The sequence below is a fragment of the Triticum aestivum genome, chromosome 7B (genome assembly GCF_018294505.1).
Source record: "Triticum aestivum cultivar Chinese Spring chromosome 7B, IWGSC CS RefSeq v2.1, whole genome shotgun sequence".
Lineage (NCBI taxonomy): Eukaryota > Viridiplantae > Streptophyta > Magnoliopsida > Poales > Poaceae > Triticum > Triticum aestivum.
This window is the reverse complement of record NC_057813.1, coordinates 594,575,944-594,648,032: the sequence shown is the minus strand read 5'-3', so window position 1 is coordinate 594,648,032 and position 72,089 is coordinate 594,575,944. Positions and strand designations below refer to the sequence as shown.

The 72,089-nt window shown below is 47.3% G+C and overlaps 1 protein-coding gene, 3 long non-coding RNA genes and 1 pseudogene across 4 annotated transcripts; all 5 read right to left on the bottom strand.

The window, feature by feature from the left end:
- The window catches only part of LOC123158221 (receptor-like protein 2), an 8,234-nt pseudogene extending 7,121 nt beyond the window's left edge, over positions 1 to 1,113 (bottom strand).
- A 1,872-nt stretch (positions 1,114 to 2,985) lies between these two features.
- On the bottom strand, positions 2,986 to 3,793 carry LOC123159388 (uncharacterized). The gene is made up of 3 exons (XR_006479686.1): positions 3,740 to 3,793; positions 3,473 to 3,517; positions 2,986 to 3,347 (listed from the first exon to the last, which is right to left on the bottom strand). It is a non-coding gene; the product is annotated as an uncharacterized lncRNA (long non-coding RNA).
- Positions 3,794 to 27,111: 23,318 nt separating this feature from the next.
- On the bottom strand, positions 27,112 to 27,931 carry LOC123162627 (uncharacterized). The gene is made up of 2 exons (XR_006481370.1): positions 27,554 to 27,931; positions 27,112 to 27,469 (listed from the first exon to the last, which is right to left on the bottom strand). It is a non-coding gene; the product is annotated as an uncharacterized lncRNA (long non-coding RNA).
- Positions 27,932 to 29,112: 1,181 nt separating this feature from the next.
- LOC123162928 (uncharacterized) lies at positions 29,113 to 29,936 on the bottom strand. The gene is made up of 2 exons (XR_006481580.1): positions 29,559 to 29,936; positions 29,113 to 29,475 (listed from the first exon to the last, which is right to left on the bottom strand). It is a non-coding gene; the product is annotated as an uncharacterized lncRNA (long non-coding RNA).
- Positions 29,937 to 34,922: 4,986 nt separating this feature from the next.
- On the bottom strand, positions 34,923 to 37,071 carry LOC123158220 (receptor-like protein 2). The gene has a single exon (XM_044576299.1). The coding sequence runs from the start codon at positions 37,069 to 37,071 to the stop codon at positions 34,972 to 34,974; it is 2,100 nt and encodes a 699-aa protein (XP_044432234.1). The 3' UTR covers positions 34,923 to 34,971.
- Between the last annotated feature and the right edge of the window lie 35,018 nt (positions 37,072 to 72,089).

Sequence of the window (72,089 nt, the reverse complement as noted above, 5' to 3'; positions counted from 1 at the left end):
AACATGCTTTTTGGCGCCTTCTTGACGCGACAAATAAATTCTGCATTGTTGTGGTGTAAACTTTTCTAGACCAAGCACACATATCTGTTCTTCTCCAGGAAAATAGAAGTCATATGGAACAGTAGTTCAAGCACAGAAGTGATCTTCTTGGTGGGATCATCACAACCAATGCTTTCACATAAAACATACTACTACAGCAGATTGAAAACATAGAAAGAGACCTGGTGCTACTTGCATACATCAGATCCAATGCTTTTACATAGAACAATCCCTTGCATTAATTGATCAATTGTGATCATAATGCACACTAATTCATGGCCAAATTATGAATCTCTGCTTGCAACCAAGACTACCACTGACGACTCTGCTTTGCTCTGCTATGTTAGACCACCAACAACAAGGCTGCACTGTTCATGATTTCTTCCTCTGCTTCGATCACTTGAGCACACATCCGTGGACCTGCATCATGTCCCGTCGACGAGCCATCTCGATGCGGTGAGCTTGATAACGCCAAGCTTGCTGTCTTGCTTGGAGCAGCTCCTGAGGGGACTTGGTCACGTCGGAGTGATGGATCCAGGGGTCGTTGAACTGCACCGTGTCCGCCATCTGCTCCACCTTTCGCCGGGCCTCCGCTCGGCTGCGCTCGATGTCGCGCAGACGGCTGGCCTCTTCTTCGGTGGCAGAGTGAGCCTTGTCGAGGAGAGCCATGGTGTGGCGAGCTTTCTCGATCAGTTCGCGCATGCTCAGCGGCTTCGATTGCGTCGCGCTCTCCGGAGATACGGCGACCTGGTTGTTGATCCCGGAAGGGTGGAGGCACGTCGGACTCTTCGGATCCTTGCAGCTGCTGGGACACGGAAGCTTGCTGCTGCTCTCGATGTTGGCGGCGACCGCGACATGGAGCTCGCCCCCGGAGCAGGCACCGCGTACGCGCTTTGGCGCCGGCGGTTGGACGGTGCGCACGGATCCGGGACGCTTGGGCCTCTTGGCAGCTGCGGGGTTCGCCATCAAGGCGGGGTTTACGCGCACCCGGGAGGAGCAGGAGTGCAGGTCGTCGGCGGCGGCGGCGCTACGGCGCGGGAGCTGAGACGACGGGAGCACCGTGGTGCCGGCCATGGTCGCGGCCGTGGAATCGCGAGAGGAAGATGGATGGAGGGAGGCTGGTCGGAGGGCGGGGTGAGATGGATCGGGGATTCAGGAGACGCGGCGAGCAAGAAAATAAAGGACGCGGGAAAATAAAGGACGCAGGGGCAAGCAATTTGAATCCGAGTCAGCCTAGGAAGAGCTAAAACGCGCACTTTCGTTTCTGAATCCGAGTCTGCGACCAAGTTGTCTAAGTTGGAATCTCAGGGATTACTACGTCTGCTCTGCTTCGCTCAGTTCAGAGTTAAACATCTTAACCAGAAGATGAGCAACCCTGGCTAAACTTCACTAAGAAGTAGCAGAAAAACATGAAACATTATACGTTTGGATTACAATGTAGCTGATGGAAAATCAGTCTGGTAGCTGGTACCAACCACACACACATGTTTATTTTCACTCCACAAAACAATTAATTGATGCCAAGCGACAGGAGTGCCCTTTTGGCATGACAAAATGCCAAGGAACATTAATTGATACCTACAGTATATATAATGTAAATACCTACAGTATATATTATGTAAAAAATGAGGTATTTACAGAGCGTAACTCCCTAAAAAAAAAGCTTAGGTATTCCACTGCAATACCTACAAGTTTTACAATGACTATGTAGTAAAACTGGGGGATATTACAGTGAAATCAAATTGAAAAAGCACACTGTACGAATGACAACAATGAAGTAGACACAAAGACAACAACTCAGAGACATCAGAGAAAATTCCCTGAACAAATCAGTGGAAATTGCAGTGCAAACACCAAAGAATGGCAGCGGTGAATAATCACAGTAAATTACAGTGCAAACACCAATGATTTACGGTGACTAAGGCCCTGTTAGGCAGCTCTCCAGCTCCGTATAATACGGGAGCGGACGGAGCGCCAGTTTTACAACTCCAGAAAAATGCACTACGGGCCGCTCCGCTCCGGCCGCTCCAGGAGCATAGCTGCGTAGCGGAGGGCTGCCGAACACGGCCTAAAGCTCTAGAATTACACTCTAGAGTACAATATAAGGAATTACTCCGAAAGTAAATTACAGTGAAGGTACACATGAAGTACGGTGCTTCACAAGGAAAATTTACAGTCTAAATACACTTGAATTACTATAAATAAATACAGCAATATACAATCTAGGCACGCAGAAATTAAACAGAAGCAATTCAGGGCATTCTGACAAATTACGGTAAGCTCCTTGGAGGAACATGTACGCACAATGTCACACGAGTCTGCTGTTTATAAGTTACTATTAATCATAAAAGTGTTTGCTGTTCATATTTCTGCTATTATTGACATATAATTTTTCAAAATTGCAGATGGGAAGCAAGCAAAGAACAATGACCAAAGGGGATCTACTTCACAATGCCACAAGAAGAACTCATTCTAAATGTGAGATACATATAGCAAATAATGATATCAGAAACTTGAAGAAAAATTATGTGTACATAATAACGAAAAGTTACAATATATTGCAGGGAACATTTTCATTTACTTCCATGCTACGACCTGACATTATATACAAGGTAAAAGACCTAGTTATCTACATGATGGACCTAGCAAAAGCAAAGCACGACGAAAAGAATAAATTTGTGCAAAAGAGGAGAACTAAAATATATCCTGAAGCTTGCAGGTACATTCAGGAGATGGGCCTAGGAACACGTGTCAGCAAAGGAAGGAACACGTGTCAAGGAATTTCAAGAAAGGTAAGTAAAATAGTTTCTTAATTGGTATGCTTGATTTCAAGAAATGAAGAGAATCGTTCAATGACAGGTGGAGACAAAAGAAGGCGGCAAGAAGAGGAACAGCGACAAGAAGCATGATGTATCACCAACAACACAAGGCTAGAGCCAAATTTTCAGGAGAGGGACATGGAAGAAGAAGGAAAAGAAAGGAAAATGGAAGGCAAGAAAAGACCAGATGAGATAGAGAAGAAAATGGAAGAAGACATGAAAAACACGAGAATGAACTTTAGGAGACAAAATCCTAAAAGGAATACTTGAGTTGTACTTTGAGGGCAAACATTGTTGCTACCTAAGAGATAGATTTCAGAATGTTTTGCGAAATTTAGAATAGATTATGCTTGTTTACAACATGGAACTTGACTATATATTACATAACAAAAGCTAAAATTCTGTTGAGATTTAAATTACCTTTAGTAGACAGTCAAAAATTGTATTATGTGTGAGATTCTCTTAGTAGTTCAGAACTATAAAACAATACTGCAACATTAAGGGAGAAAATAAAATAAATTAGTAGATTCGAAATGAAAAATGTAATAAAACAGTAGCAGAAAGAAACTGAAGTAAACTGCAAGCAAATAAAGAAAAGGACTAGTTACACTTACTATAGGCTGCCAGAATAGTTTATGGTCTTATATAACAAGGAGCAACTGCAAAAATCAGGGAGGAAATACTATAACAATCACAACTAAATTTCACAGGAAAGCCACTGAAATTTCATGAGATGTGCAAGCAAACAATAAGATACAGAAGGAAAAAAGATTATATATGACCTAAATACAGAACTACAACACTGAAAAACTGTAGTGCAACACTAAAGAGAAGAACAGACTAAAGCCATGCAAGAGCTTAGTATAACAAGGGGGACTAACCACATTCCTTCTTCCAACACATGATAATTTCCTATTCAATGATTTCACCTTCTGAAAAAAAAATACAAGGGTCAATAGAAACAATCATCATCAAAAACATAATCAACTACTTCAAGAAAAGAAAAAAAGCACACACATGATTCAAATAGAACTTGAATAGAGCTTTGTCAAAGCCTCCATCATCACTAGAAAGTTCCAGAAAAAAACTAGCAAACCCAAATTAAATAAACTGAAAGAGAGAAGAAAGAAGACAATAAAAACTAGAGAAGAAGACAGAAATGACTACCAATGTCATAGCATTAGAACCATCGTCCGTGAAGTCATTAGGCACACGTCAACAGCAGTAACATGACGAGGATGGCTCTAGGGTTGGCTCTCTCCTCTCCTCCCTCGCTCCCTCCCCGCGGGACGCCGTCGGCTTGCGGTTCCCCCTCGCCCCCGGCGTCCAAGTCCGTTTCGCTCCCCTGCTCCCCTCTCTCCTCGTGCTCCCCTCCGGGCTTCCCACCGGCGGCGGGGCCCGAACCTCTCTCACCTGCATTCCCCCCTCCCTGTTCGGTGGCCTTGGCTGCGCTGCGGGCCAACAAGTTCTGGGCTCTTGATTCCGACGACTATGGCTCCGATTCTGATCCTGAGACCCCCCCTCCTTCTCGCTCGGCCTCGGTGGTTGGGATGCCGCCGTTGCTGGTGGCGGGTCGTCGGCGCAAGTTTGCCCCGGGGGGTCGGGGCCGGCGGTGTGTGCTCGATGCGGGCCCAGATGGTTGGCGTCGTGTGGGCCGTGCTCGCCGGCGTGCCGCTCCCTGGGCGGCGGATCCCTCGTTAGTGAGCCCGGGTGTGGTCGCCATGGCCTCGCACGTCTCCTCCCCCCCGGTGGCGGTGCCCTCCGGCTCGTCGCCGTCCAGGCCCCTCCCTTCCCCGTCGTCGGCGGCGCCGGCGCAAACCCTAGATCTGGGATCGGGTCTTGCGTTGGTACCCCGGACCGTGGGCCGGATCCCTCTGGTCGGTGATGGGCCGTGTGGGCCTGTCTCGGCCCCTTTGCTGGATTCCACGGTTGACTTCCCCCCTCGTGTCTGTTTCTGTTGGGCCCAGGTCGGCCCAGCTGCGCTCGCCTTCCCCTCCGGCCCTTTCGAATGAGCCCGGCCTGGCTTGCTCCGGCTATTTATGGGCCCGGAAGGGGTCGGTTCCCCCTTTTCTAGGGTTTCCTGCCTCCGCTGCTGATCTGCGACGGCGCCGTTTCCCTATCCGCCGCTTTGTCAGATCCAACCCTCCTCCTCCCCTCCTCCTCCCCTACTCGTCGGTGGTGGCGATGGACTGCTCCCGTGGGTCCTCAAGCGAGGCTATCTCCGGCCTTAAGCGGGGGCGGGACGGCTCTGGCGACGCCGCTGCGGATCTGGAGTACGAGGCGTCGCTCCGCGCCAAGCTCCAGGCTTCGCGGTCGGAGGCGGGCGTCGCGTCGCCGCGTGCGTCTGGATCCGGGCCGGTGGCTTCCCCGTCCCTGGCGCCCGCTGCTCCGGTGCCTGTGGTCGATCCTTAGGAACAGGCGGCGCGGGGGAGCCGGGCGGGATCTTCGGGCCCCTCCTCGTCTCCTTCCTCGCTTGCTCCCTTGGGTGGGCCGCCGCGGGCGCCGGCGGCGGGCGGCGGCGGGCCGTCCCGTTTCGTTCCTCGTGGTGGCTCCGGGGCATCGGCTCGGCGTCCGGTTGGCCCTGCGGCAGGACGTGGTGCTGGCGCGGGTGCCGTCGGTGGTTCTTCTGGAGATGGCATCCTCCCTCCGCCGCCTTCTCGTGGTGTGAATCGTAACTCCTCTCACTCCCAGGTTTCCAATCCCATTCTCACCTGCTTCGTGTGTCATCGCCCTGGCCATTTCCAGTCTCGGTGCGAGACCCCCCCTTTCTGCCTCATCTGTAGGGAGGATGGACACCTAACGGTGGACTATCAAAGTAGGATCAAGCCCCCCTCCTTCGTCCATTATGGGATTGGCCTCCCGGGTTGCTCCTTTTTTGCCATGGACAAGGAAGTCCCCGCAGCCGCGCCTATCCCCTCCCTGTCCAGCGTGGGTGTCATTACTGTCCAAGACAAGCTTATCTCTTCACAAGCCCTCTTTGATGAACTTCGTATGTGGGATGAAGGTGGTTGGGACTGGCAGATCCGCCAGCTTTTTGATTTCGAGTTTGCGGCCACTTTCCCCTCTAAAGAGAGTCTTCGCATGATGTCTTCTTGTACCAGTTTCACTCTCCCTGTGAACCAACTTGTTGTGTCGGTCAAAGCGGCTTCCAACGGATCCAAGAACATTCCTCCTCCATCTGATGTCTGGGTGCTCGTTGATGATGTGCCTCCCAGCTTGCGCACCGCGTCCTTCTTGATGGCCTTTGGGGTGCTTATCGGGAAACCTATTGAGGTCGATCTCGCCTCGTTGTCGGTTCTTGGCCCTGCTCGCATTCGTGTATGGGTTGTGGATCCGATCTGCATCCGTGGCTCCGTTGATGTTTTCCCGGCGGCTGATGGTTTCCGTCTTCGTGTTCGGGTGGAAGGTGCTCCTGGTGCGGCCGCCCCTCCTCCCCCCTCCTCCCCCGGCTTCGGGTGACGAGGACAAGACCCGGGAGGGTGGGGGGGGGGGGTCCTGAGGAATCGCTGAATGGCACGGATCCCCGCTTCACCCAGTCTGCGTGGGATGGGCTTTCTCCTGCTGAGCAGGAGCTGATGAAGGATTGTACTCCGGCTCCGGCGGGTGGTGGGGTTCAGGGCACGGTGCCTGATTTGGTGGCTGGCCCTGCGGCCGCGGCTGCTCCGAAGGGCACCCCCTTGTCGGGGGCGTGCTCCAATATGCCCGTGCGCCCCACCTCCCCCTTGCTGTCCGGCATTGAAGATCTACCTCCTGTGGGACCTTCGGCGGCTAAGAAAAGGAAGAAGTCCTCGGTGAAGAAGTTTTCCGCGAAGAGCCGGGCCTCGGGGGACTCCAGGCAGTCGGCGGCTGGGCTCTGCCGCCGTCTGGAGGTGGACCTGGGGGCGGCTTCGGGCCCTTCTTCGGCGGCGGCTTCCCCTGGTCGGGCCACCCCGGTCCCTGTGTGCTCTCCTGCTTCGACCGCCCGCAAGAGTGGCCGCGTCTCCAACAGTGGCGAGCGCGTGGTGGATCGGGCGGCTCGGCGTGCGGCGGCGCGTGATCTTCCCCCCTTAGGTTTGGATTCACCCTCATCTCCTTCCCCCCCTGTGGCTCAGTCTCCTGTTAGGCTAGTATTACCCTCTCATTCCGATGAACATCTCCTTTCGATATTAGCTGATGTGGGGATATGTCTAGATGCTAGTGTGGGTTCTCCCTCCTCTCTGTTACAGTTGATTCGTGCTAATGAACGTGCTCAGGCTGATATCGCTAAGGCCAAGGAGGCCAGGAATGGGATGGATGCCCCTCTGGTTGTGGCCAGAGGGGAACCGGACGAGGTTGCTAGGGGGCAGCGGTCTCCGGTGCAGAAACGCGGGGCTGGGAAACATGCTAAAGCCTGCAAGGCTCCGTGCAGGTCGAGCCTGAGAATTAAAAACCTTTCCCTAAGATGAAGGCTCTGTTTTGGAACATTAGAGGGTTCTGCGCTAGGGGGCGCAGAGACCAATTGAAGAACCTAATGCGCGCTGAAAGAATTGATTTTATCGGGCTTGTTGAGACTCTTAAACCTTCCTTTTCTCCTTCTGAACTATCGGCGATTGCTGGGATTGATAGATTTAGGTGGAATTTCGTGGCATCCGTGGGACAGTCCGGCGGCTTTCTTCTGGGCACCAATAATGACACCTTTGATTTTGTGGCTTTTGATCATGGTGTATACTGGGCTAGTATGGTAGTTTCCCTTCGTTCCAACAACACCCTTCTTGAACTTATGGTAGTATATGGTCCGGCTGATCATTCTTTGTCACATATTTTCTTGGATGAGATTTTCTCTAAAATTGATGCTTGCCAACTGCCTCTCTTGGTTGGGGGTGATTTTAACCTGCTTCGGTATCCTTCTGATAAGAGTTCTGCCAATTTCTCCTGGGTGCTGGCCGAGGCTTTTAATGCTTTCATCAGGGACACGGCTATCCGTGAGATCCCGAGGGTTGGGGCCCGCTACACTTGGACCAACCGATAGGCTTGTCCTATTCGTTCAGTTCTTGATAGAGTTTTTATCTGTCCTGCTTGGGATGGTCTTTTTCCTCGCTGCTCTCTTCGGGCCCTCCCCATCGTCGGCTCCGATCACGCTCCTCTTATCCTTGACGATGGTCTCTGCCCCAATGGTTGCCAAAGATTTCAATTTGACGCGTCCTGGCTTTTAGTGGAGGGGTTCCCTGTGATGCTGGCTCAGAAGATCTTAGGTTTTCTTACCTTCCCCCATCGTTCATTTGGCCCTATGGATGACTGGCATTATGTTTCTTACTCCTTGCGCAAGTTTCTTAGAGGCTGGGCCAAAAATCACTTTACTGAGGCGAGGCGCGACAAATCTAGGCTGAGTGCTCAAATTAGTGCCCTCGACTCCCGTGCGGACAACGGTGGGCTCTCGGCTACTGAGTGGCAAGTTCGATATGGCCTTGAGAAGGAGCTTCTGGCCATTCATCGCCAAGAGGAAGTGTATTGGAAGCAAAGGGGTACGATTAATTGGACCCTTAAGGGTGATTCTCCCACGGCTTACTTTTTCGCCATTGCGAATGGCAGACGGCGTAGATGTTTGATTAACAGCCTCATTATTGATGGTGTTAGGGTCGCGGAACCGCCGATCATTCTCCGTCACATAGTGCGGTTCTTCTCTAACCTGCTTTTGGCTAAACCAGACCTCGGATTCGCGCTGGCCCCGGGTTTCTGGGCTCCCCTTGATAGGATTTCTCACGCTGATAATGAGCTTCTGTTGATTCCCCCTTCTGAGGAGGAAATTTTCGATACTATCCGGACGGCTAATTCTAATGCGGCGTCAGGCCCTGATGGTTTCTCCATTCCGTTCTTTAGACAGTTTTGGCCCCAACTAAAAGGTCTAATCTCTGCAGTCATCCAAGGGTATTGGCTGGGATCGGTTGACATCTCGAGACTTAACTACGCGGTTCTCTCCCTCATACCTAAGGTCAAGGGTGCGGATATGATCTCTCAGTTTAGGCCGATTGCTCTAATCAACAATTTCGCAAAGATGCCTGCAAAGGGCATGGCTACTAGGCTTTCTCCCATTGCACATAGGACCATTAGCCCTTTCCAGTCTGCTTTCATCAAAGGGAGGTTCATTTTGGACGGGGTTCTTTGTTTACATGAGATTGTTCATGATCTGCGGGTGCGAGGGACCAAGGCTGTGGTCCTCAAACTTGACTTTGAAAAGGCTTACGACTCGGTTAGCTGGAAATTCCTTCGGCAAGTTCTTTTGGCTAAGGGCTTTGAGGGGCCTGTTATGCAGCGCTTGATGCAATTGGTTACTGGGGGGCACACGGCTGTGGCTGTTAATGGCCAAACTAGCCAGTTTTTTGCTAATGGTAGGGGCCTCAGGCAAGGGGACCCAGCGTCCCCTTTACTTTTCAACTTTGTGGCTGATGCTCTATCTCGCATTCTCTCTCGAGCTGCCGTGGCTGGCCATATAACTCCGGTGAGCTCTCATCTTATTCCTAATGGAATCTCTCATCTACAATATGCGGATGATACTATCATTTTGATGGAGCTTAACGAAAATAGTCTCACCAATCTGAAATTCCTTCTGCTTTGTTTCGAAGCGCTCTCAGGTCTTAAAATCAATTTCTCTAAGAGTGAGGTTGTAGTGACTGGGGTCTCGGACGAAGAGGCGCTGCGGGTGGCTCATCTTCTGAACTGTTCTTTGGGATCTTATCCTCTCAAATATCTAGGCCTTCCCATTTCCCCGCTTAAACTTCTGGCTAAAGACTTCGCTCCGGTGGTTACCAAAGTTGGCAACAGAGTTCTCCCTTGGCGAGGGCGATACAATACGCAAGCGGGCAAGGTCGCCCTTACTAACTCCTGTCTGTCTTCGTTACCTATGTTCTTAATGGGATTCTATCTTCTCTCTAGTGGGGTTCATAATGGTTTTGACAAGCATAGGGGTGCTTTCTATTGGAACGCAGCGGACAATAAACGTAAGTACAGGATGGTCAGATGGGACATCATATGTCGCCCCAAGGCCAAAGGGGGTTTGGGCATTATTAATACGCGAGTGATGAATAATTTTCTTATGATCAAATGGTGGTGGAAGATTATGACTCTTGAGGAACTGCCACCCTGGCTTTCTATCCTAAAAGCTAAATATTTCCCTTCCTCGAGTCCTATGTTCGCGCCGGCTGCGGGTGGTTCGCAATTTTGGCATCAACTGGTTAAAGTCCGGCCAATCTTTCGGTCCCTTGTTAAATTTGTAGTTAGGAACGGTAAGTCTACTCGGTTTTGGCTTGATTGGTGGGTCGGGGACTCCACACTGGCCGTTGCTTTTCCGGTTCTATTTTCTTATTGCGATGATACGGAGGTTTCTATCTCTGAACTCTCGGCTAGGGGTTGGGTTCTAGATTTTCGTCGTTCTCTTTCTCCTGAAGAGTTGGAAGATTGGCAGCGCCTTACTGCTTGCTTCCCCCTGCTCTCGGAGGAAGAGGATGCCGTGGTGTGGCCCCTCTCCTCTTCGGGGCGTTTTTCGGTTAAATCTGCTTACTCCAAACTTATTCCTGGGGGGTGCCCGGTCAAGTTCAAGCATATCTGGTCGGCTCGAATTCCTCCTAAGATCAAGATATTTCTCTGGCAAGCTGTCCGAGGTAAGCTTCTGGCGGCCGATCAGATTAAGAAAAGAAACGGGCCGGGATCCGACAGGTGTGTGCTATGTGGAGCACTGGAGAACACCGAGCATATTTTCTTTCACTGCTCTCTAGCTAAGCTTCTGTGGTGTTGCATGAGACTCTGGTTACATGTAAATTGGTCCCCTTCCTCCTTTGACGACCTGAGGCATTGTGTCAATCTGCTTCCTGGCCATTCTAAAAGAGTATTCTTAGTTGGATGGGCTGCGATTGGATGGTCGTTGTGGGCTACTAGGAATAAGTTCTCGATTGAACGTATTTTTCCGGCTAATCCTGTCAATTGCTTATTTAAAGCCAATGGTTTCTTGCAGCAGTGGAGATTATTGACTAAAGAAGGGGACCTCCAGGCCTTCGACGCCATGCTATCTAAGATGAAATCTACGGCGTCTGGGCTTCTTCGGCTTTCCTTGAGGACGGCTTCCTGAATGTTCTTTTAGTGTCTGGTATAGACTGGCCTGCGTGCCATGTGAGGCGTTGGCCTTGTAATGATACTTTATCTTCCTCGTGTGATACTTTGTTGGGTGCTGGTTGTTGGTCATATACTCTGCCTGGTGGCTTTATATATAAAGTCGGGCTCTCGCCTTTTCTCTAAAAAAAGTCATTAGGCACAAATGGATCATTCAAAGAGTCTGCACTCTCAATAGATGATACTAATGGAACGTCCTGGTGAGTGACTTTCCTTAGCCTACCCATTAGACTAAAAAGTAAAACAAATCGTAAACCAAATGAGAAACATATCCGGGAGCTAGCTCTAAACACATGAATATTGCACAGGAATGTAGCTCAAAAATTGCAGAGGATGAAATAAAATTACAGAGTAATGCAGCTGAAATTTACAGTCAAATTACATTGAAAAAACTAGGGAATTATAGTGTAAGTCTCTGTCAAATTACAGAGTAAATCTGAGGCAAATTCCAGCGTAAATCTCAGTCAAATTACAGTGTAATATCTGGGACATATTACAGTGCAAATATGGGGAATTACAGTGTAAAACTCAGTCAAATTACATAGTAAATCTGAGGCAAATTCCAGTGTAAAGCTCGGTCAAATTATAGTGTAATATCTGGGATTACAGTGCAAATCTTGGGGATTACAGTATAAATCTTGGTCAAATTACATAGTAAATCTGATGCAAATTCCAGTGTAAAGCTCAGTCAAATTATAGTGTAATACGTATCTGGGACATATTACAGTGCAAATCTAGGGGATTACAGTATAAATATTGGTCAAATTCCAGAGTAAAAGTAGCTGAAATATAGACAGAAAATCTAGGGCATATTACAGTGTAAAATCTTGGGAATTACAGTGTAAATCTCGGCTAAATTACTGAGTAAAAGAAGCTAAAATATACAAAGTAAATCTAGGGCATATTAGACTGTAAATCTCGGGCAAATTACAGTGTAAAAGAAGCTCGAATTTACGGAGAAACTCTGGGGCACATTACATGCATATCTGAGACATTTTACAGTGCATATGACACCACCTACCTGATATTTGCAGATTATATAAGAATGCTACATGGATACTACACTGCTAAATCTAACACTAAAAATTCAGAACAAATTACAGTCCTACTACACATGGAATTACAAATTAAATACCCAGGAATTACAATGATAGTGCACAGAGAAAATACACGGGACTACCCAGGAATTACCGTGCAGTGCGATGATCACGGCGATGATTTATCAAGCGTGATGGTTCATATAAGCGTGATGGTCCACTCAGAGTTCAGTTTCTATGATAGAACAATGGCTTACCTGTTTGTATGTTCCTGCACTAATTCTTATGTACAATAAGTTTCGAGGAAACAAACTAATGGCCTTTGTTACAGAGTACTTAAAAAGAACAACGAAAACATGTACAGAGCTGACCTTTCCATTAGTGTCAAAGTGCCCACTCCTGGTTTTCCCCTCTCCATCTCTGGTTCATGATCTATCTCATTGAATATGTGAATTCAATGAAGTCAACACCATTGTTGTCAAGTATTGATTGTCTCTGCAATGTGACATGAAATTGGTCTGATATTGGCACCAATTGTATTGAACGAATATTGCAGCAGTTGCAAAATTCAGAGAGCAAGTGCACATGTGCCATTTGGTGCTCTCCTGACATGACAAACAGATCTTGCATTGTTGAGATGTAAACTTTTTCTTCTGAAAAACAACAGTCTCTTGGAACAGTTCGAGGGCAAAAGCAATCTTCTAGTTGCAATTGTGTGCTCTGATATTACTCATGGAGAAAATGTTATGGAGCATACATCAGATGAAAACATAGAAAGAGATCTAGTGGCAGATGTTTGAATTAATCAGATCCAACGCTTTTACATTTACTAAATTCCCTTGCATTAATCGTCAATTGTGAGGATAATATCCCAATAGTTTTTAGGGTAGGAACTGTTGGGTTTAGTCCCACATCGGTTGTGGGGGAGACATAACACGACTTATAAGGGTGGGGGTGTCCCCTCCTAACAGGCTAGTCTTTTGGGGGGAGAGGGCCCAAGGCCTGTCATAAGTCGGTGTTGCTCTCCGGTTGGGCCTGGTTGACGCATGTGGGTCGGAAACGCTGGTGAGAGCGGACCCGGAATTGCGTAACAAGTGGTATCAGAGCCCAGGTGCCCGGAATAAATCTCGGTGAACTCACGGGTGGTCGGTCATGGTTGGTGGGCTGGAAACGCTGGTGTTAGCGGGCCCATGGGTGACCGATGTGTGAGGGGGAGATTGTTGGGTTTAGTCCCACATCGGTTGTGGGGGGAGACATAACACGACTTATAAGGGTGGGGGTGTCCCCTCCTAACAGGCTAGTCTTTTGGGGGGAGAGGGCCCAAGGCCTGTCATAAGTCGGTGTTGCTCTCCGGTTGGGCCTGGTTGACGCATGTGGGTCGGAAACGCTGGTGAGAGCGGACCCGGAATTGCGTAACAGGAACTATTGTCAGTAGCGTCAAACCGACCACGATGGCTAGTATTTTGAATGACTTGCTGGTAGTTTTGCCTTGAGAATTGGAGATAAATGACTGGTGATGGCCAAATGCAGGCAAAAATGGATGTTGGTGTCGCTGGCCAAGTTTTGACCGTTCAAGATGGTCAGACTATCTTTTAACTGGGATGTTAGTTCGTTTAACTGCTGATGACAAGTTATATTTAGGGAAGGAAACATCAATACTAACCCTGAAGTTCAGAGCTGCTACAAGTCAGACAACAAGAATCAGTCACCCCAGGAGCTATAAAACATGTACAGAGCAGATCTAATCTTTCCATTTCTAGTATAATGTCTGTGTATGTTGACGCTGAAGGTACAGAGGAGGAAGAATTGCAATACCTGTGAATTCTGCCAACGTTTCTCATTCTAGTTGAGTTGATTCTGAATGAAGCTGTGTAGTTTGAATATGCTAATTGAGTGAACTAAACACCATTGCCGTCAGGCATTGATTTTCTCTGCAGTGGGACATGAAACTGGTCTGGCAATTGTTCTGAACCAAATTTGCAGCTGTTGCAAAATTCAGACAGCAATTGCACATGAGCTATTGGCGCCTTCTTATGCGACAAATAAATTCTGCATTGTTGAGTGTAAACTTTTCTAGAAGGAGCACACATATCTGTCCTCCAGGAAAAAAAGAGTCATCTGGAATAGTATTTCAAGCACAAAATCAATATTTTTGGTGGGATCGTGTGCCTGTTATCATTCATGAAAGAAATGTTATTAGGAGGGAACATACAACAGATTGAAAACATAGAAAGAGATCTGGTGCTGCTTGCGTACATCAGATCCAATGCTTTTGCATAAAACAATCCCTTGCATTAATTGATCAATTGTGATCATAATGCACACTAACTAAGAGTCTCACTCGCACTAATGAAAAACATGCCAGTGAAACACTTGCAACCAAGACAACCACTGCCGACTCTGCTTCCTCTGCTTTGCTCAGGTAAGCAAGACTACCACCAGCTTGAGCACTGCACTGCTCATGATTTCTTCCACTGCTTCCATCATTTGAGCACTCATCCGTGGATTTGCATCGGTTGAGCAAAGTCCCGTCGACGAGCCATCTCGATGAGGTGAGCTTGATAACGCCATGCGTGCTGTCTTGCTTGGAGCAGCTCCTCAGGGGACTAGAGTAGCAGAATGCTTTAAGAAGCCACAGAAGCATACAAGAACAAATAGATACGAAAAGATTACTCAAATGCTCTGCAAAATTCAGACCAACAATTTTCTCATTCATATCCAAAATTGATTACAGTATGACTTGATAGTCGGTATATCAAGGACTTGCTTAGCTCAAAGCTTCACTCACACATACACACAAGAGTTCATCAACCAATGCTACTCGTCAGAAACTGCAACTTTAACTCACCACGACGCCAATGCCTAAGAATCCAAGTCAGCCAAGATTAATTTTACAGGAGGGTCAGCATAGTCTCCAGACGCTAGGCAGCTCACATGATTACTGTGTGTATCGACAAGTTCAATTCTACTCCTTTTTTCCTGCTACAAGCCGGGTAGCAAACGGGCGTTTTGGATTTAGCGGCGAGTGCGTTTTACGCTCTGTCTCGTGCCGGAATTGCAGTACATGAGCTTCCTTTTTAGGCTCATCTGCTTTACTTTGATTTATTGAAAATGCCCTTTATTTACTTAAACCCTTACTTAGGACCAGGTGTGGATGTAGTGTAACTATGTCGTACACATCTTAACAAGGTTTTTGCTGCCTAGCTAGATGGAGACTCTACTGACACTCTTGTAAAATTACTAATGACTGAAAGGGATTGAAAGAACACTAGAAATCTTGGTGATTAAGTGCAGAACCTAGAGATGCAAAGATTAAATGAAACTCATGTGTGAATGGTTTAGGAAGGACTAGCTTAACTCACCCACACGGACTAAGAAAGGAATTGGTTCCTCTGCTTTGCTTCCTCTGATGCAATTTCTTCCTCTCCTTCGATCACCCGAGCGCTCATCCTGGATTTGCATCGCTTGAGCAAAGTCCCGTCGACGAGCCATCTCGAGGAGGCGAGCTTGATAACGCCATGCGTGCTGTCTTGCTTGGAGCAGCTCCTCAGGGGACTTGGTCACGTCGGAGTGATGGATCCAGGGGTCGTTGAACTGCACGGTGTCCGTCATCTGCTCCACCTTTCGCCGGGTCTCTGCTCTGCTGCGCTCGATCTCCTGCCGACGGCTGGCCTCTTGTTTGGAGGCAGATCGAGCCTTGTCGAGGCGAGCCATGGTGAGGCGAGCGTTCGCGATCAGTTCGCGCATGCTCATCTGCGGCTTCGATTGCGACGCGGCAGCCGGAGATTCGGCGACCTGGTTCTTGATTGCGGAGGAGTGGAGCGGGTCCTTGCCGCTGCTGGGAGACGGAAGCTTGCTGCCGTTCTTGATGTTGGCCGGGACGGCGACATGGAGCTCGCCACCGGAGCAGGCACCGCGTACGCGCTTCGCCGGCGGCGGTTGCTCGCCGCGCACGGATCCGGGGCGCTTTGGCTTCTTGGCAGCCGCGGGGTTGGCCATCAAGGCGGGGTTGACGCGCACGCGGGAGGAGCAGGAGTGCAGGTCGGCGGCGCTACGGCGCGGGAGCAGAGACGGCGGGAGCACCGTGGTGCCGGCCATGGTCGCGGCCGCGGAGTTGATCGAGGAGCAACGACCCGGCGTTGGGAGAGAGAGGAAGATGGATCGAGGGAGGCTGATCGGTGGGCGAGGTCAGATGGATCGTGATTTGGGGGAAACGGGGCGATCAAGAAAGAAAGAAGAGGCGCGGGAGAACAGGCGGTAAGCAATTTGAATCCGAGTCGAAGTCGGCCCAGGCAGGCATAGCTAAAACGCGCACTTTGGTTTTTGAATCCGAGTCGGCACTCGGCCCGGATTCAAATTGGCGGCAAGAGACTCGGATTCAAATTGCCTGCCGCCTTTCCAACGCCTCAGAGAAAGCACAAATGAGTTCTGCTTGCATAAAGGCTAAAGCCCAGAATCAATTTTGGCACGAATGTCTGAACCCGAGTCGGCGCAGGCATAACTAACTCCTCAGAAAGCGCAATCATAAATCCCTCCTGCCAGTATATAAGAAATCTCCTTTTCTAAAAAGAGTATATAAGAAATCTAAAATGCCTGCTTGTAGCATTGGGTTCACTTGGCGGTGTGCCAAAATCAGAAGAATGCCTGCTTGTAGCATTGTTTTCCTTATTATGCTTTGTTAATTTTCAGGCCTTCAGTTCAGAGTTAAACATCTTAACCAGAACATGAGCAACCCTGGCTAAACTTCACTAAGAACTGGCTACAGTAGTAGTAGCAGAAAAACATGAAACATCATACGTTTGGATTACAATGTAGCCCATGGAAAATCAGTCTGGTAGCTGGTACCAACCACACACACATGTTTATTTTCACTCCACAAAACTGGTCTTGATATCTCAAATATGCTTTTTCTCTGTTACTTTTCTCTGTTTTGTTCAAACTATGTTACTTTTCTCTGTTTTGTTCAAAGTTTTATATGATAAAATTTAGATATTTGTATTTATGGAACCGCATATTTGGCCTTGCTTCAGGTTATCTGAATTTTTCTTAGAACAAAATGCCCACGCCCAGTTCCATTAAACATGAAACAAGTTCAACATTCAAATTCAGAACTAGAGATCCTAACAAAGCCAAAACTCACTCACACCTGGGGAACAATTAATAGGAAATTCAGTATTAGAACAGCTGGAACGTTATCTTTAATTAGCATTTTGTAATAGTTCTGAACATTCTGATGCCGGGTTGCTGCTAGTATGATTCCGCTATTAATATGCCATGTGGTTGAACCTGGAAGAAGAACAAGAGCAGCAGGAGCAACTGCGGCATAAAGTTGTTAATCAGTTGCGCTCTTTGATAAAAATTTCCCTTGTGCTTCGTAGATTGCATGCAAGTAGAAGTACATGGTTTTTATACCCTATCATGTAGCTGCAAGTGATGTATACGGATATGATATTATTATTCTACTTGTGTGAAAAAGTAAGATCATGCAAATAATCATGTAGATGTGCCTGATTTTTTTAACCTGTCGTATCCATAATGGGTTGGCTTCTGGGTTTGAAGTTTTTCTTTTCAGCTGTGAGCAAAATTAGGAAGCTTACAAAAAATGAAGTCATTTTTCATTTTGATTGAAACTGCAGCTGGAAAAATGTTGTTGTGATTTATACAAGTTACCAGCATTGCTAGGAGATAGTGTATTAATTTCTTGAATAGCTCTAATAGACTATCTTCCTCTTCACATTAGGTATCAGAAATGTTTCATTAGTACATTCAGTGATTTCTTTCCTGGGAGCACATTCAGTGATTTGTCTATGATGGATGTCTTTTCCTGTGTATGTCAATGCACGACCTTGTAAGAAGACCGCTGAAAACAATGCCTTGGGTGGGTTATCACATTGAATAATTTCTGTGTAGGCATTTTTTAGTCTTAGCAAGTTAATTTCATTGCAGTGACCATAAATTGGAGAATTCAATATCTGTGGAGAATTGGTGTTTATACTTTATCAAATTTATAAAACTTATGTACACGGTCCATAGGATGGTGCAAGGTATTTGTGGACTGGATTATTTCATTTTGGATTAATGATTCTCCCCTTGCACTGAAGTTTGAGCCTATGAGGTGATGAATTTTGTTCCTAGCTACACCTGAACAACAACAGTCAATTGGAACAGTTCGAGCACAAAAGCAAATCTTCTTGGTGTAACCGGAGCTGGTAGGAGAGGCAAAGAAAGACATGGATAAACTTTTGCTGTTTCTGGGCGAGGAAAACCATATGGCTAGTTGTACTGCTTTGAACACTACTAAAAGCCGCCTGAGATTTTTAGTATTGAAGCCATGAGGAAAACAGGAATTTCGTGGACACACTTCAATCTGGGATTGGAGTTGGACTGGATGTTTTGGTGTGGAAATGTACGTGGTCTCGTTTGGATGGGCTGGGCGGACTGGGGAGTTAAATGAACTGGATCGGGGCGGTTTGGTTTGAGGAGAAAAAAAGAAGGAAAAATGGATAAAAACCGTGGGCTCAAATGCATGGACGCTGGCACTCCGCTATCCCCTCCTCCTTTCTTGGCTGGGTATACAAGGTGAGGGAGGCCCTCACTGAACCACTAGAGAAGAAGCTCTGTCAGAAAGGGTTTGGCTAATTCCATTGCATGCTAGATTCTTCAGACATGCTCCAGCTGTGTTATTATACTACTCCCTCTGTAAAACAACCCAGCATGGCCAGCAGTTGTTTCACCTTTAAGGCTAACACATCTTTCCCAACACGACGAGTAATTTCTTGCCAAGTTCTTTGAACATGTCAGTAGATTTGTAACACCCAATCTCACTTTCAGTTCATCAACTTCCTTGGATCATGTACATAACAGACAAGCAAGCAACTGCATTACAGTAATGCTAGTTACAACTGCAGTACTGAATGTTGGAAAAGAAGGATAGAGAAACATTAGTTTGGATCTTTCCAAGTGTTTGAGCTAGAGCCCTAAGCCATGTGAAGCTGCCTCCTGATCGAGAAGGTTTTCTTGACCATGGAGCTGGAGCACCTCCTGATTGGCTGCATCATCTTGGGCGCCTGCACCAATTGTGTCCTGCGCAGCCGTTTGGCGTCCTCTGCTTCTTGGTAACCTTGGCGGAATTTGCGTTTCGCGGCTTCCATCTTCTCCTCGGAGCAGAGGCCAGCACGGTCCCCCGCGGCGGAACCGGGCGCATCTTTTCTGATTGCCACCGTCTTCAAGACCGACGCCTTCGTCTTGGCTATGTCAGAATCGGCGGTGATCTCCTTTGTCTGCAGCATGTTGATGTTGTCAAGCTTGTGCAGAGCGTGTCTGACCTTGGCGAGCTCGTCTTGCATGGACGCCCTCCACCCGCTCACGAGGCCTCTGGCCAGGACGCGGACGCGCTCCGACTCGTGCCTGCGCAGCGCGCAGACGGACTTGCCGAGGTCCGTGGAAACCAACAGGTTGGGCATCACGGGAACCAGTCGCAGCGTCTCAAGGGACTCCGCCATGTGGTCGTCGAGAATCCGGCAGAGGCGCTCCGCCTGATCGTCGTCCGCGGCGTCGCAGAGCTGCTCCACGATGTCGACCCTGGCGCGCCGGAGCTCGCCGCGTGAGTGGTCAGGGTCGGAGGGCTTGATGTTGATGGCGGCATCCACAGAGTCGAAGGCGCGGAAGAAACGCTTCCATCGGCGGAGCGGGCTGCTCTGCGTGGGCGTGGCCATGGCGTGGCGGCGAACGCGAGCTCTGTCCTCTGTCTCTGTGTGACCTAGTTGTCTCGCGGGTGTAGGCACAAGGAAAGCGATGAATTCTCTTGTGGATGTAGTACGCTTATATAAGTTCTGATGATGTGCAAGTCGAGCTCCACTCCAATTCGGATCAAGGAAACGCGTCAGGAATCCGAGTTCCACATGGGCAGACGCGCGAATCCGTCCGGGCAAGGCAGTTTTCGCAGGGCGCTCAGATGCAAATCCTCCACCCGATTCTTCCTCCCCCGAAGTAAGGTCAGCTCTAACGCGGCGACCCATTTCATCCGTCCGCGTTTGTTTGGGTCCACGCAGATAAACACGCAGCTAAAGGTGGAGACGAAAACAAACTTGTTTTTTTTTGCCATGACCCATTTTTTAGCCGGGTTTGCGTCGGCGCGGATGCCCATGACGCCCTCCCTTGTCCTGACCCGCGGCTAAGTTTTTTTACCGGAGCTGAGAGCTATCGGTGGAGAATCTGCCATTCACTTGGTTTCTCTGGGATTCGTGAATTTGGGAGGAGCAATGCTACACGTACAAACGAGTTACAAGGTTTTACAAAGAGGGTTAATTTGATTGGTCAATAGATGGGGAGGTGCCCCCCCCTGAAAATCAGGGGGGGCAAGTTTGTGATTGGTTAGTAGATGAAAAAAATCCTAGTCAGCGTGTAATTGCGTGTAACTCTTTGTATGTTTAGCATTATTGATTTGGGAGATAGATCGGGAATTTGGGAGACGGGGCGAGCAAGAAAGAAAGAAGAGACGCGGGAGACGGGGCAATTGGCGGCAATCACTTTGAATCCGAGTCAGCCCAGGAATAGCTAAAATGCGCTGGAATTTGAACATTTTTTTTGCTGGAATTTGAACATTTACATAGGTTTGCCATCTTTCCAACTACTCCATCCAATTTGAACTAAAACCACGACGGTTAATTTGGAACGGAGGGAGTAGTAAGTGCCATTTCGGGAAAACAACAACAACAACAACAATTCTACGTGCTGAAATATTGTGTTCGACGAACTGTAGTAGGTTAAACGCTCACGGCTTCTCATTCTTTGATGAGTGACTCAAGAGGGTGTGGCTCCTCCGGTCTGACTGCAGTCTCTTTACTGAAACCTTGGCAGTATTTCGTGTTGTGTTAGACCTGTAGTTATACGTAAATACGTATTATAACTTGTATACAATTATATTTGTACTCAGAGAGGTTTTCCTCTCTCTCTATATATATATTGTCGTGGCCGACCCATTAGGTGTCGAAGCCCACAATACCCCAAAACCTTTGCATAACATGGTATCAGTTATGATCTTTCGATCCTAACCTAATCGCTACGTCGCCGCTGCCCGACCTAGTCGCTACGTCGCCGCCGCCGCCAATGTCGTCTTCCGCTGCTAACTCTTCGGCGGCCACCGCTGCGGCCCTCTCCGGCGCGGCTACTCTTGCTGCTCTCACCGGCGCAGCTACCCTGCCTGCCGCCGCCACCGAGCTCTCTGCCCTGCCAGCGCTCGCTGATCCCACCGGATCGGCCGCGCCCTCCCTCGGTCCGCCGGCTCATGTGTCGCCGTTCCTGTCTACTCTCCTCCAAGGAGGACCTGCATCTACCCCGCTGATGACGAGATCGACGGGGGCCCTGTTCTTCGGGTCTACTTCTTCGGCCCCTCAAGGATCGCCGGCGTTGCACCCCAACTATGGCATGCTGGCGCCCTATGCACCGCCGCCGTACGCGCATGATCCTGCTGCCTACGGTGCGTTCTACGGCGCTCCTTACGGCGCCCCCTATGGCATGTCCTATGGCGCCCCCTACGGCGCTCATCATGGTGCTGGCTATGGGGCTCTGTACGGCTCCGGCTACTCGGCGATCCCAAGGCCTGCTCCTTATGGCGCGTCACCGCCTCCACCACCACCGGTTCCTCCGGCTGCATCGCACTCTTCGTCCGCGGTGGATGTCGCCCTGTCTGGTGCTGCCACTGTACCGCCCTACGATTTTGCCCTCGACGTCATCACAACTCCGCTGTTCTACTTCAGCAACCTCCTCCCGGTGAAACTGAAGATGGACAACTATTTGTTCTGGCGTGCACAGATTCTTCCTCTCCTTCGCAGCCATTATCTGGAAGGTTTTGTGGATGGAACTTTGCCCTGCCCTTCCCCAGATCATCATATGTTCAGACCATGGATTGCTCAAGATCAAGCGATTCTCTCAGCGATACAGTCCTCTCTCACCGAGGGCGTTGCCGGCTTGGTACTGTTTGCTACTACATCCCATGAGGTATGGAGCGCGCTGGAATCTAGTTTCTCTGCTCAGTCCTCGTCTCAACATATGGCCCTTCGTACCCAGCTTAATGAGACTCGTAAGGATCATCACTCCGTCACCGTCTTATTCAACAAAATCAAGCGCCTTGCTAATCAACTTGCCTCTATTGGCGAGCCCCTTCGTGATACGGAGTTTACCACATATGTTCTTCAAGGTCTCGATGCCGAGTATGACTCTCTTGTTGAGGTGATCCAGGAACGCAAGGTTCCCATCAAACCACAGGAGCTTTTTCAGCGACTTCTCTCCACCGAGCAGCGCCTCGCCAGTCGTCATCCAGATGAGCCACCCTCGGTCAACGCTGCTGTTCGCGGCGGGAAGGGGGGTGCTCGTTCCGGCGCCCGCTCTGCTGCTCCGCCGGCTGTTTCGGCCCCCCTGCGGGAGGCAAGGGTCCTGTCCCTCCTGCTGCATCTACTCAGTCGTGTCCCACCATTGTCATCGAGAATGGGGGCCCATGTGCTTGTTGTGCCGCTTGTGGAGCTGCTGCCCCTTGTCAGCTGTGTGGCATCCCTCGCCACGTTGCGTCTCGCTGTCATCATCGTTTTCAGCCTGAGTTTCTTGGACTTGGCAACAACGGCAAGGGCAATGAGCGTCAAGTCAACATGACGCAACATCAAGGGAAGACTCAGTCCTATCACGTTGATCCCACATGGTACATGACACTGGCGCTACCGAGCACGTGACAAATGAATTGGACAAGCTTGCTATCCGTGAGGCCTACCATGGTCCTGACAAGGTTCACACAACCAATGGGGCAGGTATGCACATCTCTCATGTTGGTCAGGCATCTCTCCTCACACACACATCTAGGCAGTTGCGTCTTAAGAATGTTCTTCGAGTTCCCACTGTTGCCCGTAACTTGCTATCTGTTCCTAAACTTACTTATAATAATAACATGTTTTGTGAGTTTCATCCGTTTCATCTTTTTATCAAGGATCGGGCTACGCGGGACGTTCTTCTTAGCGGGCGCCTTCATCATGGACTATATGCTCTTGATGCGCCGCGCTCTGTCTCTCCAGCTGTCCCTCAAGTCTTCAGCGCTGTTCGAGTGTCTCCCTCACAATGGCACTCTCGTCTTGGCCATCCAGCTACACCCATTGTTCGACATATTCTTCACCGTCATGAGTTATCGTCGGTGTCTAGTAATAAAGATGTCTCAGTTTGTGATGCTTGTCAGCAGGGAAAGAGTCATCAGTTACCTTTTTCTATTTCTAGTCATGTAGTCAAAACTCCTCTTGAGCTTGTGTTTTCAGATGTTTGGGGTCCTGCTCAGATGTCTGTTAGTGGTCATGAGTACTATGTCAGTTTTATTGATGCTTATAGTCGCTTTACCTGGATTTATCTTCTTAAACATAAGTCTGATGTGTTCGATGTTTTTCTTAAATTCCAAGCACATGTTGAGCGTCTCCTACAACACAAAATTATTCATGTACAATCAGATTGGGGGGGGGGGGTGAGTACCACAATCTAAATACCTTCTTCGAGAAACTTGGGATTTCGCATCGTGTGTCTTGTCCTCATACACATCAGCAGAATGGTTCAGCTGAACGTAAGCATCGTCATTTTGTTGAGACAGGCTTAACCTTACTAGCCCATGCCTCTGTTCCTTTTCGTTTTTGGAGTGATGCTTTCACTACTGCCTGTTTTCTCATAAACAGACTTTCATCGCGACTCCTTGGCATGAAAACTCCGCTAGAAATCTTGCTTCATGAGACTCCGGATTATACCTTTCTCAAAGTCTTCGGTTGTGCGTGTTGGCCGCATCTCCGCCCTTACAATAATCGTAAGCTTGAGTTTCGTTCTAAAAATGTGTCTTCCTTGGGTACAGTCCGTTGCACAAAGGTTATAAATGCCTTCACGTTCCAACAAATCGTGTGTATATTTCGCGTGATGTTATCTTTGATGAGCATGTTTTTCCTTTTTTAATCTTCCAACTCCTGTCACCACATCTAATGAACCCGTGCATTCATCTCCTTTATTGCCTGATCAATTTGTAGATGCCGCACACTCGCCTCTTTTGTTGTCTAACCATGGTGCAGGAACTGGTAGAGGTGCTCGGCTTGTTCTCCTAGAGGACTCCTCCACTGCTCCGACGGCTTCTTCGACGGATCACGTCGATCATGCCGCTGCACCCTCCTGCATGGGGCATGCAGGGTCCCCTGCACCCGCGCCCGCCAGACACTTGGATCCGGCTTCGGTAGCAGCGGGTTCGCGCTCGACGGATCCCCTTGATCCCGCGCCCTCTTCCCCCTGCATGGGCCATGCAGGGTCGGATCTGCTCACGCCCGCTACGCGTGCGGCCCCGGCTCGGCTGGAGCTGGACCTCCCTGCGTCGCCTGTCTTCGCCTCGCCCGTGACCGGGCCGGTCTCGCCTGCATTGCCCGATCCGGCGATGACTGCGTCTACGGACTCGCCTGGGTCACCTGGTCCGGCGACGCCCGCGCCTACTGGCTCGTCTCCTGGCAGCCCGTCATTGTCACGGTCACCATCACCCGTGTTGTCTTCTTCTCAGGAGATGCGGGACTCTCCATCGAAGGTTCCTGTGACTTCCATTGCGCCAACTGCTCTGGTTGCTCAGCGCCCACACACTCGCAACAAGAGTGGTATTTTTAAACCGTTTCAACGCACCGATGGCACGGTTGCCTGGCTCGCGGCTTGTATCGCTCATTCTGCAACTGATCCCTCTGCTGAACCCCGTCATTATCAAGCAGCTCTGGGTATTCCTCACTGGCGATCTGCAATGGAACAAGAGTATCAGGCATTGCTCAAAAATGGTACGTGGCGTCTTGTTCCTCCGCACAGTGCTGTCAATATTATTGATTCTAAATGGGTATTCAAAGTTAAGCGACATGCTGATGGCTCTATTGAACGATATAAGGCTCGGCTTGTTGCTCGTGGGTTCAAACAACGTCAAGGTCTTGATTATGATGATACCTTCAGTCCTGCGATCAAGCCGACGACTATTCGCCTGCTCTTGTCTCTTGCGGTTACTCGTGGATGGTCTCTTCGACAGCTCGATGTTCAGAATGCTTTTTTGCATGGTGTTCTTGATGAAGAGGTCTATATGCATCAGCCGCCTGGTTTTGTTGATCCTACTCGTCCACAACATTTGTGTTGCTTGGTAAAGGCTCTTTATGGTCTTAAACAGGCGCCACGTGCTTGGCATGCGCGCATCGCTTCTGCTCTCCGTGCACATGGATTTGTTCCTTCGCCAGCTGATACGTCCTTGTTCATGCTACAGTGCCCTGCGGTCACTATTTACCTGTTGGTGTATGTCGATGACATTATATTGATCAGCTCGTCGGCCCTTGCTGCGGATCGTCTTGTTTCTGCTTTGAGTGGTGATTTTGCCATTACAAATCTTGGTCGGCTTCACTATTTCCTTGGCTTGGAGGTCTCTCATTCTGATGCCGGTCTGACTCTCACTTAGCAGAAGTACTCTCTAGATTTTCTTCGTCGTGCTGGTATGCTTCAGTGTAAGCCTGCTTCCACTCCCATGACAGCTTCTGATAGACTCTCTGCACTTGATGGTACCCTTCTTCCTTCGGATGAAGCTACAACGTATCGCAGTATTGTTGGTGGGCTACAGTATTTGACGATTACTCGTCCTGATATCTCTTATACGGTGAACAACATGTGCCAGTTTCTTCATGCTCCTCGGGATACTCACTGGACTGCTGTGAAGCGCATTCTGCGCTATGTTCGTTTGACTGCTGCTCTGGGTCTGCATCTTCGGTCTGCCCCTTCCGGTAGCCTCTCGGCGTTTTCTAATGCAGATTGGGCTGGTAGCCCAGATGATAGGCGATCCATGGGGGGATATGCAGTGTTCTATGGTCCTAATTTGATCGCCTGGAGTGCTCGTAAACAAGCTACAATGTCTCGTAGTAGTACTGAAGCTGAATACAAAGCGGTTGCCAATGCCACCGCTGAACTTATCTGGGTTCAGGCCTTGCTTCGAGAGTTGAGAGTCTCTCAGCGTCACCCACCTGTTCTTTGGTGTGACAACATCGGTGCTACGTACCTTTCTTCAAATCCGGTATTTCATGCCCGAACGAAACACATTGAAGTTGACTATCACTTTGTCAGAGAACGAGTTTCACAGGAGTTGCTTCAGATCAAGTTCATCCCATCGAAGGATCAACTTGCCGACATCTTCACGAAGCCATTGCCTTTGCCTCAATTTGAGGGTTGTCGTCGCAATCTTAACCTTCTGAAATCTTCAGATCACGGTTAAGATTGAGGAAGGGTGTTAGACTTGTAGTTATACGTAAATACGTATTATAACTTGTATACAATTGTATGTGTACTCAGAGAAGTATTTTTCTGCCGCCGGCAAGACGTTGAAGAGAAGGGCTGGCCAACGATGGTCCGATCTGGTACGTGATGAGACAAGAGTTCCTACGTCCATGCAACTACTAATCCTTCTTATACATCGGCCTACAATGACTCGAAGCCTCATAGTATTTTTTATCCCGTTGTAGGTATGGGAAAGCCCGGCGGTAGCGGTAGCAACTCCAAATCTGCATTTAGGCGAGCTCTTTCGAAAGTACGTACTAATAGGCAAGAACATGGGTCTGCCAAAAAAGCTTCAGATAGTGCGACGAATTAAACTACACACTTCCAAACACCTTTATTCTTACACATACATACTACATACTACATACACCTCCAGATACAAAATACTACATACTTCGTACTCACATAGAAACAGCCGACTCCATACTACGTACTCCAACAGGAACAATCTTATTAATACTACCTCTAATTCCGTACCATATTTATAACTTCATCTACATGTATACTCCTAATCCATGGTGGAATCTCTTCACATGGTCATTCATACTACATACTTCGGTCATATAGTGAAAAAAAGGACTACATCCTATACATACCACGTAATTCGACCTCTCAATCGCCATGAAGTTTTGCAGCTGACATCGATTTTCCAACCAGCAAACAACAAAACACAAGAAAAGGGACAGTCTGCTATAAAAAAAAGGGACAGTACAAGAAGAAAATACCAACGATTCTGAATCGTAATTCACAATCTTCATACAAAACCAACATGACAGAACATTTTATTATATTAATCCATCATGGAAATACATTGACAATGCTCAAGGGAAATACATCTTCACTACTGCAATTTAAATTGAATGAAATAAAACCTATTACTTTAACTATTACTTTAACTAGACTGTCCTATATTCATGACGCCAAGTATTCTAACGTCCACAGGTACTCCTATTGTGGCCCGTCACGCCACAAGCCATGCACCGCCTAGGCGCGAAACCAGTACCGCGTCGACGTTCGTCCAGTTGTCGCCGGATCAAAGAAATTAGTCTGCCATGCATCTCAATTGTGGTCATCAAATGGTCGATCCTCCCAATAACTTCCATCATGCGGTTGTAGTGACTGCCACAAAAAAAAGAAATGAAATCACCAACTAGATATAAACTTACTAGAATACGTGTACACACATATTAAGAATATACCTACTCAAGGGAAATGGTGATGCTTTGATTCTCGTCACCGGCGGGCTGATCAGATCCAATGCGTCCACTCTCTTCACCGGCGGGCTTCTCGGATCCATCAGCTCCGTCCATACTACCAAATAGAAAGATACTATTCTTTAATTGTAAACTAATCTGCTGCAGTATCTGGCGTCTGGGACGAAACGTGTAGGCCCTATTTATAGGGCTGCGTGAACCCGTGATTAGCGAATTAGTTGCTCGTACCTGCCCACCTACAACCAGGGAATGCTTTATCTAAAAAAAACTCCATCGAATAATTAAATAAGCTTCCGGGTTAACGGGTTCTGCCCACGATCGCTACATCCTACACCCGGCTGGACTTCTCGTACCTGCGGGACACGTGGAGACCAACGAGGGAGGGGGTAACTACTCCTGGTAGTAGATAAAATATGTCCTATATATAGGGAAATTCCATACTACTACCGGGGGTAGTTACCCCCTAAGAATCCACCGTAGATCTCAGCTTCCTGGATGGAGCGTGAGTTTTCTTGTATGTATCGTTGCCAATGATAACGGGCTAGCAGAAACTAGCATCCGACCCGTTTGCCATTGCTTATAATTTATTTAATTTATTTATTAAATGCTTATCCCATCGTTTCTGTTGTTATCCCAAATTTTGAATCAGGCTAATAACCAACCAAGACTATTTCCTACGCAAAGCCATCCTTATCCAGCTATTAAGAACCTAGGTTGTTGTTGTACGCGCTAACAAACTTTTTAGTATCTGCCAGGCCGTTTCTTTCATCGCCGGCTGGCGCCCGTGGATCGGCGCCATCGCAAGTATTTTTCTGCCGCCGGCAAGACGTTGAAGAGAAGGCCTGGCCAACGATGGTCCGATCTGGTACGTGATGAGACAAGAGTTCCTACGTCCATGCAACTACTAATCCTTCTTATACATCGGCCTACAATGACTCGAAGCCTCATACGTACACTGAGTATTTTTTATCCCGTTGTAGGTATGGGAAAGCCCGGCGGTAGCGGTAGCAACTCCAAATCTGCATTTAGGCGAGCTCTTTTGAAAGTACGTACTAATAGGCAAGAACATGGGTCTGCCAAAAAAGCTTCAGCTTGTGCGACGAATTAAACTACACACTTCCAAACACCTTTATTCTTACACATACATACTACATACTACATACACCTCCAGATACAAAATACTACATACTTCGTACTCACATAGAAACAGCCGACTCCATACTACGTACTCCAACAGGAACAATCTTATTAATACTACCTCTAATTCCGTACCATATTTATAACTTCATCTACATGTATACTCCTAATCCATGGTCGAATCTCTTCACATGGTCATTCATACTACATACTTCGGTCATATAGTGAAAAAAAGGACTACATCCTATACATACCACGTAATTCGACCTCTCAATCGCCATGAAGTTTTGCAGCTGACATCGATTTTCCAACCAGCAAACAACAAAACACAAGAAAAGGGACAGTCTGCTATAAAAAAAAGGGACAGTACAAGAAGAAAATACCAACGATTCTGAATCGTAATTCACAATCTTCATACAAAACCAACATGACAGAACATTTTATTATATTCATCCATCATGGAAATACATTGACAATGCTCAAGGGAAATACATCTTCACTACTGCAATTTAAATTGAATGAAATAAAACCTATTACTTTAACTAGACTGTCCTATCTTCATGACGCCAAGTATTCTAACGAGAAGCACGTCCACAGGTACTCCTATTGTGGCCCGTCACGCCACAAGCCATGCACCGCCTAGGCGCGAAACCAGTACCGCGTCGACCTTCGTCCAGTTGTCGCCGGATCAAAGAAATTAGTCTGCCATGCATCTCAATTGTGGTCATCAAATGGTCGATCCTCCCAATAACTTCCATCATGCGGCTGCAGTGACTGCCACAAAAAAAGAAATGAAATCACCAACTAGATATAAACTTACTAGAATACGTGTACACACAGATTAAGAATATACTTACTCAAGGGAAATGGTGATGCTTTGATTCTCGTCACCGGCGGGCTGATCAGATCCAATGCGTCCACTCTCTTCACCGGCGGGCTTCTCGGATCCATCAGCTCCGTCCATACTACCAAATAGAAAGATACTATTCTTTAATTGTAAACTAATCTGCTGCAGTATCTGGCGTCTGGGACGAAACGTGTAGGCCCTATTTATAGGGCTGCGTGAACCCGTGATTAGCGAATTAGTTGCTCGTACCTGCCCACCTACAACCAGGGAATGCTTTATCTAAAAAAAACTCCATCGAATAATTAAATAAGCTTCCGGGTTAACGGGTTCTGCCCACGATCGCTACATCCTACACCCGGCTGGACTTCTCGTACCTGCGGGACACGTGGAGACCAACGAGGGAGGGGGTAACTACTCCTGGTAGTAGATAAAATATGTCCTATATATATATATATATATATATATATATATATATATATATATATATATATATATATTGTCGTGGCCGACCCATTAGGTGTCGAAGCCCACAATACCCCAAAACCTTTGCATAACATGTTGCAAAAACGATACCAGATGATTATGAGCATTTTCTCCATAATTATTAGTTATAGGAGTTTCTTTTGTAAGTTCTTGAATCTATGATAGAAACATTGTGCCTGTAATTTTCTTTCTAGTTTGAATAAGGTCATGTCATCTCAAAAAATAACGCACAGTCATGGTAGGCCCTCTTTGGTTCAGGGAACGACTTATCTGGTGTTGCCTAGCAAGAAAGGGTACCGAAACTCACGTTGAACGGGATGACGCTCCCATGGAAAAGAAACTAACCAGATCACCAGCGGGCATCAGCGATGTTGGCATATCAACCCTGCCTAGATAAAAGTTTTCTCCTAGAGCAGCACAACACCACACCACCGAACCCCAATAGAGGGGGTCCGCAAGTATAGTGGTTGTGCAACCTAAATCCAACAACGATGTTCTATTTCCGACGTGAACTCTTTTACAACGACTCAAAAGAAGTGAAAAGGATACCATTGTCACGGGAACCGGTCCCTGTGGGGCAAGGTGTTCATTGAGAGTCCAGTATCCAAACATCTCGATGAGCTTCTTGGGAGGAGGCTTGGAAACCAACAAAAACAAAATAGACTCGTAAGGTTGACCAAGCATGGGACACAAGTGACAAACCATGCTAGCTACTCCCCCCCGATCCAAAATAAGGGTCGTGGTTTCAGTAGCATAAGTATTCATAAAATCCTTATATTGAAATCATGACAATTTTCTACAAACTGAACCACGAGCTCATGATCATGACATAATTGTTTTGGGGTGGCATTTTTCAGAGAAAATCATGGAAAGTTATTAGAACATGAAATCTCGATCTACCTTGATGACAAATCTACACAAACTAGTGTGTCACAATGATGTGTTTTTCAACATCACGACGAGTAGTGTCTATGCATCATGACATTTTTATTTTATACACAAACTTCATGAGTTGTAACTTTACTACTTATGCTGTTTTTTTGCCTCTAGCTATGTACATCATATGAAAATTTCAAGTTACTTATGTTGTCTTTGCCACCATCGACTCGTAACTGGGATCCAACCTTTTTTTCAGTGGCAAGTCCATTGTCCACTCACAACTGGGGTCCAACCTTTTTTTGTCCCAGTTACAAAGTCCACCATCGACTCGCAACTCGGGCCCATCCTTTCTTGTCCGAGTTGCAAGTCCACCCCTCTTGGGGCATAGCATCGAATTGCAAGTCAAGTTGATGCAGGAATGATTGAATCAAAACAGGCGAGATCGGTGATCCTTGTGGAAGGCCGACTTCACTGTTTGAGTAGTCATTCCCTTTCTTGTCTCCGAGGGACAGTTGAACGAGCGACTCATGAATGCTACCGGGTCGGACGAGCCAATAACTCGAACGTGTTCGGTCAGTTTTTTGTTTATCTACTACCATAAGCAGGAGCAGTTGCAGGTAAAGAGTGTTGTGAGGGCTTTCATTTGCGCATCAAGGGCAGTTTCTGTTATAGCACTAGAAATCTGAGTGAGTTTTTTTCCCGGAAACTAGTTCTCTATGGCTTAAATGCGCCGCTAGCTTGAGAGAACGCATATATCCCTTTTTTTTTGCTAAATCTCCACAAGCCTTCCCATGCTCGCTAATTGAACCGCCCGTCTTCATCTTAATCCGTCGACTCGTAATTGGGGCGGAGTTTTTTTTGTCCCAATTGCAAGTCCACCGTTGACTCGCAAATGGGGCTTAGTTTTTTTAGTCCCAATTGCAAGTCGACCCTCGACTCACAACTCAAGCCCGATCTTTTTTTTTTGTCCAAGTTGCAAGTCCACCCTCGACTCGCAACGGGGGCCCAACCTTTTTTTTCTCCCAGTTGCAAGTTGAAACTCGAGTTGCAACTAGGGCCTGATCTTTTTTAGTCCTAATTTTGGGTCCACCCTCGACTCGCAACTGGGGTCCGACCTTTTTTTATCCTAGTTGCATGCCCACCCTCGACGGTGAGCAAATCGCAGACGAGCCGACCATAGTAGCTAGGACGTTTTTTGTTTTCTTTTCTTCATGTTTTTTTCTTCACTAGTTTTCCTCTCCTTCTATTTTTTCTATTTTTCAAAAGTCGATCTCATTTTCCATTTTTATTTTATTTTTTATTTTTTGTAAATTCGCAAGTTTAAAAAATGGTCCAAAATTCATAAATTTGTTCAGTTCTGCATAATTGTTCGTATCTATCAATTGTTTTTGGAAATTTCAAAATGTATTCATGTTTTTAAAATATTGTTCGCAAGTTATAAATTGTTCATGTTTTTTGAAAGAAGTTCAAATGTTTGAAACAATGTTCATCTTTTCAAAAATTATTTGCAAATTTCAAATATTGTTCAACATTTTGAAAAAGTGTACACATTTAAAAAAAACATTTTCAGAAAATGTTTGGAAGTTTGTAAAAATATTCTGCTTTCCAAAAAAAATTCTCGATTTTAAAAATGTGTTCTCATTTTTGCAAAAACATATCTCAATTTTTTTATAAAAAAATCGACTCAATTAAAAGATCACAAATTCAAGATATGTTTGAATTTTTTGAATTGTTCAATCTACCGCTGAATATAGTCTTTAGTATTTCATGGTGAAAAGAAGTCACTAATGCTCAATAGCTCTAGTGGCTAGCTACAGGCGTGTCTTATGTTCGATTCTGAGCGACTACATTTCCTTTTTTGGAATTTTTTAAACTGCACTATCCACCATCCTCTTGCTAATGGGCTGGCTTAGTCGGGGGTTCCTTGTATGGTGCTGACAATCAGACACAAAACCCAAATGTTGCACAACCTAACAAAAGAATTGAGACAAACAAACATGCCCAAGAGAAACAAAAAGGAAAAGAGAAACTAACAAAAAGGGCCAAAAAAGTGTTGATGTCATACTTAGATGAGAGGTATTATTTCACATCTAGGTGAGATATAGTCAGACCCCAAAAAATTATATGGCAATAGCAGGATGGCAACAACGGGATGAGTAGTAGCCATAGACGACATTGGAAGGAGCAACATGATAGGATTGTAAGGGGCGGGGCGATTTCGCCTCCACCATGCCACCCTCGGTCGGCAGGACCACCAACATCGAGTGGATCCTCTTCTTTTAAATGTTTCATTGAGGACGTTGTGTTATTTATTTTTCATTGAGAGACTTATTTTGGACATCCAGGCTCAACTTAACCTCTTCTTTATTTACATGTGCACAACCCTTACAAAGACAGATGATTTATCACGATTTATTCTCTGACCTGAAGCATTACAATAAGCATCCAAAAGGCGTGATGCTCCCCCCCACCCCCCTTGCTTGCTTTAAAGAAACAACGTGTTATCACCTGCAAAAGAAAAGGTGATTCACATGTGTCACGATTGAGCCAGTTTCATAACATTGAGCATCTGCTTCCAACAAGAAAAGATAGGGTGAACATTTTCTCTAGATGGTTTACAATTTTCTACTCTCTTTTCATTGAACATGACTGAAAAGGAAACTGAGCTTAGCATGCCATAACCACAGATATCCGCTGCAGTGAAAAGCCCATTTTTTCATGATTGCCTAAAATAGGCATATCCAATCGTGTAAGCTTTCATCATATATTTAACTTTAGAGCGCAAAGATCTGTGTTTTTGTGCCTTTTTTCTTCATAAAGTGCAAAAAACTCATAAGAAGAAATAATGCTATCAGTCATTTCGCCGTTCCAGGTCTGGGAAGTCCTGCCCCTTCTAGGCCTCCAGCATCGAATCGGTTACACAAAATCGCACGGCCCGATCTCCTTTGTCCAACAACATGACAATCCCTCCATGGCCTATTTCTCTTTCGCAGCCGCACGTCCGCGGCGGGGCCTCCTATATGGGCGCGGTGCGTGCCAGGGGTCATGCGAACGCACACTGCGTCAGTTTGGGCTGGCCCATTTGCAGGGATGGACGCCCCCTTTTTTTCTACGTTAAAATAATTTGGGAGTACTAAAGATTCTAAAATTTCAAAAAATTGTGAATTGTTAAAAATAGTTCTTGAATTAAAAAAATCCGTGATTTCAGAAGAATGAACATTTTTTATTTTGATGAAAAGTTTTTATGAGCATTTTTTAATAATGATTTTTTGTATTTAATGAACATTTTTTAACCTAGAACGTACGGCGAGATTCCCCGTCCGCGGCGGCCGTCCGGGTACGGCGTGCGTGTTCCATTTACCCGTTGAGCCCTCGCCACTCGTTCTACCCGGCCGGCTTCGCGCCGCCGCCTCGGTACCGTGCGCAGCAGAGCGTAGCGGCGGTTTCCCCCACGAGCTCTCCCTCGCGCATGAGCGGGGCTTTCGCGGCTCCGACGACCGACGCGGGCAACACGGGCGAGCGGTCCAAATCGTAGGTACGCGATTCTCTGGTGTACCCAAATCCCCCCCTATATTGTTCTTTGGTCGATTTCTGTGGAAAGCGTTGAGTCCTAGCTACATAGAGGATTTAAACATTTAGCTGCTTTAGAACATTGATGAAATGCGTGAAGACACATTTAGTACGTAGGTACTACTACTTCATATACTGGCAGTGATACTGATAAGGAAATTGGTTAAATTTTTATGAACATACTGACAGTGCTAGAAAGTACATTACACCCTAGATCGATCGAAGTCTACACATCTAATCTCATGCGATTTTTGCATCGCAGAGCAGAATTGGGAACGACCTGAAGCAATACAGTGTTAAGCCACATCCAGTACAAGAGGGAGGAAAAGCACAATGTTCAAAGTATCAGATCTTCAGCACCGTGTCCGTTGAGAACTTAAACATCTTCATCCCCGCCTGCTTCGAAGGGGAACTACATTTTCAGTGTGATCATAGTATACTAACCGTGCAATAAGGAAACACACAAGCAATGCAAGAGCAATGAGTCCTCCCTAGGTGATTCCAATGACTAGCGCAAAGCACAAGTTGTGACGCCGTGAAGCAGAGGTTTGATCTGTTGCCGTGGAGGTGCAATCGAGGCTGAGCATAGGTCCACATAGCTTTGGATTCCCACTGTAGCTGGAATTTGAGAATGTATGAAACTGTCCTCCTGTTGGAACTGGTCCTTCTAGCCTGTTGCTGGAAACATCAAATGTAGGAAGGAAGTGCAAATCATTCAGTGCAGATGGTATTGCACCTGTGAGCTGGTTGTCCGACAGATCAAGCATTTGCAGGTTTGTGAGGTTGCGGATTTCTTGTGGTATTTCACCAGTTAAGCTATTGGAGCTTAAATTGAGGCCGTTGAGCAATTTTAGCTGACCAATCTCAGGGGGAATTATACCAGTGAAATTATTGTTGTCTAGAAACAATATTCTAGGAAAAGCACTGACCATCTGGTATTGACGTGATGGTGTCCAAAATACAGGCAACTCAAGGAACTTCGGGCCCAACTTCGCAACATTTTCCCCTGATAGCAGCATCGGCAACTTTGTCAATGCAATTTCTATATTCCCTGTAAGGTTGTTGCTTGATATGTCTAGGTAGAATAGGAAGCCCAGTTCATCAATCCAGGATGGTATTGGTCCACTGAGTTGGTTTACTGATAAATCTATCATTTTCAATTTTTCAAGCTTTGATATCCAAAGAGGAATTTTCCCAACCAATGAGCAATCATCTATGGTCAGTACCTGAAGATTCTCAAAACCATCAATTGTTTCATCCTGTGGTATGGTTTCACCCTTGAAGTTAGTTCCAATAAGCAGGGAGGTGAGGTTCTTGCAGCTCTTGAGCATCTGAAGTGCATTTGTGATATTTTTAAAAGAGTTGTTGGTAATTGAAAAGAAGGAGAGGGACCTGAGATTGCTTATTCTTGGTGAGAAGTGGCCATGAAAGTTGTTGTAAGCCAGCCGCAGCGCAACTAGATTGCTGCATGAGTAGATACTTTCAGGAATTGGACCAGTGAAGAGGTTTATCGAAAAATCAGCTATCCTCAGATCCAACATGGTGAAATTGACTGTGCTAAGATCCCCGATAAAGCTGTTATTTCTGATGGTAATGTATCTGAGATTTGAGCAGTTACCTAGTGCCGATGGCAGCTCACCAGACATATTGTTGTTGTCCAAGTAGAGTTCCTCCAATGTTCTTAGCTGGCCGACAGAGTCTGGAATCTTGCCACTGAGACCAGTCATTCCAAGATCAAGGACAGTCAGACGGCTTAATTTGACTATGCTGGAACCATCAAGAACACCCTGCAAACCATTGTTGGCCAAAGAGAGGTGCTCCAGTGAGGTAGCATTGAATAGTCCATCGGGGAGAGGTCCGGTAAGGTTGTTGTGGCCAACCTTTAGCACTCTCAGCATGGCGCAACTGCCAAACCCCGGAGAAATATTGCCACTGAATTTGTTATGTGAGAGGTCAAGCATGGCAAATGATGGGCCATTGATGCAGATAGAAGACGATATGGGTCCTTCAAAGCTGTTGTGGCTTGCACTAAGAGCAACCAGACTCTTCGTAGCCTTCCATGTTTTGGACGGGAACGGTCCTGTGAAGGAGTTGCTTGAGATATTCAACACCTTGATAGGAAAACTATGATTTGAGGATTGGATCTCTTGCAGATGACCATCGAGGCGGTTGAAGCTGACATCGAGGAAGACGATGCTTCTGGAGGACAACAATTCCACTGGTAGGCTGCCTTCAAGATAATTGTGGGATAGGTTGAGGTGCAAGAGCCCTGTAAGATTGGCAAGGGATGGTGAGATGGCCCCTCTGAGGCCTTTGGAAGCCAACAAGACATCTGTGACTGTGCCATCACTGCTGCAGACGATGCCTTCCCATTCGCAGCAGTCGGTGCCATTCACCCATGACACGTTGAGACCATCGTTGCCGCACGGCACAAGCCTGCCTAGGAAGTCAGAGAGTGCGGTGCTCTCATGCTCCGTGCAGGAACTTATGGGAGAAGCAAAACAGAGCAGCAGCAGCACAAGAGTGTGGCCATGAAGATGCATGGTTGTTTTCTCCCTTCTGCTTGATGCGAAGCGGAGCTGCTGGGGCATGTGCCTGAAAGCCTTATGGCCACAACGCAGTCTTCCTGCAACAGAATCCATGAGCCATACAAGAACATGGATGGTACAGTAGTTTAGATCAAGAACGGGTTGCTGCCTTTACCCAAACTCGCCGAGGAGCATGTGCAACGAAGGGTAGCTATAATTTCCTTTCCTTCTTTAGCAAATCTTTACTCTTTTTTAGCTCAAGAATGAAAAGAGAAGCAGCGTATACCAACGTTTATTCTACAGCTAACGGCAGGTCCCCCTACTCCGTTGTGGCAGTACTGCTTCCAGGTCTTCCTAATCCCTGGTCGTATGTATAGAAAAACAAACAACTCTGACCATTTCGTTACGCGTGTCGGTAACGACAGACCGTGAGGTGTCGGGGAGCAGGTAAATTCGTTGGAGAGCACCTCCAAGTCAACGTGCCTGTCATAGAACAGGATTAGTTTAGGGGACCTTGATTCATTGCTTACTCAAGCGTGGTGTGCTAGACGATTACAGGGTTTTGGTGGGACAATAGAGCACATCACACTTTGCAGCACAAGTCACCATCGGTAAGTGCATGGTAAGTGCTTAAACCTTTTAAGTAATAAAGCGCCCCTTTTTGAAAAAAGTGCCATTTCGGGAAAAGAAAACAAGAACAGCAGCAACACTTATACGTTTAACTCGCTGCACTGTGCTGCTACTGCTGCTCTCTGGCTCTACTCTGCTCCACCGGGTTGCGCCACGGTGATGCTCGGTTGGTTCGGTTGATGCTGTTTAGGTTCTCTACCTAGCTCGCCTCTGGTTGGCTTTGTAAATGTTGCTATTGCTCTCGGTTTTCTCAGGATTACAGAGGCAGAGGAGAAACTGCAACACCTGTGAATGCTGTCGACGTTTTCCTGTAATTGAGTTGGTTTTGAATGAAGTTGTATACTGTGAATTCAGATGATGTACCAGTGGATCTATGTCAATAAATATGTGAACTCAATGCAGTAAACACCATTGTTGTAAGTATTTATTTTCTCTGCAATGTGGCATGAAATTGGCACCAATTGTATTGAACGAAATTTGCAGGAGTTGCAAAATTCAGAGAGCAAGTGCACATGAGCTTTTTGGTGCCCTCCTGATACGACAAATAAATTCAGAGAGCAAGTGCACATATCTGTTTTTCCTGAACAACAACAGGCCCTTGGAACGGTTCGAGCATAAAAGCATTCCTCTTGGTGTAATCTTGTGCCTGGTATTATCCATGAAAAGATGTTCACAGGAGGGAGCATACATCAGATGAAAACATAGAAAGAGATCAGTGGCAGATGTGTGCATTAATCAGATCCAACGCCATTAAATTTACCAAAATCCCTTGCATTAATGGTTCAACTGTTATTAGGAGGGAACATAGTGGCAAATGCTTGCATACATCAGATGAAAACATAGAAATAGAGCTAGTGGCAAATGCTTGCATACATCAGATCAAATGCTTTTACTGTATCTAAAACAATCCATTGCATTAATTGATCAATTGTGATCATAATGCACACTAATTAATCGCCAAATTCAGAATCTCACTCGCACTACTGGAAAACTTGTAGCTACACACTTGCGACTAGATTACATAGTTGACAACTTGTATCTTATCCATCCCTTCCTTTGCTTCCTCTGATTTTCTCAGCTACTGGAAAACTGCTGACTCTGCTTCCTCTGATGTAAGATTACCACCAACACCAAGAAGCTTGCACTGCTGATGATTCCTTCCTCTGCTTCCATCACCTGAGCACTCATCCCGTCGACGAGCCATCTCCATGAGCTGAGCTTGAGCACGCCATGCTTCTTGTCTTGCTTGGTGCAGCTCCCCACGGGACTTGGCCACGTCGGAGGGATCAATGTATGGGTCGTTGAACTGCACCGTGTCCACCATCTGCTCCACCTTTCGCCGGGCCTCCGCTCTGCTGCGCTCGATGTCCCGCCGACGGCTGGCCTCTTCTTCGGCGGCAGGGTGAGCCCAATCCATGTCCATCATCCGCTCTTTGGCGGCAGCGTGAGCCATGGCGAGGCGAGCGTTCTCGATCAGTTGGCGCATGCTGATCGGCGGCTTGGATTGCGTCGCGCTCGCGGGAGATTCGGCGACCTGGTTCTTGATCACGGAGGCGTGGAGGCACGTCGGACTCCTCGGATCGTTGCCGCTGCTGGGACACTGAATCTTGCTGCTGTTCTTGATGTTGGCGGGGGCTGTCACATGGAGCTCGTCCCCGGAGCTGGCACCGCATACGCGCTTCGGCGCCGGCGGCTGCCCGTCGCGCACGGACACGGGCTGCTTCGGCGTCTTGGCAGCAGCGGGGTTGGCCATCGAGGCAGGGTTTAGGCGCACGCGGGAGCAACTGGAGTGCAGGTCAGCGGCGGCGGCGGCGCTACGGCGCTGGAGCAGAGACGGGGGAACCACCGTGGTGCCGCCCATGTTCGCGGCCGCGGAGTCGCGAGAGCAACGATCCGGCGGCGGGAGAGAGGAAGAGATTGCGGCGGGAGAGAGCAACGATCAGAGGGCAAGGTCAGATGGAAGAAAACAACGACAACAACACTTCTAGGTCCTGATGCAAAAAATTTACTTTTGCCCAGCTACTTTTTTAAAGATATAAACATGTGTATTACATATTTTGTTTTCAAAATTACAATTCTTTTTTTGCGGGGTTTCAAAATTACAATTCGAAAAATATTATTTTAATTATACAATCATTTCAATAATTATACGCACATTTGTATAGTTCAATGTTTGTATACTTAAAAAAAATTCATATTTAAAATATTCAATCATGGCTAATATTTAAGAGGGGCGATTTGGCTCCTGAGCTCATCTACACTCGCCATGAACAGTAAAATCAAAAAAATACTAGAAAAAATCAAAAGGCAAAATCTGAATTTTTGTTTGCATGGAAGATGTTTCAGGGCATGAGGATCCTGCAAAATTTCAGCTCATTTCGACATCTAAAGAGGTCTCAGCAAAAAAGACAAATTTGGGGTATATGAAAAAGTGTATTGTTTGGACCGATTTTGTTTTTTATAAGAGCTACACATATGTCCAAACGATCTAAAATTCGACACAGACCTAAGGCGCTGAAACATCTACCGTGCAAAAAAAGGTGATTTTTTTTATTTTTTTATTCTATAGTTCATAGGGTGCAGATGAGCTCGAGCTCAGAAATGAATATTTGCTAATATTAAAGTTATGTAACTTTTTTGAATACAAGTCATGTATAAAACTTTTACACAAGTGAACATTCATAAATATTTCGTAAATGTTTGGGTTCATCATTTTGTACAATTTAAATATAAGCTGCAAGTGTATATTTTTTGATTCATTAAACATATTTATTTAATAAACATTTTCAATGTACGTATTTACTAAATATTTTTATATAATACACACGTTTATATTTAAATGTTTTTATTTACTAATCATCATTTGCATCTATAGTATTTTTAACACATAAATATTTGAACATATTTATTACTTATGTTTTACAAATATCTTAAATGTTTTTATTACTTATGTTTTACTAAATATTATATATAATACACATGTTTTTTATGTAATAATCATTATTTGTATGTTTTGACACACAAATATTTGAAAATAATTTTATTACTTATGTTTTATAAAAATCTTTTAAAAAATAGTGCCCGCACAATGGGCCGTATTATCCACATACCAATTAAGATCCACATGAACCCTCGTCAAGTGTACATATTTGTTCGTTATCCATATTGACCTGAATGTTCTAGTGGCTACACGTTTCATGTTGAATAAATTTTTGGCTGGTTCGAGTCCTGGCAAACGCCTTTTGTTGGTTAATTTTCGCATATTGTATAGTATTTGTGGTCATGTTTTTCTATAATAGAAAAATGTGAGGGTGTTTAATTTGTCCAAAAATGCGTCTCTGTGGTTGACTTTTTCCACAAATAAGAAGATTTGGTGTTTTGTGTAAAAATACATCACTGGCAAGTGGGGGATACACATGGATACGCCCGCGTACGCGTAGTGTGGCCGTATCTGCATATTTGGGTCAAATTAGGTTACCACAAAACTGTATTTTTAAAATTCTAACACCAAACTAAACATGCGACGCAAGTTCTAAGACTCCCGGTGATATTACCTCTTAAGCTTAACAATTAGGGGTGAAGCGGTCCAATGATTTGGAGGAGGCTGTGGTGGTTGGCAAATGGCATGGCTTGTCAGGATACAGGGATCAGATAGCATTGCCCTTCTCCACGTGAGAATTTACAAAGCATTTAATGAAGGGGAGAGGGAGGCAAGAGTTAGGTGGGAGGAGGAAGAACCCTTTTCTTTTATAGTTCCCCCTCCAAATCTAACCATTAGAAAAAAAAGCCCTGAAGCGGTACAACCGCTTCAGATAGTGCTGCTTCTTAGAGGTGCACGTCGGTCGTTAGCTATCTCTACCACTAGGCTGCGAGCCACGCATGAGAGAGGGCAGCGTGCCACACCATGGTGCTCTTCCGGGGGGTGGAGCATTGCTGCCAGGATGTGACCAACACCGCCTTAGATGGGCATGCCGTTGGAGGCTGCGGATGCAACCACAACCATCCACATCCAGGAAAAAAAAGAAGGGAGAGGACGAGTCCGTCTCTGCTTAGAGCTTCCTCCGCCCGGAATCTAGTGCATTGATCCGCGACCGATCTCATTTTAAGAGAGTTAATTACACAAAACTACCACATTTGTCGCCAGGTTTACAGAAAATCACCTAGTCGCTAATTTACTGCAAAATTCATCATGTTTCTACTTTTTGCAGAAAACACTGGACGGGGGATTAACCCGTTTGATCACTTTCTGACAAGTAGGGCCGGATTGTAAGGAGCTGCCTTGTCAAAGAGTTAACATACACACCCTGGATCTAAAATAAAAAAGCAATCGGTCACTGGTATGGATTTTTGATTGATTGACCGTGGATGCGAACGCTCGTGTCCTTTTCCGTGTGTCCTCCTTGTGTGATTGAAAATTGTGCCCAGTCTCAAGTTCTCGTTGTTCCTACTTGGAGTATGATCAATCTGCTCAATTGATTGATTTTCTTCCTTTGCCAGAGTATGTTTGTGGCTTTCAATTGTTTAATCGATGGAGGCTGATGTCGTGTTCTTTCATCGATTCTTCTTCTTTGATCTTGGCCAGGGGGTGTTTTATCTGCATGGCCAAATCACTCATTTTGGAAATCAGCAAGTGTTGATAACATGTTCAAAGTAAAACTGAGAATAGATGAATGAATCAACTGCCAAAGATTTCACTGATCTAATGGTATATATACAAGCCAAGGGGATGCCTTGAGAGATGTCGGTTACATGTTGTCTGAGAGAAGGAGAAGGGACATATCCGAAGTGAAGTGTCCCTACAGAGAGGTAACTGTTAGGTGTATGGACACACTAATGACAGTTCGTAGTAACGATTCATTAATTAGCATGTGCTAATTTATTCCTAACACCGAGAAAACACACCTAGGTTATACTCATGAGAACGCACCTGACTTAGGGAAATGGCCCCCGCGTCCTTCACTCAGACGATTCAGGTGGCGACTAGGGTTTCCACGCATGCCGCCACCCCCTCCCCTTCCTCCTCGCCGCCACCCGAAGTGTTCGTCAGGCAAGCTCGGGAGGATGCCGGTGAAGGTGGTGGCGAGGCCTTCATCGCTCCGTCTCGTGCGGAGGTCTCCGGGATCTAGGGGATGACCCTTGCTGGTGCAGCGACAGCGTCCAGGCGGCGGGCGTCATTCATGAGGGGCTTTGGTTAACGTCTTCATCCTCTCGGGAGGAGAGACGGCGGCGGGCGGCAGCTGCAATGCGGAGCTTTTCTTCCCGTCACATCTGAGGTGTGCGTTCCCCTTTGCCTCTATCTTCCCTACCGGTTCCAGATGTTTGTGGCAATTTGTCATCAGCTATGGAGCTCGGCGGGTGTCGGTGGTTTGTTCGGGACCGGCGGAAATTAACCTTGGTCGATAATTGCGCCTCGACAACGATGATGCTCTGAGGCACTGTTCTTCCTCCTTGGAGGCGTGCCTGAGGTCTCCTACATCCACCCTCGACCAACTGCCTGGACGAAAGTCCAATCCTTTGTGGATTGGGTGACATTGACGCACTGCATGCCGTGCCCTCCATGGAGGTGTCGCCTTGGGTACGTTTTGGGCTCTCTAAGAGGGGAGCTGTAGGGTGAGCTTTGGGTGGCTCTAGTTCTCGAGCGGTGGGGGTTTGGCGGCGGGCGCCCTGATCTTCTCATAGGTAGTGTTCTCTGGCGGTGTGTGTGGATTTGTCCAGCAGTACGACGTCTTCGTTTTGATGGACAGGAAAAGGTTTCCCTTCTCGGCGCCTGCCATGTGTCACTGGCCGGGGGGCTCCCGGTTCTTCTCTTCGGTGCTCGATGTGTCTGCCTCATCTCTCCTCTCTCGTTTTGTGGTGGCTTTCCCGCTGCGCTCTGGTGTCCAAGATCTTTGGCGATGTGGTCGAGCTGGCATGCTCTCTTTGTCAAGGTTATCCTTCTCTAGGGCTACTTTGGGTCATGAGTTTAGCACCTCTCTTTCTCTCGGGTCAGCGTTCCTCATGTCCGACAGTTCAGCGCCTTTTGAACCAAGGCGAGAGGGTAGGGTCCATATGCGACATGAGTACTGATACGTCTCCAACGTATCTATAATTGTTTATGTATTCATGCCATGTTTATAATATTTTTACATGATTTTGGTATGATTTGGTTAGAACTAACTCGGACTGACGCTGTTTTCAGCAGAACTAGCGTGGTGTTGTTTTTGTGCAGAAATAAATGTTCTCGGAATGCGCTAAAAATCAACGGAATTTTTTTTGGAAAAAATAAAAAATACTGGAACGAAGAGTTACCGGAGGGGAGTCCCGTGGGCCCCACGAGGGTGGAGGGTGCCCCCCAGGACGCGCCCCCTGCCTCGTGGACTCCCTATGGCCCCCCCTGACTTGTTCTCGACGCCAACCTCCCCTATAAATCCCCAAACCTCCAGAACATAACCTAGATCGGGAGTTCCGCCGCCGCAAGCCTCTGTAGCCACCAAAAACTAATCGGGGACCCTGTTCCGGCACCCTGCCGGAGGGGGGATCCATCACCGGTGGCCATTTTCATCATCCCCGCGCTCTCCATGATGAGGAGGGAGTAGTTCACCCTCAGGGCTGAGGGTATGTACCAGTAGCTATGTGTTTGATCTCTCTCTCTCGTGTTCTTGATTTGGCACGATCTTGATGTACCATGAGCTTTGCTATTATAGTTGGATCTTATGATGTTTCTCCCCCTCTACCTTCTTGTAATGGATTGAGTTTTCCCTTTGAAGTTATCTTATCGGATTGAGTCTTTAAGGATTTGAGGACACTTGATGTATGTCTTGCGTGGGATACCCATGGTGACAATGGGGTATTCTATTGATTCACTTGATGTATGTTTTGGTGATCAACTTGCGGGTTTCGTGACCTTGGGAATCTATGCATAGGGGTTGGCACACGTTTTTGTCTTGACTCTCCGGTAGAAACTTTGGGGCACTCTTTGAAGTTCTTTTTGTTGGTTTGAATAGAAGAATCTGAGATTGTGTGATGCATATCGAATAATCATACCCGCGGATACTTGTGGTGACATTGGAGTATCTAGGTGACATTAGGGTTTTGGTTGATATGTGTCTTAAGGTGTTATTTTACTAGGAACTCTAGGGCTGTTTGTGACACTTATAGGAATAGCCCAATAGATTGATCAGAAAGAATAACTTTGAGGTGCTTTCGTACCCTACAATAATCTCTTCGTTTGTTCTCCGCTATTAGTGACTTTGGAGTGACTCTTTGTTGCATGTTGAGGGATAGTTATATGATCCAATTATGTTATTATTTTTTGAGAGAACTTGCACTAGTGAAAGTATGAACCCTAGGGCTTGTTTCGAAGCATTGCAATACCGTTTTCGCTCACTTTTACCACTTGTTACCTTGCTGTTTTTATATTTTCAGATTATAAAAACCTAGATCTACCATCCATATTGCCCTTGTATCACCATCTCTTCGCCGAACTAGTGCACCTATACAATTTACCATTGTAGTGAGTGTGTTGGGGACACAAGAGACTCTTTGCTATTTGGTTGCAGGGTTGTTTGAGAGAGACCATCTTTATCCTACGCCTCCCACGGATTGATAAACCTTAGGTCATCCACTTGAGGGAAATTTGCTACTGTCCTATAAACCTCTGCACTTGGAGGCCCAACAACGTCTAGAAGAAGAAGGTTGCATAGTAGACATCAAGTACATGACGGTGTCCACTACAAAAAAAAAGACACATCCGTGACATTTTGGGCCGAACGAAAAAAAATTCTGTCATACTTATGACACTTCTATGACGATAATTGTGACAAAACCCGGTATCATTATAGATGTGGTGGGCTCCTACTTCTATGACAAAAAATCATGACAGAAAATGGGCTTTTCGTCCTGGGCGGGCCGGAGACGCAGCTGCATGACATTCTTTGGGCCGTCCATGACGGAAAAAACCGTGGTAGAAGCAAGGGCGAGGAAAATTTCGGCGAGTTCCCGGTTACGGTGGGTGGTCGGGGCCGAGCAATACGTGTTTCTCTCGTACACGTATGCACGTGTGTGCGAGGCGTTGGGCTGTAACTGAACCCGAGCGAGGCATTGGGCTCTAACTGAACCCGAGTGATTGCATTGCAGGCTACGCGTTACTGAACCCGAGCGATCGATTGATGGCTGTTAACTAAACCCGATTGAGCGATTCCTTCGCTACTACTGCTAACTGAAGCGGATCGATGCTGCCTCTGGATGAACAGTGAGCGTTGCGGGGGGGGGGGTTGGATGAAAAGTGAGCAGTGGGGTGGATGAACAGGACCCCGTGGTGTTGCCTCTGGATGAACAGGACCCCGATCGATCGAGCCGGTTGGGGCTGGATGAACAGGACCCCATGGAGGCCTAGATGAACAGGACGACCCCGTGGAGTGCTGGATGAACAGTAGATGGTGGAGGGGTAGATGAACAGTAGCCCGTGGAGGGGTTGTTGAACAGGAGCCCCTGGAGAGGGGTGGTTGAATAGTAGCTGGTGGAGTAGCGCATGGTGGAGGCTGGATGAACAGGAGCTCGTGGATGAACAGTCGTAGGTGGAGGCTGGAGGAGGTCGACGGTGGATGAACAGTAGCCCGTGGAGGCTGCAGGAGGTCGACGGTGGAGATGAACTGTATCCCGTGGATTCCCATTTTGTGGTATGCCACACCCCTCCCGATGAACATGACCCCCGTTTCGACCGTAGTGCTCCAACACAAGTCCGTTTCCTCTGTTTTGCGGTACACCACACCCCTCCCGATCAACAGGACCCCGTTTCGACCATAGGAGGTCCAACACAAGTCCGTTTCCTCCGTTTTGTGGTACACCAGACCCCTCCCGATGAACAGGATCTCGTTTCGAACGTGGTTGGTCGAACACAAGGCTGTTTCCTCCATTCTGCGGTACGCTAGGCCTCATTTCCATCGCCTGTTCCATCCAAGCCCTCCTGATGAACACGACGACACATTCCGTTCTGACCCAGCCGGTTGGCTCCCCATGAACACGACGACGACACTGTTTCTCCGTTCCGACCCAGCCATGTACACGAGCCCTGGCCATACGTATTCGCGAGTAGGCATTCGAGACCCCGCCCGTATGTACGTGTGTGGCCGTATTTTCTTTCTTGCACACTGGCCACTGTACGTACGTGTACATGCTACGTGCGCGCCTCTACTACGACACGTGCGCGCCTCTATATCGACCAGTATGTACGTACACATTCGCGACCAGAATGACAACGCTACATACGCTTTGACTAGGTGGGTCCTGACTGTCAGGCACTTCCTTGCGTGCGAAGATGTAGCTGGTGGGTCCCAGCAATCAGGGGAGCGAATCGTTTTTTTGCCCAGACGCACTTTCTTGCGTGCGAAGATGTAGCTGGTGGGTCCCAGCAGTTAGGGGGGCGAATCGTTTTATTTTTGCCCGGGTGCACTTCCTTGCGTGCGAAGATGTAGCTAGTGGGTCCCAGCAGTTAGGAGGGAAACGTTTTTTTCGCGAAATATGGTCGCCCGTCCGGTGGGTCCCCGTTGTCAGGTGGAGGAATAATTATTCTGCGCGTAATAAGGAGGCACTTCCTTGCGGCTGCCGTGGACCCAGCTGTCAGCCTCTTCACGTATAGTACTCTTCCGATGGAAGTCGGTCGTTGACCACATTGACCACACCGTGCCAAGAGCACCACGGCGGTGGGCGACGGCGAGGCCTAGGAAGGGGACGACGCAGAGCCGAGGAAGATGCGGCAGTGGATGCCCACGCGGAGAGGAGTACGAGGGTTCACTAGTTCGGCTGCGGTGTGAGGCTGCCGTCGTCGCAGAATAACACGGGGTGTGGGTGAGTGGAGGGATGGCCTGGCCAACGATGGGAATAGTATGGGGGCGGTGAGGCCTCCGCGGCATCACAGCCGGCCACGGGAGGTAGGAGCAGGCGACACGACCGACGCTGCTTTGGGCGGCTGGAGCAAGAAGACCAGAGGTTGAAGAAGCACTACGGCCGTTGGATGGACATCGTACGGTCACTCGAGCTAGAATCGTGCATATTGACTAAGTTGACAAAGCCCTCCGTCCCCGTCAACTTAGTAGGCCCACTATGCTGGGTCCCAGCTAGCAGGGGGAGTATTCATTTTTTTTGTGCGTAATAAGGAGGCACTTCCTTGCGTGCGAAGATATAGCTGGTGGGTCCGAGCTATCAGCGGCGATAACGTTTTTTCGCGAAATACAGAGGCCCTTTCAGTGGCTCCCAGATGTCAGGTGAAGGAATCATTATTTTGTGCGTAATAAGGAGGCATTTCCTTGCGTGCGCTCGTGGACCCAGCTGTCAGCCTCTCCACGTACAGTCCACTTCAGATGCATGTCGGTCGTTGACCACGTTGACCACGCCACGCCGAGAGCACCAGGGCGATGGATGACGGCGAGGCCTAGGAAGGGAACGACACGGAGCCAAGGAAGACTCGTCAGTTGTTTCCCACACGGAGGGGAGTACGATTGTACGAGGGTTTACTGGTTCGTCTGCCATCGCCGGATAATAACAACAGGTGTGGCTGAATTGAGGGATGGCTAGGCCAGCGATGGGAGTACGGTGGGGCGGTGAGGCCTCCGCGGCAGCATAGCCGGCCGCGGGGAGGAGGGAGCAGGCAGTCCCGACGGCGCTTGTTTGAGCGGCTGGAGCAGGAAGAACAGAGATTGAAGAAGCACGACGGCCGTTGGATGGACTTCCAACAGTCACTGCTTGTGCGAAAGCCTCAAATCTATGAAAAACAACATACATGCCATATGCCATTATTTCTAATAATTTATAGCCCATTTGCTAATTCTTACAGTTTTTTGGAGCATGTATTCTTTTTGTTAGCATTACAACCCATATTGTGGCCACAGTTAAAAAATTATACGAAATTTTGCATATGTTGGCGCGGTGTGAACTGTTTTTAATCCCGAAATTTCGAGTCACATTCAGACTGATTTTAAAAATAAATGTATATCAATATAAAATCCAATAAATTGTCCACGCATAAAAATCAATGCAATTTAAAATCTTGAAATGAAAAAAAAGATATTTGAAACTAATTGCCGGTTTGATGTGTTTTAAAAATGTACAACTCATTTCTCATTATTGATAGGCCATTCTCTCGGCCAGCCGAATGAAGGTCTCCTCGTCTTGAAAGATTTGCAGCCCAACAAGCCTGACAAAGCGACTTACTTGACAAATCACAAAAAAAAAACTGGACTAGCCATTTTCAGAAAGAAAAAAAATACTGGGCTGGTCTGTGGTAAACATAAAAGAAAAGGTTGTCTAGACAGGCCAGAGTGTCCCGCACAGCCCAGTTGACACCCTACTTCCGTCTAAAAAACAAATTAGATAAATGCCACTCCAATTATGGCGATTCTTAAAAATGCCACTGCAATTTCCAAACTTTGAAAAATGCCACTGCAATTTTTGCAAACTTTGAAAAAGGCCACTGCAATTTGCAAACTTTGAAAAATGCCACTCCAGACTTCGAAAAATGCCATAGAAATGGCATGAAATGGCATTTTTCAAAGTTTGGAAATTGCAGTGGCATTTCTCGGAAACACCAGATTTGGAGTGGTATTTATCAAATTAACCCAAAACAAAAATAACTGGGCGAGCTGCTGGGTCCCTAGTGTCAGCCACTCGTTGTGCAATTCTCTCGTTTATTGACTACGTTGACAATGGCATGGGACCCAGATGTCAGAAATCCATTAGGAGGAGCCATTTTTTATTGGCTTGAAAGAAGGAGGCACTTGCTTGCGTACTGCCATGACCTTGGCGGGTCCCTGCTGTCATCCTCTCCACGTACAATCATCTCCTGATTGTGTATGCGTCAACTTGGTAGGCCCACAAGTCATCCTCTAAACCCGTGGAGGACAAATACAACCCATTTAAAAAAATAACAGCCCATTCCATATGTTCAAACGGAATGTTCAACATTCAGAGCAAAGTAACAGGTCTGATCCACATATAGAGTACTGAACTTCCACGTTGACAACCATCATAGCCAAGTTAACTATCTACTCCCACTAATACTCTAGTAGCGTACAAGTACTAACTTACTCTTAGCTAACTAGACGATGTCAGCCGCCATCTGCGGTACACACTAAACGCCGGCACCGGCGTCCTTCGCCTCGCCTCGGACTTGCCAGAGGTGCGATAGGGTGCGTTGCTCGCGCGCGTTGTGTGGCACCCCGGCTCAGAGAAACCAGAACGCCCCGTATTCCAGCCCAGAGATCGAGGAGAAGTCTCTGGAATACGGCACTACTTGACATAGAACAAATCAGCTCTTATTACAAGAATGAATACAAAGGTCTGATGTTACAAAGATTCACATCAGCATCGCGACACTACGCCTGCGATACTACACTTGCTCTATGCTAGCAGTGGAACAACTCGTAGTAGCGGAAATCTTCTAGCAGCGGAACAACGACGAAGGTGGTGAACTCCGCTCCGCAGGGACTCTAGCTGGGACACGATCTAGCTCACACGAACGGAAACCACGACAAGCAATCAAGCAATCACGGCATCACCTGCAATCTGGCATGGCACGCCAGGTCAGTACATTGAATGTACTTGCAAGCTCACAACAACCAAAAACATCAAGGCAAGACAACAACATAGCATTAAGCAGGTTAATTAAATTAACAACTACCATGATACAACAGCAACTCCTAAGCATAATATGAAACTACTACAATACTGATAAATCACCATCTCCAATCTCCATAACCATATCTCTCTTGGCTAACCGGCCAAGCAATATACCATCTCGATCACCTCGTGATCAAAACCAAACTGTAACCGTGATCCTTACGGCGATCACAACCCGACCAATAAATGGCCTGTGATCCTTACGACGATCACAACTCGACCAATAAATGGCCCGTGATCATTAAGGCGATCACAACCCGACCAATAAATGGCCCGTGATCCTTACGACAATCACAACCCGACCAATGAATGGCCTGTGATCCTCACGACGATCACAACCACGACCAATACTTGGCCAATCTGTACTACTCCAAATATCCACATATCCATCACCTATAAGTCATTCCGTCATGTGAGTGTTGATCGAACGGTGTACCCTAGTATGAACCCATGCCCATGACCGAGGACGCGTCTATCACTAGATTAAACACACACACACACACTCTGCAGAGGTAGCACACTGTGCCCACACCACAGAACACATGGCCTTGCACTCCCATTCAGGTGGACCAACGGCGTTTCGACAAAACCGATCTACTGCCATGACACTCTCCCGGCCACTCCGACTCACTCCCCTCCGGGCTAAGTCATGGGTGGTCCCGTGTCTACCTCAAGACACCTCGACCACCGTCGTGGCCCATCCCACACGGGGACACGGATCCAAAACTCAAACAACGGGCACACAAGGCTTATGTCCTCCTACCTGATCAGGGTAGCGCACGCCCATAACCTTCCCTCGTTAGAGGCACCGGCGAGAGACACGACAATAGACCGCATTAGGGCCGTCTCATACCGGCAAATGTGGTTGCACTGGAAAAGTCCGTTTTGGCGGCACCTGACCGAATTTATCCCCAAAAATATAACCATGATAACTGATACTCCGATGTCAACCATCAAATTATAATCCAAGCCATAGAAATATCCAACAAATAATCCAAGCATAATATCATCATCTCAAAATACTCCGAGGATAGCATAACACTACTATCATGATGAATCTGAAACAATAATCCTACTACTCCAATAATAAGAATACAGCTATCCAGCTAAGATCCACATGTAACCATCATCTCCGAAAATAATATTCCAAGCAATAGAACATCAACTAGCGTCATGAAAATAATCATACTAACCACTAATAATCCAAAGGTAGCATGATATCCAAAGTAATACTCCAAAACATACTAACAGATATCATCATGAAACGATCATAACATCAGCCACTAATACTCCAATGGCAACATGATACTCATCAACTACACACATAACTCCTAGTAATCCAAACAATAACATGGCAACGACAAGATGGAAACAATACTCCGAGAAAATGTCATGCACAGATCACAAGTAGCTAAAACAATATTTTAAACAAGTTCAAATGAATTAAACCATGTCACTGCATTGCAATCATGCAAATGGAGGGTGTGGCTTGCCTGGGGTGGAAGAAATCACAGGAAGAAAGTGCAAGAAGCTTGCGGAAATGAATCGCCGGAAATCGTTCTCTCTGGGAGGGGGCTGAATTAGGGCAGGGGCAAAATGGTCATTTTCAGTATGCCAAAACATAATGAAAGTGACACCAACAGAAAGGGCTCGACGAAACGAAGAAGTGGGCTTTGGATTCACCTCGTTTGGAGTTATGGTTAAAAAGTTATGAAGGGTTGAAGCTTAGGGACTTTTCTGCAAAAATTTCTTCATCAAACAGGTCCCTGAGTGGATAAGGCAGAAACGGGTTTTCAGGAATACGCTTTTGGTCACTGAAAACATACTTACCAAAATACGCTTCCACTTGCCACGTCAGCAGGGATGGGGCCGGTCGGCTGGGTCGCTGACGTGCGGGTCCCACAGGCTGTGGGGCCCGGCACTTATCCAGCTGGGCAGGCTGGGTCAGCGCCCACCCGTCGACAGGTGGGGCCGCGCGGGCTCCATGCGCTAGTCAACTCTGGATCTGGCTTGCCTGCTCCCTTCCCATGCTCCCATCCGTGCTCCCACCTCATCCTACGGCTGTCTTTTTTCCTTTTTCCTTTCTAATCTAATCATCCCCCCTAATTTTAAGGGTGTGGGGCCGGGTCTTATTTTGTTCCAATCAAATTAAGCCACGTATGCGGGAGCACAGATGGGAGCATGGGAAGGGAGCAGGCAAGTCTCGTCCGTGAACTCCCTCCCCCGCCTCCTCCTTCTTCTTCCCCTTGCCTGCTCGCTGGACAGGGAGTGGGTCGATAGCGCCGGCGGGATTCCGGCTAGCTCCGGCCACCATTTGAGACGCCGCGACCACCGGCGAACTCAGGAGGCGGAGCCGCGTCGGATGGGCCATGCCACGGACGCCGGATACCACAGGAAGAAGCGGGGCGTCGGCCGCGGCGGAGGGGAGCTTCGGCTGGGGTTGGGCTCGCGGCAAATGGAGCTCTGACGAGGGGGAGAGGACCTGGGGATGGTCGCCGAAGTGGTGGGGATCCACTTGTGGTGTTGGAACGAGAGAGGAGGCATGGCTCGCCGGGATTTAGGCGGAGCACCGCGGCGGCCATGGCGGCGATGGGGGCACAGAGAGCTCCTGGAGCTCGGGCTAGTGGTCAGGGAAGGGAAGAGGAGGGTGGTGAGGCTGCTGGTGATCTCGGGAGGGCTCGGGTGCCGCCATGGGAGTCCGGCCAAGGCGCTGCCGGCTGCAGCAGTCACGGGGAGGGCGAGGAACGCGAGGAGGCATTGATTCAGAGGTTACGGAGAGGTAGACGACGCCGGGGAGTAGAGGAAGAGGCCGAGCGCCATTAAAACATGTCAGAGCACTGTGCTCCCGTGGGCGTTCGGCGGTCAGCGTCGGTGAGGAAGCTGACGGAGGGGGAGAGGGGTCCAGAGTGAAGAGGGAGACGAGGCTGAGCTGTTTGACACTCAGGGACAAGCTAGAACCGGCCGGAGCGGCATTGCTGTTGCCAACAGTGGCGAGACTACCGTTTTGGCCGGCATATCCCGTAGTCACCACCGACAGCATGCGCTCTGGCTTCCTACTTAGTGCCAAACCTTGTCAGAAGTGTAGTCCTTCCAAGGTAGGTTTGAAATGTCGTGGTAACTTGGTTAAAAATGCTCTGGTTAAATAGTTATAACCCTTTTAAGTTTACTGCAGTAAATTTGGGTGAGAACTGGTGGTCAACAGGAAATGGTTTGGAGCCAAAGAGTTTGTCTACTAGGTTGAGATAAAGAAGGACTTTCATCCTGGTAAGTTTGAGGAGATTTGGATCAAGATTTAAAGTAGTTGCTTTACAACCACATAAACTGGTCCAGAAACAAAAACAGGAAGAAGAACTCACATGGAGTATCAACTTGGGATAAGATTGGGCAAAGATGGGTTATTTGGTCACAGGAATATGCTCAAAAAGTCTCATACCATTTGGCAAAGCCAAACTGGTACTTCCTTCACAAGCATCTCTACTGACCAGAAACTTGGAATAATATTGGTGATCAAATGACTCAATGAAACGATGCCAAATTGGATGAAGATAGGTTTTATGGGTAGAAGAATGATCTGGGAATTTATCAGGATTTTTGAAGCAATATAAAATACACTTGCATCACAACCTGAAAATAAGGCCAGAATCAAAGATTTGCTCCTGTGCTCACATAGATGATTGGATGGGGCTGAAAATGGGTGAAGGTGTCTAATATGAGTACATTAAGGAGTATGCAAAAGATCAACTCATTTGGGTACTCCTAGCTAGTACTTCCTTCACAAAGCCTTCTGTCTGACAAAAACTTTGAAAATTCACTGAGGAAGATTGGCTAGGCAAATAAATTTGAACTTGTGCATGAGGCAACTATTTGGACATATAATCATGCCCAAAAATGTTGGGAGTCACTAGGAGAAATATAAGTGACACTTCCTTCACAAAGTGCCATTCAGGGCAGAATAGAAAAAGGATTATTGGGGAATTATTTTTGAACTGGCCAAGGCAATGTTTGAGCATATTTGAGCTATATATTACCCAAAGGAATTATGAGAATTATTTGGGGATTTATGGATGGACAAAAATATAGGTTGCTTCACAACCTAGGGTAGATAGGGTTATTACTTTAATGAAAAAGGAATTTTCCCTAGAAAAAGATTTTTAGGGTTTGGTCAAGGAGTGAAGTGACATGATCTTGGCAAGGTTTTGAGAATGATGAGCCACTTCTAAGGGGAATTGAGGATGATTTCCCAGGTGGCAAGGCCACTGAACCACTCCAAAAAGAAAATCAGAGCAAAAACCAAATAAATTCAAAGAAAAAGAGAAGGGACAAAATCCAGGCTGTTACAAACCTCCCCCCTTAAAGAAATCTCGTCCTCGAGATTTGGTTGCTTAGGGAACAAGTATGACTTGAGGACACCGTCTCCAACTTGGGTATCCTTTTTTCTTTATTTATTGTTCCCCCAAGAATTTTAGATGATCAACTTACCTTGATCTGGGGTGGTTTGCTTCACCTTTCCCAAATTCTGACAGGTCTTTTCTCATGTACCAAATCTTTTTGTTGATGAGAATTTTCTCATATCTGCGGTGGTATCCAATGGACTTGAGCATAGATTTTTCCTTTGGTCATGAAAACCTTTTTACTTCTGCCAAGGGGTTGCTCCAATAAATGCAGGCCTTCTGGTTTCAATAAATGCTGAGAATTATCATGGCCATCTCCTGATGGAATCTGACTGCTCACAGGTGGCACTAATTTATCTTGACTTATTCCTTTGGCTCCAGCATGAGATATGTACCAAAGATTTGACTGCCTTCTGTTGTGAGCAATATATCGGTGTATGGAGTTATAACTGTGTCAAACCTCAGTTATTTACATCTTGAGACTGGCCCAACAGGGGCTGACGGACAAATGCTTTTCCTGACAGACTGACCATGTACTTGATTGCTTCGGTGAGTATACTGGGTCTGAGCTAATTGTTCGGCTTTTGATTTTTCTCATGTGATTGATATATCCATTTGTAGTAATAGGCTGTGATATGCTTTAACACTGCCGCTGAGGTCAGACTGCTGAGTTTGCAAAGAATCTTGGATCTGACAGAACAGACTTGGATATTCCCCACTAAGCATGTCAAGTGGGTCAGCGGGATATGAAAATCCTTGTAATAAGAGTAGGTCGCTGAGAGTATGCCTTTGTGGATCCATATGGAGTTATGGCCTCCAACTGATTTGGGTATCCGGACCCTGGTGGTCCTGCAAAAATCATCATACCTTTGTTGTCAGTCTCATCCTTTTTATGGTCATGATGTTCTCTGTCAGGATACCTTGCTGAAATAACTTGGCCACACATATCCTTGATACTTCGTATGACCATGGACGTGATTAGTGCAATATTTTTGACATTAGTCCTTCTTGTTTTCTGACCTGGGTCCGCACACATATGACATATACCCGGGGTTTGTAGCTGTACGGAGCCCATTGCTGAGGCCAATCATACAAGAAGGTGACAAGGTTTTATAATATCTCCTTGTCAATTGCGGGAATAATGATCTTGATGACCATTGTCAAGACTGTGGATTTTGTGATGTCATCTCCAAATATTATCGCTCCTTGCATCACATGAGATGTATTTTTGCTTATTTTCCTTTGCCTGACTTGGGAGGTTGTGGAATCCATACTCTTCTTAGGTATATCTGCTGGATCACTGTCGCATCTCGTATAAGTGACTGATATGACTGGGGATGCATGCTCACCATATATAAGAAGGATATGCCACCGATCACTTGATCCTTGTGGTAGGCATCTGTTTTGTCTGAATTTTACCTCTGACAAAATTATTGCAAATCTGGTCCTTGAGCGGTACTGCCATACATCGGCAACTCATCATAGGATGGTGCAATATTATGGTATTGACGCGGACTGAGTGGCTTACGAGAGAAGCCATCCGAGTAGCTTGCTGAGGAAGGCTTGTTAACTTCTCCTCAAATCTTTTGCTTGGGTATCTTGCAGAAGAAGGCTCTATAGCTTACACACGAAGCTTGGTCTGATTATTGTGTGGGAGAAGCCTGAGTTCTGTACATGAGAAGCTTCTCCTCGGGTTTGATTGTTGAGAAAAATTCATTTCCATCTGTTAGAAGCCTTTACCGAGGTGTCTTGATGTGAACGACTGGGTATCATGGACCAGAAATTGTTCACATATCATAAGGAGGAAAATTTGAGGAGCCTTGCATCATAAATTTCTTCCAATAGTGTGTGGAAGAAAACTAAGTTTCTTATATCCAAAACGTCATACTGATATGCAGACTGAAATCCATATACACGTCCATCATATTCTGAGGCTGATTATTTGCATGAGAAAAAATGGTTTGACTGTCTTTCTTGAGAATATCATATTCTCACTTTATTTCGGATGATAACATATTTCAAGCATCATGCATTGCCGAGCCAAAACTTTGTATATGATCCATACCTCTGTCTGAAAATATATCGTTGGTCTTGCAACTGACTGGTCTTTCTGCCGGCTGGATCATTACTGCTGTGAGGATGTTGCACTGACGGGGACTCGATGCTGATAATAAATCCAACACACCATTGGTATTTCTGAACAGCTATTAATGCTATAATGCAGTTGACTAGGTAGACAATAATGTCTAGTTGAGCATCTTCCAAATATTTCAAATCCTTATGGCTTCTTCGAGTCCGGTGTCGGTGGATGAGCAATTCTTTATAGGGAAAAAATAATGTAACACCGGGCCCAAAAAGAAAGAAGCAAAAGAAAACTCAACTAAACAAAAGCACACAACAACAAATAATTCACACACAATCAATGTCACACATTACTGCTAGTCACACAATATGCATGCCTACTTAAGCACACAAATCTCGCGGGATCTCCGGTTCTATGATCTAGCATGCTGTGACGATGTGCACGAGGACGAATAAATGTGTGGAAGAATTGGTGTAAACAGCGCTACACCAAGTGCTAGCTTAGCCAGGGGGCAACCTGAACTAGCTCGGGGGCGAGGACATACTCGGTAATCATGTAGTGGGACACGAAGGTCACAACCACATTATTATCAAGCGGACAGAAAAAGATCTGTACTCGCCCAAGAAATAGGATAGCGGGGAAAACTAAGGCTGTTGACATTGCCCTTTCTTGATAACTAAGATCATTAAGGGTTGCCAACATGACAAAAGAATGATCCGGGATAGAAACATGTCCATCACCGAAACGATAGACGGGACTGAAAGAAAGACATCGATGTGATACCTGAGCACCATTTTTGCAAGCAGTGTCGGGATCACTTGGCATCACTCCGCTGGGACAGGAATGACACCAAACACTGAAAGAAAATAAAGAACTAGAGAAATGCAAAGATTGAGCTGTAGTGGATCCGAACCGATGCCAGCTACACTCACCAGATAAACCATTATCACAAATACTAAGGCTATATGCATGCTATGCAACAAGCAAATGCAGCAACCAAATGCAATAAACACACCAGACTCTATACTACCGATTTCTACTGCTTGCGCTAACTAGGACGTCCTACAGCCAGACCTGCTCTGATACCAAGCCCGTGGCACCCCGGCTCAGAGAAACCAGAACGCCCCGTATTCCAGCCCAGAGATCGAGGAGAAGTCTTTGGAATACGGCACTACTTGACATAGAACAAATCAGCTCTTATTACAAGAATGAATACAAAGGTCTGATGTTACAAAGGTTCACATCAGCATGGCGACACTACGCCTGCGATACTACACTTGCTCTATGCTAGCAGCAGAACAACTCGTAGCAGCGAAAATCTTCTAGCAGCGGAACAACGATGAAGGTGGTGAACTCCACTCCGCAGGGACTCTGGCCGGGACACGATCTAGCTCGCATGAACGTAAACCACGACAAGCAATCAAGCAATCACGACATCACCTGCAATCTGGCATGACACGACAGGTCAGTACATTGGATGTACTTGCAAGCTCACAACAACCAAAAACATCAAGGCAAGACAACAACATAGCATTAAGTAGGTTAATTAAATTAACAGCTACCATGATACAACAACAACTCCTAAGCATAATATGAAACTACTACAATACTAATAAATCACCATCTCCAATCTCCATAACCATATCTCTCTTGGCTAACCGGCCAAGTAATATACCATCTCGATCACCTCGTGATCAAAACTAAACTGTAATCGTGATCCTTACGACGATCACAACCCGACAATTAAATGCCCCGTGATCCTTACGGCGATCACAACCCGACCAATAAAAGGCCCGTGATCCTTACGGCGATCACAACCCGACAATAAATGGCCCGTGATCCTTACGGCGATCACAACCCGACCAATGAATGGCCCGTGATCCTCACGGTGATCACAACCACGACCAATACCTGGCCAATCTGTACTGCTCCAAATATCCACATATCCATCACCTATAAGTCATTCCATCATGTGAGTGTTGATCGAATGGTGTACCCTAGTACGAACCCATGCCCATGACCGAGGACGTGGCTATCGATAGATTAAACACACACACACTCTGCAGAGGTAGCGCACTGTACCCACACCACAGAACCCATGGCCTCGCACTCCCATTCGGGTGGACCAACGGTGTTCCGACAAAACCGATCTACTGCCATGACACTCTCCCGGCCACTCCGACTCACTCCCCTCTGGGCTAAGTAATGGGTGACCCCGTGTCTACCTCAAGACACCTTGACCACCGTCGTGGCCCGTCCCACACGGGGATACGGATCCAAAAACTCAAACAACAAGCACACAAGGCTTATGTCCGCCTACCTGATTAGGGTAGCGCGCGCCCATAACCTTCCCACGTTAGAGGCACCGGCGAGAGACACGACAATAGACCGCATTAGGGCCGTCCCATACTGGCAAATGTGGTTGCACTGGAAAAGTCCGATTCGGCGACACCTGACCAACTTACTGACGGAATTTATCCCCAAAAATATAACCATGATAACTGATACTCCGGTGTCAACCATCAAACTATAATCCAAGCCATAGCAATATCCAAAAAATAATCCAAGCATAGTATCATCATCTCAAAATACTCCGAGGATAGCATAACACTACTATCATGACGAATCTGTAAAAATAATCCTACTACTCCAATAACAAGAATACAGCTATCCAGCTAAGATCCACATGTAACCATCATCTCCGAAAATAATATTCCATGCAACAGAACATCAACTAGCATCATGAAAATAATCATACTAACCACTAATAATCCAAAGGTAGCATGATATCCAAAGTAATACTCCAAAACATACTAACAGATATCATCATGGAACAACCATAACATCAGCAACTAACACTCCAATGGCAACATGATACTCATCAACTACACACATAACTCCTAGTAATCCAAACAATAACATGGCAACGACAAGATGGAAACAATACTCCGAGAAAATGCCATGCACAGATCACAAGTAGCTAAAACAATATTTTAAACAAGTTCAAATGAATTAAACCATGTCACTGCATTGCAAATCATGCAAATGGAGGGTGTGGCTTGCCTGGGGTGGAAGAAATCACCGGAAGAAAATGCAAGAAGCTTGCGGAAATGAATCGCCGGAAATCGTTCTCTCTGGGAGGGGGCTGAATTAGGGAAGGGGCAAAATGGTCATTTTCAGTACGCCAAAACATAATTAAAGTGACACCAATAGAAAGGGCTCGACAAAATGAAGAAGTGGGCTTTGGATTCACCTCGTTTGGAGTTGTGGTTAAAAAGTTATGAAGGGTTGAATCTCAGGGACTTTTCTGCAAAAATTTCTTCAGCAAACAAGTCCCTAATGGATAAGGCAGAAACGGGTTTTCAGGAATATGCTTTTGGTCGCTGAAAACGTACTCACCAAAATACGCTTCCACTTGCCACGTCAGCAGGGATGGGGCCGGTCGGCTGGGTCGTTGACGTGCGGGTTCCATGGGCTGTGGGGCCCGGCACTTATCCAGCCGGGCAGGCTGGGTCAGCGCCCACCCGCCGACAGGTGGGGCCGCGCGGGCTCCACGCGCTAGTCCACTCCCTCCCCTGCCTCCTCCTTCTTCTTCCCCGTACCTGCTCGCTGGACAGGGAGTGGGTCGACGGCGCCGGCGGGATTCCGGCTAGCTCCGGCCACCATTTGAGACGCCGCGACCACCGGCGAACTCAGGAGGCGGAGCCGCGTCGGATGGGACATGCCACGGACGCCGGAGACCACAGGAAGGAGCGGGACGTCGGCCGCGGCGGAGGGGAGCTTCGGCTGGGGTTGGGCTCGCGGCAAATGGAGCTCCGACGAGGGGGAGAGGACCTGGGGATGGTCGCCGGAGTGGTGGGGATCCACTTGTGGTGTTGGAACGGGGAGAAGACGCATGGCTCGCCGGGATTTAGGCGGAGCACCGCGGCGGCCATGGCGGCGATGGGGGCAAAGAGAGCTCCTAGAGCTCGGGCTAGTGGTCAGGGAAGGGAAGAGGAGGGTGGCTAGGCTGCTGGTGAGCTTGGGAGGGCTCGGGGATGGCTATTTATAGCCGGGGCGAGAGGGATGGGCTCGAGTGCCGCCACGGGAGTCCGGCCAAGGCGCTGCCGGCTGAAGCAGTCACGGGGAGGGCGAGGAACGTGACGAGGCATTGATTCAGAGGTCACAGAGAGGTAGACGACGCCGGGGAGCAGAGGAAGAGGCCGAGAGCCATTAAAACATGTCGGAGCACTGTGCTCCCAAGGGCGTTCGGCGGTGAGTATCGGTGAGGTAGCTGAAGGAGGGGGAGAGGGGTCCAGAGTGAAGTGGGAGACGAGACTGAGCTGTTTGACACTCGGGGACAAGCCAGAACTGGCCCGAGCGGCGTTGCTGTTGCCAACAGTGGCGTGACCACCGTTTTGGCCGGCATATCCCATGGTCACCACCGACAACACGCGCTCTAGCTTCCTACTTAGTGCCAAACCTTGTCAGCAGTGTAGTCCTTCCAAGGTAGGTTTGAACTGTGGTGGTAACTTGGTTAAAAATGCTCTGGTTAAATAGTTATCACCCTCTGAAGTTTACTGCAGTAAACTTGGGTGAGAACTGGTGGTCAACAGGAAAGGGTTTGGAGCCAAAGAGTTTGTCTGCTAGGTTGAGGTAAAGAAGGACTTTCATCCTGGTAAGTTTGAGGAGATTTGGATCAAGATTTAAAGTAGTTGCTTTACAACCACATAAACTGGTCCAGAAACTGTAACACCTCAAAAATTTAACCAAGTTTTTGATATTAAAATTTTGCCAGGAGTTTTAAAATTTTGCATTCTGGATTTTTCTGTGGATTTCAGAAACTCTTCTTTTATTATTAAGGAGTTTTATTTTTATTTTTCTAGTGGAGCTTTCCAAAATATATTGGACTTCTAAGCTCTCTGTATAACATTTTCTTAATCAGTAGATTTATTTAATAAATTATTTCACCATGAGCTTATTTCGTCATTATGGCTTGTTTTAAATTTTGGAGCTCTGTTTGTACTGTAACCTGTAGATAACTTTAACTAATATTCCAACCAAAATTTGGAGATGTCATTTGATGTCTCTAAATCACTTTTGTGCAATAATATAATTATTTCATTGCATATTTTGAGTGTTGCACCTGTTTTTCAAATCTGGTCCAGTGGGCACTTTTGCACTATAGCCTAATTAAATATTTCCCTAGAGCCTCCACCCAAATTATGGGATGTCAGTAGTAGCATGCCATCCAACTTTATGCAAAAACCTAGTGTTGTTCTTTGGAAGAATTGAGTGAACCAACCTCTTTTTCATTCTGGACCAAACTTGTGTTTTCTACTGCAACCCTATTATTTCTTGCTCTAGTGGCCTTGTGTTTTCTCATGCTTGTAGTCAACCCTGCAAAACCCCTAAGTCCAGGAGCATGCACTCTTTGGAACACTTTTGGTCCTAGCAATGATGCCATTTACTTCCTGTTCAGGAATGTAGTTTTGCAAAACTTGCACTAGCAAGTTTTTCCTTTTTGCAAACTAACTTCACCACCCCCTCTTTCTCCTCAAGAGACCCCACCCTGGGAGATTTGGCCACTCCAAGAACTACCTAGGTGCCTTTGGCATTTTATCAAACACCCTGAGTGCACAGCCAGTTTTGGCATGACTTCAAGTTTTATTGGTGAACTTGAGCCCCTGACCAATCCACCATGTCCCTTAGCTCCATTGCTAACCCTAGACTAGACCTGTTTGTTGCCATCCTCAACCGCAACCTCTAGGCTGCCCTGGCATTTCGTCGAGCATGTCCCGGGCGTGCTCTGGGCGCCCAGAGCGTGCGTTTGGCACCCGCGAGCGCCCGAGCCGCCGCGTCACGCCCCGCACTTAATCCAGTCCGTGACCGACCACAGCCAGCCCGCAATGTCCCCTTCTGCACCCACCAACCCCGCAGCGCTCGCCACGTCTCCGGCAGGCCAGCCACTTGCCGCCACCGCCGCCCGACCGCTCCTGCACAAGCCAGCGCCGCCCAAGCCACCAGCGCTTGCCACCTGCCTCCTGGAGCAGTGCGTGCTCATCCACAGCTTCGTCCTCTAGCACTCGTCGCCGCCATGTCACCCTAGCTACAGAAGGGCGGTCGCCGGCAAGCTTATCCACGCCCGCCGCAAACCGACTCGGTTGTGCTATAAAAGAGGCCCCCGAGCTCAAACCCGCACGCAGGCAGCCTCACACCATTCCACTCTTGCCCCTTTGGCCGTCAATCGAAGGGAGGGAGTCGTCTTCTTCCCCACCGGTAGCTCCATCCGCCACCATTGCCCCAGCCATTTCGGCGCCACCAGGGCCTCCCCCCTCCACCCTCTCCACCAGGAACCCCCACATCCTCCCGTGAGCCCGTTCCCCTACTCAATCTTGATCGGGACTCGCCGCGGGCAAGATTTCACTTTTTCCGACGACCACCGTCCGCCACGGAGCTCACCGCCGGCAGCTCCGTCCACCCCAGAGGACAAAACAACCACCGAAAGGACCGCCCCGGTCTTGCAGATCCATCCCGACCTTCTGGAGCCTGCGAGGAGCCGCCGTTCGACGGCGTAGATCGCCGTTGCCTCGCCGCCGTTCGAGCAGAGCAAGGGGAGGGAGATTAGACTGGTCAAACCTGACTGGTGGGCCAGGCGGGCCCACTATCAGTGACCCAGGCACAGTCCATGCTGGATAAGTGGAAGTGCATTTCAAAGATGCGCCTTCGACGTGTATGTATATTCGAAATGTTTTTCTTTTCTGTTTTATTTTAAATAACAGATTTTTGACCAAACTTTGACCAGTTGTATCTTTTTAAATACAACTCCAAATGATTTAATTCTTTTTCCTACCTCTTTCAAATATTGTCTAGTTTATCTTAAGATTTATTTTAAAAAAATTCAAAACAACTTTTTGTGCTGTTTTGATTGTGTGTGTTAATTCATATATATTCTTTCAATAGGATTTTTGAAGGTTTCAAGATGTTTTGGATGCACCCTTCTTTCCCTTGACCTGAAGGAAAGCATTCTGAACCCTGGTGTAATCTTTTGTGTGTGTTGTTTGACTCGGTGACAACACCACCGCGACACGAGCATACGTCATTTTATGTGAGGAAGTGATCCTACTCATGAGTGCATGTTAATGATTTTTATGCTGATGAGTTGATATGGAAATCTCTGTCATATGCTTTTCATACATACCGGAAGGGAAGCCGGAAAGGCCTCTGTCTTGGGTAGAAACGGTATTGTCCCTAGTCCTCCGTCGAGACGGTTGTGTCCGGTATGGCATGAGGGGTATGTCGCGTGATGTTTCTATCTGTTGTTTGAAATATATGCATTGTTATGCTAATCATGCAGGAAATATTACAACCTCCTGAGTCGACCGTAGATCGAGTCTTGTGCCAGTAACCCCATACTTGCTTCGTACTACCACTCGTCTCTACAATAAGTAGAGTACGGTTCAGTAAGTTATCAACCCCTTTCCTAGCACACACCGTACAGAGAGGCCGTGGTGGAAGATACTGGAGGCATCCGGTAGTCATGCCACCGGGTCCGGGAGCATGGGTGTTTCGGTTGTAGCCTAATGGGGTAGCTCCCCCAGTTTTGCGCGCGGTATAAGTTTTGTGATCCCATGTCATGTCGAGGTTGTAGCCTCCCCACTTAGAGTTTTGCTTGACAGGTGTCCTGGGTGATTCCAAACACATGTGAGTTAAGCTGGTGTGTGCAAGTTAGGTGTGTTTCCAACAAAAAGACCGTAGACGGAATTAGTCCCGATGGGCTAAAGGAATCCGTCACTCGTGGGTAAAGAGTACACCCTCTGCAGAGATTAAACCTATTCGAATAGCCGTGTCCATGGTTAAGCATTACAGTCTGGGATGGGTCAAGTGTCGGTCTTAGTGTCGGTCTTCGGAGGTGAAACTGTTAAACCAGAACTGGAATTACTACTGGTGACTTGTGATAATTATGATTATTATTATTGTTAACTAACCCATGATATTATTGTTATTATCGAGTATCTCTGGGATGGTTCTACCTCCGGGATATTCACTATGATTGTTATTTCAAAGCCCTTTATGTGGTGTCGCTCAGACGCCCGACTGTGGCATTTCTTTTAAAGCCCTTTATGAGGTGTCGCTCAGACGCCCGACTGTGGCATTTCTTTTAAAGCCCTTTATGAGGTGTCGCTCAGACGCCCGACTGTGGCATTTCTTTTAAAGCCCTTTATGTGGTGTCGCTCAGACGCCCGACTGTGGCATTTCTTTTAAAGCCCTTTATGTGGTGTCGCTCAGACGCCCGACTGTGGCATTTCTTTTAAAGCCCTTTATGTGGTGTCGCTCAGACGCCCGACTGTGGCATTTCTTTTAAAGCCCTTTATGTGGTGTCGCTAAGACGCCCGACTGTGGCATTTCTTTTAAAGCCCTTTATGTGGTGTCGCTCAGACGCCCGACTGTGGCATTTCTTTTAAAGCCCTTTATGTGGTGTCGCTAAGACGCCCGACTGTGGCATGCTTGTTATTTATTTCATAATTTTTTAATACTACTATGTTATTGCATATTCATATATAACATGCTTGCACGCATCATAGTTATATTTATCTTTTGTGACTGACATCATGAGTATAAAATATTTTCAGCACATCGTTATTATATTATACCTGTGTTCTTAATGTTTGCGAGTACATTCAAAGTACTCACCGGCTTGTCCCTGGCTATTGTCTTGGCCAGATTTTTCTTGCGCGGAGATGAGCGATTGTGGTGACAGTCCCGGAACCTTAGCAACGGAGATAGCAGCCTCGCGAAGATAGGAGTTATCCTGGTCAGCCGTTCTTGTGGAAATTTGGAGTCCCAAAGACACTGATGATCCACAAACCGCTTCCGCCACCAAACACTAGAAACCATTTGTTGTACTCACAGGCCAGAATGGTCTTGTACTACATATTTTCTATTTTGCTTGGAATTTCTATATCAAGTTGGTGCCTCATCAGCTAACAGTTATCCTGGAGCTGGTGAGCACAAGGGCCATTTTCTGGAAATTCATACCCGGAGAATCGGTCCCCACAGGCTTGGTACCAGAGCCAGGCTGATCATTGGCTAATCCTATCTTAGCCAGGTTGGAAAACTTAGGCAAACCAACCTACCAGACCCGAACCAAAACCCCAGCCAAGCTTCCCATGCAAGATAGCCACACAGTGATCCCGACACTTTTTGCAGTCGGTGCCCAACCTATCAGCATAGCCTGTCAATCCCACACCAGTGACCGATGGCAAAAATGTCTCATTCGCAAGCGTGCGAAGGAAGACTCCGTTCCCTTTTCTATAAAAAGGGCACGCTAGCCTCAACCCAGCATGGCACAGCCTCTTCCCCAACCTAGCCACAATGCCTGGTCCCATAGTGCACAATGAGACCACAGCAACCAATCTTGGAGGTTTTGTGACCATACTCGCAAACCTCACCCGTCGTGCCTACGCGTTAGAAGAGCCCCCAGAATATGTTGTGTACCAAGGACCCATGAGCGGTAAAGACCGCCAATTCCGGGCCACTTTGCACATCTACGGTAGGGGTCTGTCGCCAGAACGCCCCTACAGGTTCACCGGAAGAACAACTTCCTTCGAGCCACAAGCCATCCAGCTAGCCGCTCGAGAAGCTATAGTTCAACTCCGGCAGTTGTCGCCCAGAGTTAACTGTCGCTCATTCTACTACTACCCCAGGCGTGAAGGGTATGGTAGACCACCCCAAGTCGCCAACGGAGACCACGAGATAGATCCCGCATTGTTGCACCTAGTGCGCTATGTAAGTGCACTAGAGGCATTGTTCGACCAGATCACCATTGATCTAATCGCAGCTCGAGGAGAGCTGGTTCGCCGAGCCCCGGCGAGCAGGGAAAACGAGCCCGATGCCAACGACCCAGTCGTGCTATTTGGACACCCGATCGAGACCCTGAGGTCAGCTCCAGCCAGCGGGCAAGGTGTCTTGATGACCCCAGAAGTGCTTCGTCACCTTTTGGGAGCACACTCGAACGGGATTGTGGCCAACCATCCCCGCGATGGTCATCATCGCTACCCTAACCCTGCAGTTTCTCCACCATCTCCGACTAATCCCATCAGTGAGACACGTGGAGAAGCCTCGACATCCACCAGACACGCCCGTTTAGACATTAATGAGGTAGACTAAGCAGTACGAGTAGTACCGAGTCTCAGTGTATCCTCGCTCTGTAATCGTGCGACCGTGTATATTAACGCAGCCTGTCGTTGTGCCTCTGCTTTAATTGTAGCCTTGCGTATTTTCTTTGTCAGCGCATAGTTGCGCATTTCCCGGGCACAACTACCAAAACCAACCCCGACGACACCTACAGTAACATGTCTCTTCATGAGATATGTGTATCCATGACACTGACCTGACCTTTGGAGCTAATCTGGCAGATTTATTACCTTTCACCACGGTAAATAAATCAACGCAGATGCTATATAAGAAGGCCACCTTGTGACCTTACCCAGCAACCTTCACCTCGTGCACCACTCTCACAACCATTTCTTGCCATGCCGAGCCCTAGTATTTATCGGAGAACCCCAGATGCAACCCCAGGTAGTTTTGTCAAAATATTGTGGGACTTTACCTGCAGTACCATGGGTTCTACCCAGCCACCCCAGTACGAACTGTTCAAATCGAGAATCACCCCTTCCACCTTAGAATATTGGGCAGCAGTACACATTCCTCCCGTAGACCCCAACCAAGATCCAATGGAGGTTTCCTTCGTGGGGAAATCTATGCCGACCTCACGCTTGGCCATAGAAGCTACTGCGAACGAAGCGATTGCTCGTCTTCGATCCGCAGTACCCTATGCCCGCGAACGAGGATATTATTATTTTTCGAGCCGTGCAACACCCAGAGGAGTGACATCTTTTCCCGGTGGGCGTATTGAGAGAGACCCAGTGCTGGCCAACCTCATCCAGTACATCATCGCGCAAGAGCATTTGAACCAGCGAGTGATGGATTATCTCCAGAATCTCACTGATCTGAATCCTCAGATTGCAATCGGCAGACCACTGAGGCCCGATTCGGAGAGACTCATACATCGACTGGTCAACCCACTCCCTCCGATAGAGGAGGAGTGCATTCCACTACCAGAGACTTTTCCTTGAGACCCTGTCCAGTTACCATTCTCTTTTTAGACGTCACTGCTATATTTGTTATTTCAGCATTTATTATTACGTTGTAACTTATGCATGGTATCTCAAATTTGTGCGACGAGTCGAGTTTTTAGTTTCTACTTTTGTGAGTGGTTTTCTTCGTGAGTAACCTGTGTAACCGCGAAATCCTGGAATGAGATTTCTTCTTCCAAAATTGCTGCATCGTTTATCCTCTCACGGCATGGATTAATTTATTCACGCAGTACCATGGCAACAGACCCACAACCGCTCGGACTCTTACACTGCTTGCAATACACGCAACCATGTTGCATCTCACCAACCACCCCTCTAAGTGCTCCACATGCCTCCAAGGTAGAGATTAGCGGATAATCATCCAGACACTATCCACCTCCAACACACAGATAACGGTTAACACCCGGGATTACGCCTAATCCTCGTGATCACCGCCACCACGGAGAGCCAGCACCCGAGCAGCAGCATCACAATGATCATCATAGATCATCGCACACAGGAGCACGGAGAGCCCCAACACTGCCGCCAGCCCTCCACACACCAGGATCACGTACCAGTCCGGCACCGTCTCCGCCATTAGAGCCTCGTCTCGAGCTCCGGTGAGCAGAAATGGAAGAGGAGGAGGAGGAGAAACGAGGCCAGGTGCGAAGATGAAGGAGGAGCACCGCGGTCGTTTTATAGCGCGAGATCGGTGCACGGTGGGCGAAGTCCACCAGCGCCGCTAGTCGCCCGATCGCCGGTGTTCGGAGGCGAATCCGCGAGTAGTGCCGACAGCGCACTGGCCCGCGAGGTGAGTGCATGCTGCACCGGCAGCAAGCACGCCGCGCACTACTGCAGTACGGCCTAGATGCCCTACGCGCTAGACGTCGCCGGTGGAGAAAGCCGGGAAAGCGCGCGGAAGAGAGGAAGAAGAGAGAGCCAGAGGTAGGAGGAGAGACTGACATTGGGCCCCGGTCCCACCTGTCAGTCAGAGGGAGCACAATGCTCTCGGGTACGACCAGTGTATTGTTAAATTTAGAATTTATTCTAAATTCACGGCGTCCAGCGTAGAAATCGCTTGTTTTCATAAGCATGGATTTTTCCACACAGCGCCAGTACCACACTGTAGTTACTCACCACTTATTGCCCTCTCACTGTAGCCTCTTTTTACCGCCTGTGTAAAATGATCTTTTGACCAAGTAAAAGTATTTTTGTTTTACAACCCTTAGAAAATCTCGAGGACGAGATTTTTCTTAAGGGGGTTAGTAATTGTAACACCCCAAAAATTTAACCAAGTTTTTGATATTAAAATTTTGCCAGGAGTTTTAAAATTTTGCATTCTGGATTTTCCTGTGGATTTCAGAAACTCTTCTTTTATTATTAAGGAGTTTTATTATTTTTTTCTAGTGGAGCTTTCCAAAATATATTGGACTTCTAAGCTCTCTGTATAACATTTTCTTAATCAGTAGATTTATTTAATAAATTATTTCACCATGAGCTTATTTCGTCATTATGGCTTGTTTTAAATTTTGGAGCTCTGTTTGTACTGTAACCTGTAGATAACTTTAACTAATATTCCAACCAAATTTTGGAGATGTCATTTGATGTCTCTAAATCACTTTTGTGCAATAATATAATTATTTCATTGCATATTTTGAGTGTTGCACCTGTTTTTCAAATCTGATCCAGTGGGCACTTTTGCACTATAGCCTAATTAAATATTTCCCTAGAGCCTCCACCCAAATTATGGGATGTCAGTAGTAGCATGCCATCCAACTTTATGCAAAAACCTAGTGTTGTTCTTTCGAAGAAATTGAGTGAACCAACCTCTTTTTCATTCTGGACCAAACTTGTGTTTTCTACTGCAACCCTATTATTTCTTGCTCTAGTGGCCTTGTGTTTTCTCATGCTTGTAGTCAACCCTGCAAAACCCCTAAGTCCAGGAGCATGCACTCTTTGGAACACTTTTGGTCCTAGCAATGATGCCATTTACTTCCTGTCCAGGAATGTAGTTTTGCAAAACTTGCACTAGCAAGTTTCTCCTTTTTGCAAACTAACTTCACCACCCCCTCTTTCTCCTAAAGAGACCCCACCCTGGGAGATTTGGCCACTCCAAGAACTACCTAGGTGCCTTTGGCATTTTATCAAACACCCTGAGTGCACAGCCAGTTTTGGCATGACTTCAAGTTTTATTGGTGAACTTGAGCCCCTGACCAATCCACCATGTCCCTTAGCTCCATTGCTAACCCTAGACTAGACCTGTTTGTTGCCAGCCTCAACCGCGACCTCTAGGCTGCCCTGGCATTTCGTCGAGCATGTCCTGGGCATGCTCTGGGCGCGCCCAGAGCGTGCGTTTGGCACCCGCGAGCGCCCGAGCCGCCGCGTCACGCCCCACACTCAATCCAGTCCGTGACCGACCGCAGCCAGCCTGCAATGTCCCCTTCTGCATCCACCAACCCCGCAGTGCTCGCCACGTCTCCGGCAGGCAGCCTCTAGCCGCCACCGCCGCCCGACCGCTCCTGCACAAGCCAGCGCCACCCAAGCCACCAGCGCTTGCCACCTGCCTCTTGGAGCAGTGCGTGCTCATCCACAACTTCGTCCTCTAGCACTCGTCGCCGCCACGTCACCCTAGCTACAGAACGGCGGTCGCCGGCAAGCTTATCCACGGCCGCCGCAAACCGACTCGGTTGTGCTATAAAAGAGGCCCCCGAGCTCAAACCCGCACGCAGGCAGCCTCACACCATTCCACTCTTGCCCCTTTGGCCGTCAATCGAAGGGAGGGAGTCGTCTTCTTCCCCTCTGGCAGCTCCATCCGCCACCGTTGCCCCGGCCATTCCGGCGCCACTAGGGCCTCCCCCCCTCCACTCTCTCCACCAGGAACCCCCACATCCTCCCGTGAGCCCGTTCCCCTACTCAATCTTGATCGGGACTCGCCGCGGGCAAGATTTCACTTTTTCCGACGACCACCGTCCGCCGCCGAGCTCACCGTCGGCAGCTCCGTCCACCCCAGAGGACAAAACAACCACCGGAAGGACTGCCCCGGTCTTGCGGATCCATCCCGACCTTCTGGAGCCCGCGAGGAGCCGCCGTTCGCCGGCGTAGATCGCCGTTGCCTCGCCGCCGTTCGGGCAGAGCAAGGGGAGGGAGATTAGACTGGTCAAACCTGACTGGTGGGCCAGGCGGGCCCACTATTAGTGACCCAGGCACAGTCCACGCTGGATAAGTGGAAGCGCATTTCAAAAATGCGCCTTCGACGTGTATGTATATTCGAAACGTTTTTCTTTTCTGTTTTATTTTAAATAACAGATTTTTGACCAAACTTTGACCAGCTGTATCTTTTTAAATACAGCTCCAAATGATTTAATTCTTTTTCCTACCTCTTTCAAATATTGTCTAGTTTATTTTAAGATTTATTTGAAAAAATTTCAAAACAACTTTTTGTGCTGTTTTGATTGTGTGTGTTAATTCATATATATTCTTTCAATAGGATTTTTGAAGATTTCAAGATGTTTTGGATGCACCCTTCTTTCCCTTGACCTGAAGGCAAGCATTCTGAACCCTGGTGTAATTTTTTTTGTGTGTTGTTTGACTCGGTGACAACACCACCGCGACACGAGCATATGTCATTTTATGTGAGGAAGTGATCCTACTCATGAGTGCATGTTAATGATTTTTATGTTGATGAGTTGATATGGAAATCTCCGTCATATGCTTTTCATACATACCGGAAGGGAAGCCGGAAAGGCCTCTATCTTGGGTAGACACGGTCTTGTCCCTAGTCCTCTGTCGAGACTGTCGTGTCCGGTATGGCATGAGGGGTATGTCGCGTGATGTTTCTATCTGTTGTTTGAAATATATGCATTGTTATGCTAATCATGCAGGAAATATTACAACCTCCTGAGTCGACCGTAGATCGAGTCTTGTGCCAGTAACCCCCATACTTGCTTCGTACTACCACTCGTCTCTTCAATAAGTAGAGTACGGTTCAGTAAGTTGTCAACCCCTTTCCTAGCACACACCGTATAGAGAGGCCGTGGTGGAAGATACTGGAGGCATCCGGTAGTCATGCCACCGGGTCCGGGAGCATGGGTGTTTCGGTTGTAGCCGAATGGGGTAGCTCCCCCAGTTTTGCGCATGGTATAAGTTTTGTGATCCCATGTCACGTCGAGGTTGTAGCCTCCCCACTTAGAGTTTTGCTTGACAGGTGTC

Bases quoted from the DNA above. Each gene is read 5' to 3' on its own strand.
- LOC123158220 (XM_044576299.1), bottom strand. From the start codon at position 37,071: ATGCCCCAGCAGCTCCGCTTCGCATCAAGCAGAAGGGAGAAAACAACC.